The sequence below is a fragment of the Myotis nattereri genome (assembly GCF_964212035.1).
Source record: "Myotis nattereri genome assembly, chromosome: 10".
Classification (NCBI taxonomy): domain Eukaryota; kingdom Metazoa; phylum Chordata; class Mammalia; order Chiroptera; family Vespertilionidae; genus Myotis; species Myotis nattereri.
In genome coordinates this window covers 80832132-80903408 of record NC_138085.1, presented here as the reverse complement: position 1 = coordinate 80903408, position 71277 = coordinate 80832132, and the positions used below count along the sequence as shown (strand labels likewise).

Genomic DNA, 71277 nt, shown 5'->3' with positions numbered 1-71277 from the left:
TTAGTCCCAGAAACTGCAGCCCCCAAGCGGTGGGAAATGCAGGCCTTGCGTAGACTTTGAGTAGATTTCCTTATTAGGAAATTACAGTGATTTCATGAAAGTCACAGAGGAAATGTTCTTACTGAGAAATCGCATGCTGTAAGTAATGAGAGAGGAAAAGATAGGTCCTTTTAAACCTAACAATGCCTAACAGTGAAATTAAGCATGCAGGAGATGCTAGGCTTGCGCTCGGTCTAGAGCAGTGGTTCTCAACCTTCTGGCCCTTTAAGTACAGGTTCTCATGTTGTGACCCAACCATAACATTATTTTCGTTGCTACTTCATAACTGTAATGTTGCTACTGTTATGAATCGTAATGTAAATATCTGATATGCAGGATGGTCTTAGGCGGCCCCTGTGAAATGGTCGTTCGACCCCCAGAGGGGTCGCGACCCAAAGGTTGAGAACCGCTGGTCTAGAGGAACAGAGAGCGGTTCATTCACCTGAACCCCAGCATGTAAGAGCACAGCTGACATGGCGATGCTGGCCAGTGTGCCTCTGGGCAGTTGCAGAGGCACTTTCTCAGGCATTGTCACCTGTAAGCCTTGTGATGGGTTGGTAGCTTTTACAGGTTCTGGAAACTGAGGTCCTGATCTGTTCAGCGACTCATCTGAGAACATGCAGTGGTCGGGAGAGAGCCAAGATGTACGCCAAGGTCTGTCTGACTCCCATTGCTTCAGAGCTGCATCCCTGGGCGATGGGTAGATCGCATATTGTAACCCAAACACATAGGCTGCCGTAAGCACTGGAAATAAGTACATGGACATGATACTGAAAGGCAGGGTGGCAGTTCCTTGATGCTCTTTGAAGCTCTCTTCAATAAGTATCTTTAAATGGATGGAAAAAAGAGGAAAAGAAAGCCTAGAACACAAGCTGCTCTGGTTTGAGTCCTGGCTTTGATGACACATTCACTGTTTGACCTTGAGTGAGTCATTTTTTTTCAGATTTGACCCTAATCAAATCAGGAGTTTGGGCTTAATCATTTCAGCAGTACATCCATCTCAGACTATCTTATGTTATGGGAAAGCAGATGGCAAAACTGAAAGGAAGAAGAAAGATTCAGGATATCCTCTTCCTGATCAATTCTTAGACAGGGAAGCATCCTTAGGTGGGGTTGCTAGCAGCTGAACCCGTCCATATTCATTTTTAAATCAGGAAATGAGTGAATGAATCAATGCATTCTTATATTTTCACTTGGGTTTGATTTGCAGGAAAATGTGTGTTCCTGTGGATGCTTTTTACACAGCCTAAATGTCCTCGACTCCATGAACTTGGGCATATAAAGTGCTGGGATCAGCATGGCATGAGAATGAGGCAAGAGTTTTACGAGAGGTAGCAGATTTGACAGACATATCAGTGAGTGACATCGGCGCTTGGTCAAGGCGGGAGACTGAATGTCAGAAGAGCTGTTCTGAGTCTCGGGCTCCAAGAGAGTTGATGCCATTTTATCGTATCTTCTATGTGCAGCCAAATCCAGCCTCCCTTGAAAGGCAAGGGTGTTGTGAATGTCACTTTTCTTCTAGTCGCTGTAAAAGAGAAGTGAATCCACATGGTCTGGGACTTCAGTGGAAAGGTCTTTTGAGTGGCCTGGTATTGACCCTGCCATCATGTCCAGCATTCTTTCTCAGTGCTATCCTATCCACAGTGTTTTCTACTGATTGTAAAATGCCAAGGTCGGTTCATTTCAATGCATACCGTTCCGACCTTCATTACATACTTTAATCCTCTCTCTAAGCTTAGGGATTGATAATATTGTCTTTGATTTCTGGTAATTCAGTTAATCAGTATTTAAGTAAGATTGGTGGGTCAAGAGCTTGATTCAATGCAATGGGACAGCATGTTTTAAACACCGGGCTGTTCGAGGGGCTGGAGATACAGAGGTAAACAAGCACACAATCTCTGGCCCTTGAGGGTTTCTCCGGCTACTAGGGAGGGCAAGTATGTAAACAGCAAATGAGATTTAATGAGATAAGTGCTATAGAAAAATAGAGTGCATGACACAGTGAGCCCTAAGAGAAGGGCCACCTGGTTCAGAATGAGAGCGGTCAGCATTGACCATATTGTGTACGATCTCAAACAGCCCTAAAATCTTATCAGGTTAAAATAAGTCTGAATTTCATACTCATTTCACATGACGATCACTTCCTATTACATTTGATCACTTCCTATTAAGCAAGTCACATGAACAAGACTGACACCCACGGCTTGTTTAATGCTCCGCATGGAGGGGCCCAATGAGTGGCACTGAATATTTTGAACAATAATGCAACCTACCACTGGGGAAAATGCCCATCACTTATATGGGCAGAAAATGAGGTAACATGGAGACTTGTGATCAAGGCAGAAAATAGGTAATGGGGGACTTTAGAGGACTAAGAATCTTGGAATTGGTAGGTTTTTGCCTGGAAGTGAGGGTAGTGTAGTCAGATTTCCAGTTTAAATATATTTTTTATTGATCTCAGAGAGGATAGGAGAGGGAGGGAGATAGAAACATCAGTGACGAGAGGGAATCATTGATCAGCTGCCTCCTGCATGCCTCCCGCTGGGAATTGAGCCTGTAACCCTGGGCATGTGCCCTGACTGGGAATCAAACCATGATCTCCTGGTTCATAGGTCGATGCTCAACCACTGAGCCACGCCAGCCGGCAGATTTGCAGTTTAAACATATTGTCCTGGTCAGCTCAGGAGGTGAGACAGGAGTGGAGAGGAAAGAGACAAATGAGAGCTTGGAGAGCGGCCTTTACTGCACCTTGGATGGATTAGACCCACTGACAGAAGGCAATTTTTCTTTTTGTTCCACCAAATGCTATGTTAACACGAATAAAATGTCTGCTGTACTCACACCGTACAACAGAGGAGAGAGCATTTAAACTTGATGTTGGGCCCTGGGAAGCGCAGAAGGTCTGAGAGAGCCTGTAAGGGTCTCATTGAAGCTCTTGCAGGTGCGGTGTTGACAACAAGAGGTGAGGAAGCACAGCCAGATTTCCTCTGTGGTCAAAGAGCGGCCCGCTTGTCCGCACGGCACTTCGCAATTCACTCCAAGGAGCAGTGGAGTGAGACAGACCTGACACTCAGTCCCAGTTTACAAGCAGTAGACCGTGGGCAATTTGCTTCATCTCCTTGAGCCAATTTCCTTATCAATAAGGGAAGGAGGGAAGAAGGGAAGGAGGAACATGAACAAGAAAGGAAAGTATATTAGTCAGAGTTCTCCAGAGAAACAGTCCAACAGGAAAGAGAAAGGAGATTTGTTTTTAAGGAATTGCTTTACACAATTATGGGGGCTTATCGAGTCCCAAATCTGATGGGGCAGCCAGCAGGCTGGAAACGCAGGGAAGAGATGCCATTCAATTCCAAAGGCAATTTGCTGGCAGAGTTCCTTCTTGTTCAGGGGAGGTCAGGCTTGTTCTAGTCGGGCCTTCAACTGATCGGATGAGGCCCACCCACATTACGAAGAGCAATCTGCTTTACTCCAAGTTCAACTATTTAAGTCTTAGTCTCAACCTAAACCACCCTCACAGAACTATCCAGAATAATGTTTCCCCAAATATCTGGGCAGCGTGATGCAGCTAAGTTGACACAAAAAATTAACCTTCACAGAAGGAAAAAGAGAAAGACAGCAAGAAAGCAAGAAAGCAAGAAAGAAAGAAAGAAAGAAAGAAAGCAAGCAAGCAAGCAAGAAAGAAAGATTAGTTCTGTTAGAGGCCCAGGACCTGGTAGTAGGTCACCAACTGTAGCTTACTTAATGTTTGTTACTGTCATTATATTATGCCCATCTGCTCACCCACCCTTACTTTACAGATGACATCATTGAGATCTGGAGATATTAACTCCGCTGACAAGGACATGCAGACTCCCTCTTTCCTCTCTGTCCTATCGAGGCATCCAAGCGACCACTAGATATACTTGCTCATGCATCAGCCTGTGGCTCATTCTGAGGTGGGCAGGCGCTCAGGTTGTGCATGTAACTGGCTCTATTCCCCACTCAGCAAGACCACTCGGAACGACCAATCCAGAGCACAGCTGCATTCACTTGCAAAGAGCAGAAACAAAACTGACCCAGTTTAAGCTGTTGAGCTGGGCTCCAGAGCTCCCACCTCTGCGTAAGGGGAGCTGCGTGCCAATGGGCTTTGTTCCACGTGGACATGATCGAGTCGCTTGCTGATTTAACGGGACATGGCGAACATACACTAAACATGCTATATGCCTAGCAACACGCTAGGCTTTGGAGGGACCTAAGGAAAGTAGAAAACACAGCATGGATTCAGTTCCTACATTCCTGGCATCTTATCCACATGTGTGACCTAATTTTATTTTGAGCTCGATTCACCTTTAGGAGATGTTTGTCCTCCTGGCTTTGTGTCTTCGTTTGAACTGATGCACACCTTGGAAGGGGGCAGGCCTCTGCTGTCCTGCCTCAAGGTTACCCAGATCAGCCCATCCGGCATGGCTCAGGGGTTGAGTGTTGCTCCAGGAACCAGGAGGTCATGGTTTGATTCCCAGTCAAGGCAATTCCCAGGTTGTGGGCTCAATCCCAGTGTGGAGCGTGCAGGAGGCAGCCAATCAATGATTCTTTCTCATCATTGATGTTTCTATCTCTCTCCCACTCTCTTCCTCTCTAAAGTCAATAAAGAATATTTTTTAAAAAAGATCACACAGATCAGAAGCTGCAACATCAATTAAGAGTGACACTGCTGCCTGGGACAAGCAGTGTTGAGTGGGTGGTGCATGTGGGTCCCACAGGCCAGAGGGCCAAAGCGGCCAGGGACGAGCCCGCTTCATACAGCTCTGAGCAGCAAAACCAGATCAGCACGTCTGCAGACACCCATGATGCACCCCTCCTGGCCTCTGCCCCCGCAGCCTCCTGCCAGGCCAGCCCTGCCCGGCAGCTTTCTCTGAGGGCAGCGGGGCAGGGCTGTGGTGTGAAAATAAGCTGTGAGTCAGAAACGAAAGAAAAAAGATGTCTAGTCCCAGCTCTGCCCTGGCCCTACTGTGTGCTCTAAGGTCCCTGATTGCCATCCTGTGAAACAGGGGTAAGAGCATAAGCTTTGCAGGGCTTGCCCTGAGGAAGGAGGGCCTGGGCGTGACTGCACTGGAGGAGTCCAGCCCAGTGCTGCCCCGCATGCCCCAGGCTCTCCAGTTGGGGTGCTGATGCTCAGTACGTTCTCACCCCGTTATGTGCAGCACTCCCGGGGAGCTGTAGAAAGGACATTTCTGCTTTACCAAGAACTCGGCTATTTTATCTTTCTCTCTGGGAAAAGCCATCCTCTTTCCATCTGAAATTGACAAAGAGGCTGTTCTGAGAAGAATTAATGACAGAACGTATCCTGTGAGTGCCCCTCGCTCGCCCACACACCGTTGTCAGGCTGTAATGTGACATTCAGCCAACCTTGCTAGATGGCCCCCAACCTATGGTACCTGTTGGCAGCGGTTGCCCATAGCAACAGCCAGGAGAGGGGAGCTGTGAGGATGGGAGTTCCTTACAGGGATGCTTTTTCCTGTATGTGTATGTATGTGTGAGGGAGGGTGTAGGTGGAAGTGGGGGGCGGTTATGTGGGGAGCAGCCGGAGAGGTACTTCCTGTCTGTGTTCATTGCAATGTTGAAGTTCTTTTTAAAAAAAGTGCAGCTGAGGAAACTGCTTATGGCCATTTATTTGCAACTATGTGTGCAGGCCGTGGAGACCCCCGCTTCATCTCGCTGCAAGTCACACCGCTCCCTTCCGCGGGCTGTGGGCCCCTCTGGGTGGGCTCCAGGATGGTGGGCAGGCAGGTTGAACTGAGGATGATGGAGGAGGCTGTGGGACCACAGGAATGTCCAGGGGAGACGAGGGTGACGATAGTAGAAACAGTGCTTGCCATGGGCATAGCTCAGGCCCTTCCCCAGCACGTCGATGCCTCAGGTCTCGGCACTTTCCTCCGAGTGGGAACAGCTTTTCTCTGGCCGACCGACTGGGCTGTCGTAGAAAAGTGCCCGGCAGGATGCCCGGCTTCTCGGGGCACTCAGCAAACGCAAGCCTGTCCCTGTGAGGACCACTGTGATGGAGACGCACGAGTGAGCTGAGAGTCAGAGCACCTCCTGCCGCCTGGCTTGCTCCCATCGGCTCCTTTCCAGGCTTCGCGCTTCCCGGCTACGGAGGAGGCAGGGTCCCTGTGCCGTTTCCTGGCTTGTCAATGGAGCTAAGGATGCCCACCTGCAGGGACACTCCGAGGGCAGGGGGTACCCAGGCAGGGACACTCCGAGGGCAGGGGGCACCCAGGCAGGGACACTCCGAGGGCAGGGGGCACCCAGGCAGGAAGCTCGAAGAGCAGGGGCTCAGGCCTGGCTGTGGATTCTGACATAACCTCTCTGAACATGAGCTTCCTCCCCAGACACAGGCTGATGGCCGTGCGCATCTCAGGTGGCCGTGGCTCACACATTTGCTACTTACAGTGTGGGCGTGGCGTCTGCACCAGGGGACCCAGGGACACCCCTGCCTCTCTCACTGTGGCGGTCAGAGCGCTTAGGGGCGCTGCTCTGTTGTAGACGGGGCATTTCAGGAAGTCTTGTGGGGCCCAGGATTTGGAACATCCCCACTCAGGAGAGCCACCCTGTGGGGTGTGGCCGGCTTCTCCTCGCCCCTCAGTCACAGAGGGCGGATGACACTCTATGGGATGCCGCCCCCCATCTGACCAATGGCTGTGTCCTGAGCACCGATTCTTCGGCCCAGGGATGGCCTTGCCCTGTGGGTGCTGGGCGTTTCTCGAGACTCTGAAGTCCGCTGGTTGGCCCTATCCCCCACCCTATCCTGGGACCTTCTGCATCAGGGACTCTGTAGCATTTTCTTCTGTCTCATATCTGAATCCACATGGATGAAGGAGGAGCACACCCCTTACCCATCTCTCCCTCTGCCTCCCTTTCTTCTCCAAGCTCACACCGAGACCTACCGTGTGCAGGCCCCTTGCTGAGCAACATGGAAGCAAAGGGGAATTGGCTTCAGCCCTGGCCATGGAGAAACTGTGACCATGGGGACTCAGACCACCCCACGCAATGGGGGTGCGGGCTGTGGGGAGCAGAGCTGAGAGGGGTCCCCTGCACCTGGGAGGCTTTGGGGAGGATAGTGAGGAATTTGCTGAGAGGCAGGGGCAGGAGGAGAAGGTCACGTCGGGCAGAGCCTCTGATGTGTAGGACCTCACAGGAAACCTTCCCGCAAAGAGGCAATTACGGTGAAAGCACGTCCGAGAGATTTCCATTCTCAGAAAAGGATCAAGTTATCTTGTAATGACCAGCTCTCTGTGCAATGATAGTACCTGTTAAATGAGCATCTCCTCTTGTGCCTTTGAACTGAATCTTACCCTTTATTCAAAATGCTCCAGGATAGGAATACTACTATTGCATTATGGGGCGGGGGGGGGGGGGAACAGGCCTAGGGGTTCGCTGCACCCCTTAGCAGCCACGTGATTATGGTCAAGTTTACCTCTCTGACTCCATTTATTTACCAGCTAAGGAGGGATCTGGTCAAGGCGACGGGAAGTAAGCACAGCGTGTGGTGCGACCGGAGGCAGCCTGGCCCTGCGCATGCTGACCGGGCGCGCAGTGCGGACAGCACCCGTTTGGGAGACACCTCAGGTTATGATGGAGACACCGCCGTCCGCATGCTGCCTGGGCCCTGCTCCTTATGACGGAGCAGAACTGTTTTCCAAGGAGATTGCTCCTGAATTGATTTCACAGTCCCCCCTGGCATATAAGCCCCTCGCTAGGGCAGCGCAGCCTCTCACAGACATTCAGTACTGTGATCAAATGAAACTGGAGCGCTTGTATTCGAAGTCTCTAAATGCCCTGTTCGGGGAGTTAAAAAACGAAGCCCCTGGAATCAAGCTATAATCAGCATGAACCGTGGCCTCTAACTGCCTGAGAAGGTGAGACGTGCCCTTTAAAATGAAACACTGGACAATCGAGATCATTCCTACGAGCCCATCTTCCTGGGCCAGAAGACAAAGATGAGCAGCCTGGACAGAAAGTGACAATTTTTCAAATATCGATCGGCAAGCGTAACCTAAGAAAGAAGGAAAGCAGGCGTGAGCCAGAGGCTGCGCTGTTTGCCGTCATCAGTAACAGCAAGCCCTTCTTTGTCTTGCGCATCGGAGGGTGTGCTCATGGGGACAGAGGGCTGTGACCCTCTCAGAGGACAGTGTCAGAGCCTCTGCATTTCACAGAAGGGGAAACCGAGGCTCGAAGGGGGGACCTGACTTGATGACAATCTCCCTGGTGATCGTGCTGCTCCAAATTCAAGGTCTGTTTGACTCCACATTTGATATTCATTCCACGGTGACCCCAGATTTTAGAAGGGTTCCACCCAATTCATTCTCTCCAAGACCTGAATACCAAAATGCTGTAATTTGATAATATCTGTCAGTTATATGTCAGTCATATATATATATATTTTTCTCATTGAATCTTCACAACAAGCCAATAAATAGGTACAGATACTGTCCTTGTTTTAGTTTTGTTTTTTAAAAATATATCTTGTTATTGCTTTCAGAGAGGAAGGGAGAAGGGGAGAGAGATAGAAACATCAATGATGAGACAGAATCATGGATCAGCTGCCTCCTGCACACCCCACACTGGGGATCAAGCCCACAACCAGGGCATGTGCCCTGACCGGGAATCGAACTGTGACCTCCAGGTTCATAGGTTGATGCTCAACCACTGAGCCACACCAGCCAGGCTCTGTCCTTGTTTCGTAGATGAAGAAATTCAAGCTCCAGAGGTACAGTCATCTCGTAGATGGAATACACAGGAATGGGTCTGTTTGGCTACTAACTTCTGCGTTTATTGTCCCTTTTGCTGTGTGTCCACCTGGATGTTCCCTTTTCATGGTTCAGGTCACAATTCAGAAAATGCTGCCTCAGAGGAGAAGGGCCTGGACCACCTGGATCACTAAGGCAGCCCAAGCCTGTCTATCAAATTATCTTGTAATGTTTCGATCCTCATCAGTATATGATACCATCATATTCACTTATGGCTTTGTCTCCCCTCACTGGAATCAAGCCTCCATCCAGACAGGGATCCTGTCTCGCCCACTGCTCTGCTCCTGGTGTCTGGACAGCGCGCCTGGTCCACTGGGGGTTTGATAAACACTCACAGCCTGACCGCCTCTTTCTACGACTCCAGGCGACATCTTTCTTTTCAGGCCAAGCGTTGTGTCTCCCGGGCTGTGAGGACCCGTCTGCTGTCAGGGGACCCGGAGAAGGTGCAAAGTTAATGCTCCTGCTCTTTAGACACAGGCAAATGGCTGTGATTTTCACATCCTCTGAGGATGAAAATTACAACGTGGCTCAGGAACTCGCCCCATTGTCTCGCCGCCCTGCCAGGAAATTCTTCGGCAAATCTGACCTAAATTTGTCCAGCTGTGGCTGGAACCGGCTTCGTCCTGGGTGGTCCTCGGTGGGGGCAGCTGGTGAAAGAATTCTTTGTGTCAAATGACACAAAACCTTGCCCAGACCTCTCTGTGAGAGGGAAGCTGGGGATGCAAGCTCGGTTACAGCCTCGCTGAGTGAGCTGTCCCCGGTGGGCAGGGGGGCAGCCGGGTGTGTGGACCAGGCCCCCAAGAAAGTCTGAAAGGCCTGGGCTTCTGTCCCAGCTCTCCCTGCCTCCCAGGGGACCTGGGCTAAGGCATTTAACCTGCAGGAGCTTCTATTTGACATCAGTCATCAGTCGTGTGCACAATGACTGACACCTGTCTTCCAGGTGTGTGAGATGATGGTGGTGAGCTGCTGTCCATTTTGTCATTGATTTAAAAACTGCTACTAACTCACAAGGATAATGAGTCTGGACCAGAAAAATGAGCCTCCCAAGCTCACAGAACACATTCATGGAAGGGTTCAGATCATCTCTCTTCACAGTCAGACATCGCCTTTGCGATCCTCCCGAATCCCCAAGTCAGGTTTGATGCTCCCCTTGACATCCCAAGGCAACACGGGAAAGGTCTTTGTTAGCGACGGATCATTTGAATCCACAGGCTGTGCTCCCGAGAGGAGCCTGCAGGCCTCGGGCTCCGGGGCTGCCATGTGTTAGGCTCATCACAGCTCCTTTAAGTCATCTAGTCCCCGTCCCGCCATGGAAGCTGGCGAGCAGCAGCTGAGAGTGCAAAGAGATGGCCAAGGCTGCAGACGTGGGCTGCTTGCGGGGCCTCAGTCCTGGGTACATGTAGTCATTTCTGACATCTTCCAGCAGAGCACACACAGCTGTGACTGGTTTTCTCAGCCTCCACATGAAATAAGGTCTTTTTTTTTTTTTTTTTTTTTCCAGAATTTCCTCCACAGGCATGAGGCACAGAATAAATCCTTAGTGCCAGAGGCACCTTCGGTGTCTTGCTGGTGGGGAAGCTGAAAGGCACAGGAAGGGAGGGTCTGGCCCATTGATTCTATGACAGCATAGGGCTGGAGCCCAGACCCTGATGCCCAGTGCTGTATCCTTCCCACAGCGCCACCCTCAGGCTGCTGGGTGAATCTGACTCTGCAGATTTCATAGGCACAGACACATCCTGTTCTCGCTTAGTTTGGAATCATGGAATTCCTGCACCATGGGATTCTGTTATCACAGAATTCCTGCACCATGGGATCTGTTATCATGGAGTGCTTGCGCCATGGGATTTGGGCCATTGGCGTGGCCATCCTCTGCACCATAATTCACCAGGTGTTGCTGACACCCTGTGGTGAGGGACCTGGCTCTAGAGACCGATGAACACTCCCCACTAGTGATGTGTCCTTGGGTGAGCTTCATCGTCAGTCTCAATTTCCTCATCAATAAAGTAGTGATAATAACCATGAGTGGCCTTAAAGTTAATGAATTAAATGAGTTCCTAAATATTCACTGATTGGAATGCCTGGCTTCTAGTACATGCTGTTATTTCCATTTAATAGACAAGGAGGCTGAGATGCCCAGATGCAATGACAGAGGGCAAATTCACGAAAAAGTAGAAATGAGCATCAGACTTTCCTGACTCTTGGTGCAATGCCCTTTCCCCCACATCAGTTTAATTAATAGAATCACGAAGCATAAAGGATAGAGAGGGTTTTAGACTCTCTTTTCCAGTTTCTGGTTGCATAGCAGGGAAACCGAGTCCTAGATCAGGCATACTTGGCTGTGTACCACCTGGAGAGATAAGGAGAAAGGAAGGGGACTGGGCCCCACTCTGAACCTATGGCATTTCCAGAGGTGGCTGCCTGAGATTATTTTGTGTTTCCGAGCAGATCTGTGGAATGGCTCGTGGCAGTCACTGGATGAGAGCCGCCAGCCTGGCTTAGATAGGACTCTTGGTGAGCTGGATGCGTATCTCTAGGCCAGCAATCTACACGGGAGTGCATTCTACCTCCCTCCCTGTGCATTACCCCCTTGGGCCTCCTCCCCTGCAAGCTCTGTACTCACCACAGATCAGCTTCATGTCAGTAACATTTTCCTCCTGTGTTTCTTAACAAGTAGCTTAAATTCCAAGCTTGGGTAGGACAAATTCTCCTGGCTTTGAGTCACAGAATTCGGGTTTCACCACTGAATGCTTGGGTGACCTTGACCAAGTCAATTATCTCACTGGGCCTGTGTTGTCATCTGTAAAGCGAAGCCCCTATAACTGCCCTGCCCACCTCACTGGCTGATGTGTGAGGTGACCTGCATACATGTGCTCTGTGAACTAAAAAGCCACCCAAATAAAAGGGACATGAGGCCACCAATGGAAGAAAAAAAAAAATCCCAAACAAAAAAACCACACATGACTTTTTGTTTTGTTTTTAATGCAATACAATTGGAAACTCGGTGAACTCTTCCCTCTTTCAACAAAATGCTCCTTGGAATCAGCATACGTAGGAAATTTGGTAAAGACCGTGAGAGACAGAGAAACTTCGTAGAAGTAGCAATCATTCATTCCTTATTTCATGGTAAAAATACACTGAACCCTTTTATCTGTCAGACACAGTCTGCCAAGTCCTAGAGGGAGAGAGGTGAGACATGGCTCCGGTCCTCAGGGAGCTCACAGGCTAACCGTCCAGTGTGATGGGGATGGGAACCTTGTGCTGATGGGAGTGATCCCAGCCTAGGAGAAGTGACCTGAAATAAATGCTAAAACATGAATTTGAGATAAAAGAAGGCTTTTCACCTTCAGAAAATTCCAAAGAGCCTGGCATGGCCAGAGCATCTTCTGCGTATGGAGTGTCAGGATGGACACGAAGAGGGACACAGGGACACTGGGCAGTGGAGCCTTGAACCTGAGAGCTGGCATGCTCTGGGCTGCGTTTTAGAAAGATCATTATGGAGACTTCTTGAATTAATCATGTGCTAGTATTAACTAGAGGCAGGGTTTTGAAGTATCAGAATCATTCACGGAGCTTGTACTGAACTCAGATTCCTGGACCCACGTCTTCTAAACCTGAGCTTAGAAATGTGTCTTTTTAAGTAATTCACACAAAGCCACATCAACTGAGGTGGGCTGAATGGTGGCCCCTAGAATTATATGTCTGTATCCTCAACCCCCTGACCTATAAATGTTGCCTTATTTGGAGAAAGTGTCATTGCAGTTTATCCTGGGTGATATGAGTGGGCCCTACATTCCTATAAGGCAGGAGATGTGACCAAGAAGGCAGAGGTTAGGGTGAGGTGGCCACAAGCCAAGGAATGCTGGGGTCACCAGAAACTGGAAGAGGCAAGGAACAGACTCTCCCCAAATCCTTCAGGTTGAACAAGGTTCTGCCAACTCCTTGAGTTTGAACTTCTGGCTTCCAGTGCTGTGAGACAATACATTTCTTTTGTTTGGAACCACCCAGTGTGTGGTTATTTTTATTTGTGGAAGCCCTAGGAAACTGATATGACAAGCAATAGCAATGTAGCTTATTTCCCCAGTTCCAGAAAGGCAGGAAAAATGATAGTACAGACTGAGGCGAAACTGAGTAAGTTGCTAGATGAATTTGTTGAAGAAAAACAAAACAATTTGCATAGGGAGACTTGTTTTTTTTCAACCTGAGCCACAGCCCAACCCTGACCTTGGCTGAGCTTGGAACATAGCATTCTTCTCCCTTCCCCGCCTTCCCTCACCCACTTCAGTGTCTGCTTTTGCTCTCTGGTGCTGCAAGTGGCTGTGTGGATGGACAGCCTTAAAAACCAACACACCCGTGGAAGCTGCCTTCACCAGCTCTCAAGGGAAAACTCCCAGGTCCTGACAGCTTTGAAAAGTCTTGGCTCCCGGGATGCAGTGGCTGACCAGGCACCTTCATTAGGGCTTTAGACTTGATCCTGTCATGGGTCAGAAGCGACATCACTGAGACATGGAAGACCTTCTGAATATACGTCAGGGACTTTCTACATTCTTTTGTTAGCCTATGAAAGGAAGTTTCCTTAATAGGCTCTGTGTGTGTGCGTGTGCACGCGCGCGCGTGTGCATCTGCATGTGTAGGGAGTGTTTGCATGAGGGTGTGTGTCTGTGTGTTTGTGTCTCTGTGTGTCTCTGCTTCTGTGAGCATGTTTCCCCATGTGTCTGAGTGTCTATTTGTGTGCTTTCCTTCCTAGAAACCGTCTATTTCAGAAGTACCTTGAATTATACTAACACAATTTCCTGAGCCTCTGATGCAGCCCAGGCCCTACTGGAGGCAATGAGGACACTAAAGTAAGTTAGATGCAGTGTCTGACCTAAAAAACGTTCACAGCCTGGTGGAGAGAGACAGGGTATAATGTAATTGCTGAGGAAAATGACTTTGGGCCCAGACAAACCTCCATTCAAATTCAGGCTTTGCCTTTTATTAGCCGAGTGATTATTAGCAAGTTTTCTAAGCCCTTGAAATGTTAGATCTATAAAATGAGAATAATAATATCTTCTCTCCAAGCTCTTGAAAGGATTTCATGAGTCAATATATGCAGAATGATTGCTGTATTGTCTGGTACATCCTAGCTAGGCGCTCGGTAAAAGAGAACTGCTGTTATTTTATTCGTGCTCTAATACAAGTAGACAATTCAGTAAACATGACAGAAAAGAAGGAACTGAGTCGGGGTCAGGAAAAGCTTCCCACAGCCGTCAGGGAGAATTGTTAAGCTGGCAAACAGGAAGAAGTGTTGAGTCGGGAAAGGGAGAGCCATCAAGAATCCCAGCTGCCATGTTAACCTTGACCTGGCTTCCATTTTAACCTCGACCATGCCCTTAATGGGAAGACAATCTGCATGTTTTTCTAACTCATGTCAATTGAGATTTGACATGATGTTCCTCTAGTTTCATATTCAAGAAAGAGAAAGTATTTATTCAAATAGAGTAGTGTTTGGCCTCATAAAATCATAGTGAACACCAACCATTCAACTGAAGAATGAAGGCTTTTCTGCTCATTTGGAGAAGGAGCCGTTACACCTAAGAACATTTCCTAAAAAATGATTTTTATCCTGTTTAGGGCTAAAGCATAAATAAAAAAATAAACGAACACATTTTGTTAAGAAAACAAAATTTAAAAAACAACAGCTTTTACAGAACTCTCGCCTAATGCATATATTTATAAAAATCATAGCACAGCATCATCATCACACACATGAATTACACAGCAGTGCCATTGGTGGACCGAGTCCCACCACTCCTCCATCGTGAGGTGTCCCTGACTGCCCAGCTCTACAGTGGCCACGTCTGCTCTTATTTTGGTCATGAGCTTCCCCTGTAGCTCCTCTCACTGTGCTCTCATCAAGCCCTACTTTGGCTCCAAAATTGCTTTCACCCACTTAATCTTTTTCCTCACAACAGAACTCAGAGGTAAATACCACTGTCCTCATACTAAAGAAGAGGAATCAATTCAAAGAGGTTCAAGCACCTTAATGAAGTACACACAGCAAAGAAATGCAGATCAAAGCGGAGTCTATTTGATTCCAAATCTAATCTTTCCACACCAAGGCCTTTCCCATTCACGTTCATTCATTTATGCACTGAACACATATGTGTTGGGTACAAATATGTGGGCACCAGGTTAGATGCTGACACCCTTTGTGGGCTTCTTGCATCTTTCATATATTTTGGTTCTCTTTTTATCTCTTGAGATGCAGCAGATTATCTACTCTCCATATTCCTGAGCTGAATATCGAAGGACCACCACCATGCTCTTCCACAGTATCTCCTATAACCTGAATTCCAGTTACCACCCATTCCTGCTCTCTTTTCTCGGAATGTGTCCCACTCATCAATTCAGATCCATAGACAATCATATGAAATTTCACTGGCAAAGGCAGAGCTAAGCCAGACTGTTGCTGTCTTATTCTGAGGTGGCTATCCTTAACTCAGACCAAGGACTCTGGGAAGATAACCCTTTAGTCTAAAGCAATATTCCCTTCCCATCTTCACAAGTACCTCCCGGCACCCATTAGGACCACAGAGAGAGTGAGAGTGAGGCACACTGGAAGCCAAAAGAATCATCAGATGTAAAAATTACCCTCAGCTTCAGAGCCCACAGACATCTGAATGCTGTTGTTTTTTATCAGCTCAGTTCAATGAGTTGCAGATGCCTCCGTCTTCTTGTTTTAATAGAACTTCTCCACACACCTCAATAAATCTCAATGGAGTGCTCGTCTGAGAAGCCTAAATGTTCGTGGAAGAGATGCTTAATGATGGTGCTCCCTGCTTGTAAATGAGGCAAGGGAAGGCAAGTATTCCTTAATTCATGGGGTGCGCTCTTTTAGAAAACATTTTTGTTAAGATTTGATTAATAGCCTAATCATAACGCATACATAGATGATTCAGAACTTGTAAAGCTGCTTTAGGGAAAAGCTCAGATACCTTTAGAAGACATTTCCCCATTGAGGATGGGGTGGCCTAGAAATCGGAATGAAAAGGCAAGCAGTGCATTCTCATTGGTTGCCTTCAGAGAGGGATATTTTTTGAGGAACCTGCACTAGCTGAGCATTTGGTCTGTTCAGGAACTTATGGAGGGTCAGTGTGATCCATCAAAGTCAGCAGCTGGTCACCTGACCAGGGACTGACTCCAGGCTCTGCCACTCACGGACTGTCCCTGCACAAGAAATTGAGCCCCCCTGAGACGCAGTTTCTAGTTTTACAGGTGTGAGGACTAAGGCAGGCAATGCGTGCAAAATTCCAGCTACCATGTAGCTGCTCAATAAATGGCAGCCGGTTTTTTGTTCAACATTAACCCAGGTATCCAAGTATCCAGGTAAAAACTCACTTCCGACTTTTAAAGAAAAATAGGTAACTGGCCTTTTTGCTAAATGCCTGGTTAGGAGACTGCGATCCTTGTGGAGCCCTGTCTCTGGGGGCCAGACATTAGGCTCATGCGTGTAATCCTCACCCTCTCTGTAACAGGTGGAATGGCAGGCATCTACAAAGATACGCTGACATCCAAATCCCAGAACCTGCGAATGTTTCCTCACTTGGAAAAAAGAGTCTGCAAAGCGATTCAATGAAGGCTCAGGAGGGGAGTTGGCCACCCTGCATTGTCTGATGGATCTCAGCCACTGGAAATACCCTTTGAACAGTCCCACACAGACAGACACACAGAGGTAAAGGTGACATGAAGAGGGAGGCAGAGATTATTAGAGTGGTGTGACCACAGCCCGGGAATACAAGGGAAGCCACCGGAAGCTGGAAGATACAAGATGCAAGAAGTGGATTCTCTCTTATCACTCCCGAGGGGACCTTCCCCGCTGAATTTCTGACGTCTAGTCTCCAGAACCGTGAAGGAAGAAGCCTTCAAACTAGTGATGATTTTTTACTGCAGACTAAGGGAACTCGTACACCATCCTTGCTCGGCGCACGTCTTTGAGCAAGAAACCTCAGAGAGCTTAGTAAATAGTGGAGTTCACTTAAGCTCAGACAGGGAGTGAATAATGGAGCCAAGATGCAAATTTCAGCCTCCCTCCATGGAAACACATGGATGCTTGTTTGCTTGTTGTTCCTATTGAACGGTCATCCTTAAATGACCCGTGAAGACTCTTGGATTTGGAATGAATTAGTATTACTCTGAAGCATTAGAAGGTTACAGCGGACCTCTCACCATTTCCCACCCAACATAATTCAATCTCTGGAACAAATCCCAAAACACCAATGGCATCCTAACTGACAGAAACGCAGAGCGCTATTTGGAAGAGCAAAGCACTTGGAGACTGCCCTCTCCTTCTAGTCCAGAGTCACTAATCCAAGGAGAAGCTATGCAACAAGGGGAAGGGCAACAATCAAACCAACTCCAGCCTCGGAACCATAGGACCTGGAAGCCAGCAGCAGCTCAGAACATGTGGGTCAGATTCCTACCCGACCCAGAAAGAATCATGAACTTTTCTGGCTTTCATTTTCTTCACCAGAACATGTTGGGGCTGAAATACATCATTTCCAGAATCTCCTCCAACAAGACCCCCAAGGTCTACCTTTAGGAGCATTTCCTGGCTTTTTCTGGAGCCCATACTTTGCACCAAGTTGCAGCATTTCCCTATGCTACCTTCCCAAATCCACCGGCTAATACAAAGCCTAATGAAAACCTCAAAAGTACCATTCAGTTAGAGTTAGAAGTAGAAACAAAATCTGGGTTCACTGTCCACCTCTGCAATCAGGGAGAGATTTGTGTCCTAGATATCCAGCTTCCTCTACTTCTTCTCCTACATTCATAACCCCTGACCCCTGACCCCTGACCTCGCTCTGCAGCTTCCAAACTGCCTTCACATACACAGCGTCATCAGTGTCCACCCTGTGAGGTAGATAGGCATCAGCATCAGGTGACAGAGGGGAAAGCAGGTCAGAGTCTGTGAGGCTTGTCCAAGGTGGAGGCTGATGGAGGCGAGCCCAGGTCTGAACCTGCACACGCCGGGGACAAAGCCTCTCTTTCCCCACAGCACTCGGTGCCTGCTGATGACTGGGGGCCTAAACCTTATACCATCATCTGTCTTTTGATTCCAGGAATTGAAGGAGTGACTGGAAGCCTGCGGCCACTGCCGCTCATGTAATGGAGTTCACCATCACCATATGTCTTCGAAGGCAGTAGCTTTCTTTTACTTCCCAACACCCCTGGCACATGGGTGACACCCCATAGAGCAGCGGTTCTCAACCTTCCTAATGCCGCGACCCTTTCATACAGTTCCTCATGTTGTGGTGACCCCCAACCATAACATTATTTTTGTTGCTACTTCATCACTGTGATTTTGCTACTGTTATGAATCATCATGTAAATATCTGATATGCAGGATGTATTTTCATTGTTACAAATTGAACATAATTAAAGCATAGTGATTAATCACAAAAACAATATGTTTATATATGTGCTTTCCGATGGTCTTAGGTGACCCCTGTGAAAGGGTCGTTCGACCCCCAAAGGGGTCGCGACTCACAGGTTGAGAACCGCTGCCATAGAGGCTTCATGAAGCTGGAAGATATTACTTCAAGTGTGGAAATCCTGAGAGGGAAAGTGATTTGATGGAGGACTGAGCTAGTCGTGCCAGAACCAGGCTCACTACCAGACACCTTCCTTTGAGTGCCATGCAGAACCAAACCTTTTAAAAAAATGTATATATTTTTATTGATTTCAGAGAGGAAGGAAGAGGGAGAGAGAGAGAATCATTGATCAGCTGCCTCCTGCACGCCCCCTACTGGGGATGGAGCCTGCAACCCAGGCTTGTGCCCTGACGGGGAATCGAACCACCACCTCCTGGTTCGTAGGTTGACACTCAATCACTAAGCCACGCTGGCTGGGCAAACCAAACCTTTTGTAAAGCATTTTTCCAGTTTTGCTAAATGATGAGAAATGTATCTTGCATAAGGGTTTTGGACAACCTAAAGTTATAAAAGTTTATATTCTAAATTAAAGACGTATGGCTAAGCTGAGAGTCACTGTATTTGTGTTCTTGGAATGAGGCAATGGGTTATGACAGAAGAACACATTGGCTGAGCTGGAACGCGTCCTAAAGACATATTTGTGTTGTGCTGTGGCCGCAGGGCCTGGTGTAGCGGGTGTGATCTCTGCTTGCCCTCCGCTCCCTCTGTGCTCAGCTGCGGGCCCATCTCCACAGGCTTCTGCTCCCTGCAGCATAACTGCCCGGTTATGTAACTGTTCCCTGCACCCCACGCCCTCAGAGGTCACTCCTATAACATGACATCAGGACAAGGACATCCTATGCACGTCAGTCAGACCGAGGCGCAGAGCAGGCCCGGGCCATCCCCCCGCCTGGCACCCGAGCTCGCCTGCCTCCTGGCCCAGCCCCACAGGCTGGCACCGAGGACTTCAAGGGCTGGGCAGGAAGTACCACGTGTCCTTGTACCTTGAGGGGAGGAGAGCTGCTGGCTCTCACAATGGGAGAACTGGGAGCCCCTTTGTCGCAGGTGGAGCTCACCCCAAAGGAGGCTGGAATTTGGGGAGGCTGGGGTGAAAGAGGAAATGGGGTTCAAGGAGTTCACTGGTTACGCTTTGCCTGACCACCTTGTCCAGAAACAATGAGTGCATTCCAGAGATGAATCGGTCCCGAGGGACGGGTTTAATACCTTCCCTTCCTCTGCCAAGAGAGCAGAAGGGAAGTGCTGGTCACCCGGGAATTTGTGGCAGGGTTCAGTCCAGTCCCCATGGCCCCGAGTGTTCAAGATTGAATCCCATTTCCCCCGACTACAGCAAGTCACTGGGCGTGAAGACTAAACGCTCAGCCCGGCCAGCGTGGCTCAGCGGCTGAGCATTGACCTAGGCAGGAGGTCACGGTTCCATTCCAGATCAGGGCACATGCTGGGGCTGCGGGCTCAGTCCCCAGTGTGGGGCCTGCAGGAGGCAGCCGATCCATGATTTTCTCCTCATTGATGTTTCTCTCTCTCTCCCTCTCCTTTCCTCTCTGAATTCAATAAAAATACATTTTTAAAAAGACTAAACAATCATATTATAAGGTTTTTGTGTTTCCCTCCCACCAATCACAAGCTTGGCAAACTGCTGTGCGTACTGTGTGGACTCATTCGTACATGTCCTGCCATGTTGATTTCGAAAATTGAAAAGAAGATCCTGGGACACACAAGCCACTCAAAGTCTCCACACCTGCTCCCCCACGCACTCTGGGCCACCTGCTGCCTTACTCACCTGTCTCCCAGGCTGCACTCCTCAACTGGCCTTTCGGATTTGACAATGCTGCCCATTTCTCTCACCTGGACCTTGACCTCTACCACCTCCAGCCCCGTTAGTTCTCATTTCCTGATTGTCCAGCCCTCACACCCCCTGGACTTCCCACCGGGGCGAGTCAGCGCCAGGATCTGGGTCTGGCTGTATTAAACGGAAGTCATTTGCAAACCATGTTACTGACTTAAAGAACCTTAGAGAATTAGAATGTAGCCAGGAAATAGAGATTCTAGCCTCATTGATTTATTCTGAAGCCCTTCTCCTCTCTTCCTCAAGAGGCGGTGAAACTTGAGTTCCGGCTTCAGCGTCGCACAAGCTTATGAATTGGAAGAGATCAAACAGGTGAAGAGAAAGGCTTTTCTGAATTACTGGCACCTCCCGTCACAGCTGTCAGGAAGGAATGCCCTCCGGGAGGATTATTCACCTGAGCAAATGCTATGGACACACAGGCAATGGCATTGATTTTCTGAACGTCACAAGCTGTAACCTAGTTTATAAAAAAAAGGAAATGAGTTTTCCTCGTGCGCTGGGGACATGCCGCCTGTGATGTGTTCTTCCTCTGAACGGAGATCTCAGACTGGGGTGTTCTGGGGGACTTCTGAAGGGTCTGCATTCTGCTGGTAGGAGGACAGATGAAGTAGGACGTTGTCCTCAGGCGCAAGGTGCCTCCCTCACCAAGCCTCGGGCTGGGCCTGGGTGGTCATTTCTCCAGGTCTCAGAGGAAAGCACAGAACTGCTCCCATCTGAGGTCAACCTGGCCGCCTACCGCTGGGCCCCCCTCAGTCATCAATCACTCACCGTTCTCTCTAATTCTTCTAATCTCATCCTGTTAATTCATTCCACTTGCCTCCCCCTCCCACATTTGTAAGAAACCCCAGACAATCTTCTCAACAGGGAGCAGGCCAACTCCTCCTTTGCTGGCTTATAAAAACCTGTAAACAACAGGCCTCCTTCTCTCACCCAGGGACCTCCTGCCTCTGCTCTGCCTCTGGCCTCTTCCCTGGATTCTGCACAAACCCTGGCCCATGAGCCAACCTCGAGGCCCACTCCTGTCCGCTCTCATCCCTCTCCACAGCACAGCCAGTGCGGAAGGTGGGTTCCTTGGCCCCCTTCCGTATAACAGCCCTAGCGGTTCCCTGTTGTCTCCAAACACCCGTGGGTCTTGGCCTCCATCACTTGACCTGGCCGATTCTCCCATCAAATGCACGTGGACCTCCATGAATTTACATCTGCCTTCCCTTCCTTCAGGGAGGAACCGCATTCCTCGTGGGGCCCAACTGAGAATGGGCACCTTCGCCCACCCACTTCTTGCTCCATGAACGAGTCCTGTTCTGAGCATCCACAGGAGAGCACACCAGACTCCAGCCGACCCCTGCAGACAAGCTCCCTCCACCTCCAACCGCGGATCCGAAATGTCATCCCCAGCAAGGTAGTGGCATCTGCATTTTTTAATTCTTTCTCATTCTTTACTTAATGCTTACTTGCTCCAGAAAACTCTCTCTTTTATGTTAATTGTACTGATAATAGTGATAATAGTAATTAATATTTGTATTAATCTTTGTGTTGTATAATTTTATATCACATTTACTCCCTGGATTTTTAAAGTTCCATGTCGTATTTGAGATAACTGCAGAGTCACATGCAGTTATAAGAAACGATATGGAGAAATCCCATGGCCCTTGACTGATTCCCCCTGTGAGATTCCAATTTTACTATCATGTTGCGAAACAAGAGTGCACTCGCATAGACAGGACAACTGACACAGTCAAGAGAAAGTGTGTCCATCACCGTGAGGACCCCTCACCTTGCTCCTTTATTGCCACACCCACATCCCACCCAACCTACCTCTAGGTCCCTGGCCCACTAATCTGTTCTGGAATGTCATTTGAAAAATCTTATGAAAAGGGAATCATATAGTTACATAACCTTTTGGAATTAGCTGTCCTCACTAGGCACAGTACTCTATGGACTCATCGGAGTCCTCGCCCGTTTCAGGAGTTTTGTTTTTTTATTGCTGGCTAGTATACTGTGTCATGTATGTTCCAGTTTGTAAGATCATTCACCTATTAAAGACCACCTGAATTATTTTTAGTTTTTACCTATTACAGGTACAGCTGTTATGAACATGCACATACTGGCTTTGTGTGAACATACATTTCATTTCTCTGGGAGACATGCCTAGGGAAAAATTGCTGAATTCCTATAGTAGTTGCACAGTAATTTTTTAAGGAACTCCCAAACTATAGTCTTTTTCTAGTCCAACTCAGAAATGCCCTCCAGTAGATTTCTCAACTCACAACCAAAGTCATGTCCATTCCCGTTTGGATTTCTCTAAATAATTCCTATTCGAAGAACCTCAGCCAATAGCCAGTAACAAGTGAGTAGCCAGTGACTGTTAACCTCTCTCAGGCCAACTCTGTTTGAACTATTTAAATGAGAGCATCTTTCAGAAAGGTGTCTTGCCAGTTGGCTGCTTAAGCATGAGACATCTTTTTGAAAAGTTTCAAGTTGCCGGCTTCCTGAGGGCTGGAGATAAAGCACAAACTCTCAACACCGCTGTGATCTCTTTGCTTCCGATGGGCCTGTTTCCTGCTAAGCTCTGATTTAAAACCTGTGCCCTGTCTAGTAGATCATGGGACACCTGTCCAGAGAGGGGATCCTAGACACAATGAAAGATGAAGAGGTAAACATCAGGAAAGGTCTCAAAGCAAGATGCCCAATAGTACAGCTCATCACACTTGGACTTGTCTGTGTGGAAGAGAGCGTGGCCTCGTCCATATCTGTAGACCCAAAGTGACAGATAGCTGAGGAAAAGTCACAGGACCGAGAGTTAAAACTCCTGCATTAGCCTGGGCTGCAACCTTTGCTTCTAGGGGTCTCAGCCTCCTCCCCAAGGAAGAAGAAGCTTCACAATTAAGTCTCTAAAATTGCTTCAAGATTGACATTTCTCTGAACTCTTAACTACCATGAGATCTTCACTTCTCTCTTCCTCCTTGCGCACTGGGCGGGGGGGGGGGGGGGGGGGGGGGGGAATGGGCGGGGGGGCGGGGGGGGGGGGGCTGGCACCAACTCTCCCGCACTGAGTGAGGCCGCATAGAGTTTCACAGAAAACCGGTGAATCTGATGTTCTGAAATGAAAGGAAGAAAATCAGGGTTGAGTTCCCCTGTCATTAAAATGCCTTCCTAGACTATTGAGTTCCTGCGCATTTGAATGAATTATCTAAGAATCAGTGTTCGTGTCTAATTGGAAGACAGAGAAGACTGGGAGAGTCTGGCAGGAGGAGGCAGATGAAACAGAAATGTCTCCAGGCATTGAAAAGTTTGACAAGCGGAAGAGCTTGTGACTTGCAAGACAGCTAATGGGGAACATGAGTCAGCAGGAGATAACTTTAAAAAGTTCAATAATTGAGCTTACATAAGAGGTATCTGATTGATGAGCTAGATTTGGGTCCCATTGACATGTCTAACCTCTCTCCGTCCGTAACTATACATTATTCAGTTGAAAGTGGAGAGCTTTCGCTGTTTAAAAAAAAAAAAAAAAATTCGCCTACAGCATGTCTGTGAACTTGTTTCCAAATTTAGTAAAGAAATTGTCCTCCCAGCCCCACCACCACCCACACGCAGAACACCTCACAACTCCTTTTCTAAAAGGAAAGGAGATGGAGGCTGGGCGTCCCTCATCAGTTCCCACAGGAAACTGGGAATGGAAGTGTGTCATGAAGAGAATTATCAGCATATTCACTGGATGGCAGGCCCTTGCCCAAGCATGGGGATCGGGAGGGGGAGGTGCTGAGCTTCATCAGCCCTGGTCTGGGCTGCCTTTGAGCAGCTCCCAGGCCCTGGAACAGACAGACCGTTAAATAAACGCCATTTGCAGGGAGGTAGTTAAAGGTCTTTTCAGGAGAACAGAAGGCTTTTCCTCAGGGTGGGCAGAGCGGTAGGGGGCGGGGGAGTCAGGGAGGAGCCTCATTGGGGTCCTGAGAACTCCCGTAGCCTTGTCACTGCAGCCTGGTAGAATGGAAAGCTCCTCACGCCCAGATTGACCCCTGGCCTGGCTTAGGGCTCGCTGCCCCCCACGCGCCCCATGGCATTGCCACCGCCGTGATGAAGCCCTGACGCACATACATAAGGAGCGAGTGTATGTCTGTTGTCAAACACCAGTCTGATGGGGTCAAGGACAACCTCTGTCTTTTCCGACATCGGGACCCAGGGCCCATGATAAGGGCACACGCGCATGTGGAAGGCGTCACTGCCTGTGGGGGCGGGTCGGGGGCGGGGCAGGGCTGAGCTCCCTCCGCCTCAGTTTCCCTGTTTGTGGAAGGACCTTCCTGGGAAACTCTTTAGACAGGAAGCATTGGCACCCTGTGGGGCACAGTTTCGGTGGGACACACGGTGGGGGCTGAGACGTGCATTGGAAGATGCACACAGATAGATGGCCCTATCAGGAGGTGAGTGAATTTGGGGTAAACGCAGCCCGGAGGGAAAGAAGACAGGTTGACTGGGGGACGGAAGGAATTCCCGGCTGTGAAGGGGCTTCGGCCTGGGGGGGCCCTCGCGTTGCGCATCCGGTCACTGGACATGTTTGGATTCATCCCCAAGGCCCGGAGATGAATTCTAACTCTGCAAATAGAACGAGGAGCGCTTCGGTGCTGAATTATTTATTGCCCATTACCTCTGGCCCCGGGCCATGCCGTGTTTAGGTTGCACGCAGGTAGCTGTGTGCAGCCCGTTGTCATTCCCGAAAGGAAACTCTGACAGTCGTTATAAAAGATGAATGACGTGCTCACTAAGCCGCAGTGGCCGGGGGCTGCTCCACTGCGGGACCTGAGAGAGAGTCCGCCCGCTCCCCCCACCGCGTCCAAGTCCGCCATCCAGGCCCGGGGCCCATCTGGTCGCCGTCCTGCAGGCCCGGGGCTCCCAGGAGCCTTCTCCACGGGCGTCAAAGGCAGAAGAAGCCCCTTGGACACGGCAAGCACGTTAGGAAGGGCGCGCTGAGACCCCCTTCGCGTTCCTCCCTCCGGTTACAGCAGGTTCGGTGTTGAGGGAGATTCTAAACAGGAAAACTCCCATGTTCATGCCGAGACCGCACCGGGGCTGGCAATGCAGTTCCCAGACCCCCATCTTGGCTGGTCTGGGCTCCAGGGGCCAATGAGGGTCTCGGATGAGAGACAGAGCGCTAGAGGAAGGGAAGCGGGGTCTCTCTCTCTCTCTCTCTCTCTCTCTCTCTCTCTCTCTCTCTCTCTCTCTCTCTCTCCTTGCTGGTGCCTGGGCCCTGGTCTTGGTTGGCCCCGCCTCATCTCTCTGCACCCCATTTGGGATGGTCCTGGCTTTCCTTCATTCGCTGACCTCTGGGTTGCTTTGTTGCATTAGTTATTTATTCTCTTGGGCTTCCGAACTCTTCCATCACCAGCGTAGCTGATTCCCTGGATCAAATTCCTCCTGTTTTAAATACCTAAGTAACTTCTGCTCCTCTGGAATGACAAGCAAGTGTACTTTGAGACAATAGAAAGCCGTGGGCGAGCTTGACCATACAGCACAAGATTCAGATCTACACTTCTTGCCTTAAGAGGAGGTCCACCACGGCTTCGGAATGTTTAACAGCAAACATTTCATTTGCATAGAAGTCCAAGTGTTTACTTTGACTTCAGAAAGGGGATTTGGGAAGAATCATCCATTTCTTTTAAAGTTTTTGTAATGAATTAAGACGCGTTATCATCCACAAGTTTTCGAAAAGGCTCATCCATATTTAATTTTCTTGTGAGAACTGCATTAGGATGGACATTACAAAGAAAACAGGCTTTTGTTCCGAGGGAACACGTGTCCCTGCAATGCGGTTGCTTTATCTGATATCTCTGCTCGCTCACATAATACGGTGGAGGGGAGTGTATTTACTCTAACAACAGAGCCCTTTTTTGGAATTTCTGCCCCTTGCTTCTTTTACAAACGAAGCCTCGTTTTTGCCAGCGGGGAGGTGGAGTACATGAAACTTCGCAGCCGCAGGAGCCCTTCCCGCATGTTTGGCTAATCGCTGGGTGATCTCCAAGGGAGGGCAATGGGAGAATGTTCACAGTGAGCAGGGCTTATGCGAGTGTCTCCTTTTATTACCTGGGTCAGCTAATACTCTGCAAGATGTTATGGCACAAGAGCCTAAGGAACGCGTCCAGTCTCCTCACTGCTCCTTTCAGAGCCGATTTGCTGTTAGTTCCTAAGTGCTAAGCTTTCAGAGAGATGCTCTCAATAATTAATCCTTTCCTTCAAGTGCTTTGATTTTTTCTGATTCACATTCAGCTGAGTATAAATTTGGCAACTCGAAGCCTATTGTGCCAAAGCGAAATTGTACTATTGGAGGGGGTTGTCTTATGTTCCAGCCCTGGGGGATTCTAGGGGAAGAAGCTAGGAAGCTGAGCTGCCTCCACCCTTGAAGAGGAGTTTGGCGTTACTCACCTCCCCAGAAGAAGCACTTCTAGCCCGAATTAAACCCTCTAAAACACTCACGTGGGCTGGTCCCATGCAGGCATGTGCCTTTGCTTTGTGTTGCTGCTTTCCTCACTGCTCTGCTACTCCATACTTATCTCTGAGGATTCAGCCATCACCTCCTCCAAGAAGCCTTCCTTGACTACCCTCTGTCCCAAGCTTCCTATGGAGCCTCCCCTCAGCATTTCCTAGCTCCTCTGCACATTTCTTCCACACACGGGGCCAAGGGGATCCCTTTTTGGGACTGCAGCCCCTGCAGACTCCACGGTCCCACACCACATGGACTGTCTCCATACGTGAAGTGCAGCCTACACAGCTTAGTACATGCTTGTTTCTTTTCTTTTCTTTCTTTCTTTTTTTTTTATTGATGAGAGAGAGAGAGAGAGAGAGAGAGAGAGAGAGATCAATTCATTGTTCCACTTATTCATGCATTCATTGGTAGGTTCTTGCATGTGTCCTGACCAGGGATTGAACCCACAACCTTGACGCTCTAACCACTGAGATACTGGCCAGGGCTGGGGACCTGTTTCTTGCCCACAGCTGCACTGAGCTGAGCAAGTGGCTGGTAACTGATCGAGTCTAGACCAGGCCTCTGACAAGGCCACGGAAGCAATGGCTCCTCTCGCCCTGCACTTGGTGATCGGTTCGGGAGCCCGGCACACTCAGGTCACCTGTGGGTCGCCTGTGTGGGGACGCCGCTGCATGCTTTCCTTCCCTTGCTGGCTGTCTTCCTGTAAGAATCACACAACCTGAGCCTCGCTTCCCTCTCTGCCCGCACTGCGCCGGGCTGGGCCCTGCAGGGCTATGGATCAGGAAGCAGCTGGTGCTGGGGACCCGTTACTAATTCAATGCCAGTACCTCTCCCCTGAGCCTGGTGGGAGGCGGTGCCTGGAAAATGGCAGGACAAGGGAGCCTTCCCTCTTCCCAGCAGGAAAAGCAGGTCTCAGCAACCAAAGGGCTCTAGGATCCCCGTCAGGCTGGCCCGGCTTTCATGAGAACCTATGGACCCTGAGCCCTGGGACCCAGGTCATAAAGGCCCCGCTCTTGGCTTCCTCCTTGTGACCCCAAAGCAGTTACTCTACCTCGTTGCAGCTTGGTCTTTTCATTCCTAAAATAAGGCCAATATTATTTACTGCACTATGTTTGGAGGAAGACTAATAAGATAATGTTATAAAGAGTCTAGCACCTAGTATTCAAAAATGGGTAAAAGTAGTAGTAGTAGTAGTAGTAGTAATAATAATAATAATAATAATAATAATAATAATAAATTATTTCAAGCTGTTATAGCTCAAATTGAACCCTCCCCCACCCCACCCCCATTCATACGCTGAAGTCCTAACCCAGGAACGTGACCCTGTCTCTGGAGAGGGGCCTCCCAGAGATAATCAGGTGAGAATGTGGTGATTCGGGGCCTCATCCAATAGGACTGGTTTGTTTCTCTCTAATTTTCAGTCACACCTACCAGATGCCTTCCAGAGCGCCTCGGCCAGGCTTTGACCCAACCACCGCCCTGGCACACGGGCTGGGAGTGGTGGTTCCCGTTGGCCTTTGCCTTTGCGGTTGATTTATTCGGACTTTAGCGACTCACGTTGCCTTTCATTTCCTCAACGATAAACAGAAAAGGTGGCCCTGGCTGGTTTGGCTCAGTGGATGGAGCGTCGGCCTGAAGGGTCCCAGGTTCTACTCCAGTCAAGGGCACATGCCCTAGCTGTGGGTTCGATCCCCAGTTGGGGGCGTGCAGGAGGCAGTGGATCAATGATTCTCTCTCATCACAGATGTTTCTATTTCTCTCTCCCTGTCCCTTCCTCTTTGAAATAAATAAGAAATATATATATATTTTTAGAAAAGCAAAGTTTGGTGCAGACTCTGAGATTCCTGCAAACTCCCAAGTTGTAGTTAATAACCCGTAGATTCTAGGTTGTCCTGACTTGTCCCCCTTCCGTCAGGACCCCCTGTCCATGAGCAACCTATGTCATGGTCACTGCATCCCCATTCGCACCCTCAAACCCGCTCACTCCTCTCAGCTCAGCTCTGAGCTAACACCGTGGATCTCCTAGGTACTGGGAGGGGTGCGCGGGGTACGTTATCATAAACACGCTACTCTCAATAGAAAGCAAATAGTCTTGGGAAGGTCTTTATTCACTTGGTGAAGAGGAGCAAGCTGGCCCCGTGTCTGACACACGGTGAAATAATACGCCGCTTTGTTAGGCGCAGGCTGGCAGCGGACAGCGGGCCTGGGGCGCGGCGCAGCTCAGCCCCAGGACTTGGTGGAGTCACCTGGCGAACAAATTGGACGGCCGCGGGGGGCTGGGGCGGCAGGAGCTCGCGCAGATGCCGCCGGGATCCTGTGCAGATGGCAGCTTTCCCCGGACGTTTGGTGTTCCTCAGCCCCGAAGTCCTCCCAGCGCTGCAGATGCATGCTGCGATTTCTTTTCATAGCATGAAATTACAGCCGCGCAGAATCATATCAACCATTACCGTCTGCTCAGAGGAGAGGGCGGCGCGTTCCAAGTTGCTAGCAGGACCGCTAGCAGCAGTCAGGGAAGGCATCTCTTTGTGCCAAATGATTAGAAAGAGCGCTTTCAGCTGACGAGCTGGGAGGAGAGGCTGCGAGGTCACGCAGACCTGAGGAGTTTGGTCTCGTCTCTGCCATCCACGAGCCAAGGTCCAGCCTGGGAAGCCTCATTTTTTAATGTGTCAGTTATGAGTAATAACGTGCTGTGTGTGTTGCAGAGAATTGGGATGATGGCCTGAGAAATGTATTTTTACGTATATTGCAAAGTGCCTCACAAAAAGATGGCGCCTAAGAAATATCCCAAAGTGAAGGCTGATGGGCCTTCCTGGGTCTCCCTGGAGACTCCGAAGGCGGGAAATGAGTGTCCCAAAGCATCCGCTTTCAAGAGCAGGCGAGCTCGCTGCACCTTGCCCCTGGAGCTGGCCATGGGGCTGGTTTGGCCATGAGGTGGCAGTGGCTGTGACCTCAGGTTTAGAAACGGTGGCAGGGTTGACCTTACCTTTCCTTGCTTCTGTCACTGCCTTGAGCGAAACGTACCCCATCTGGCCTGCTGCCCCCGGGTGAGGACGGGAGAAGCACAGGGCAGAGCCCAGACATGGCGAGTGTGTGCGCCCAGCAGGAGACTCAGACCCTGGCTGACCCCAGGGCCATGGGAATAAGGGCTTGATTTGGGGCCCTGACTGTTTAAAGAGAAGAGGGGTCATATATTATTTAATATAAAATCTACAACTATTTGTAATGATTTTATTCGATAAAATTTTTGCCTTTTATCCATTATAGTGGCTTGAAAGAACTAAAGAAAGTTCATAATTAATGGAATATATAGTGTAATGTTCTTTCTCAAGAAAGCAAATGATGATGGTCAAGGGCATTTACCTCAGTTGCAGGCTCAATCCCCAGCCTGGTCAGACCCATGTGGGAGGCAACCAATCAATGTCTCTCTCTCTCTCTCTCTCTCTCTCTCTCTCTCTCTCTCTCTCTCTCCCTCTCCCTCTCCCTCTCTCCCCCCACCTTCCTTCCACTCTCTCTAAAATGTCAATGGAAAAATATCTTCGGGTGAGGATAACAAAAACAAAAAACAAAAGGAAATCATTATTCATGTTTACTTATAAGAACCTCTCTATAAAATAGCAAAAAATGTCAAAAGTCTAGTTAAAAATGAAATGCTCTCTTGGCACAAACCAACATTTTTAAAACCCTCCCTTTAAGGCCACTCCATGACCTACGTGCTAGCTGCCAGCTAACTAGAAAGATTTAAAATAATATTACAAGCGGCAACTCTTGTTCCAAAGGTCACAGCCACTCTCGAGTGCTCTGCAGCTAAAACGAAGGCATCTGAAGGTCAGAAGCCCATCGTGGGTCCAGTCCTCGGGCGTGATCCCCCACATACAACTCCAGCACCTGTGAGCAGGCCAGCGGCGCTCTCACCTGGCTGTGCCCCTTTTCATTTCAGATGACACTTTCTCATACGTCCCTCCACCGGATTTACCACGTCACCTGTGGGGAGGACCCACCAGTGTTACAATTCTCCCATATTTCATAGAAAAATGAAAACATTCCCCCATTTCAAGTTTGACATTGCTTCTTTTGATCCTGAAAACCGTCTCATGGGAAAGTCAGCATGAAAATTAGATACCCTTCTCCCCCCAAGGCTGAGGGAGTTGCAAGGAACATACAGTTGTGCAGACTTGGTCAATTGAGAAGGAAATTTACTGTAAGGATCACCTCTCCAGCCCAGAAGGACACGTGGCATCGCAGGAGCTGAGATGGCAGGAAGTCTGTCCTCTCTCTGCAGTGATCACCTGGAATGGCTTACGTATGGCTGCTTTTCTCCATCTCTTATTTGGCTCCACTGATTTCCTGGGGACCCACCATGGCAAGCAGCCCCTAGTCCCCTATACACAGCTACTTAGTTCTACGTTCACCATCGTCATCTAGGTGATTTTAGGGTCTCATAAAAATACAGAAAATCTGAACGATTCAACCCTTCCTGTGAATTGGTTCCCTTGAGTTAGAGGGTCATCCCTCATCTCATCAGCTGGGGATGGGGTATGTGAAGTTTTAGGAAAATGTTGGGAAATTAGATATCTAATTAACCCTTGTTAATACTTTCTATGTGCCAGTTGCTGGGCTAAGTATTTTATGCATTTTCTATTTTACCTAGTTAACAATGGTTTGTATCAATAGTATTATTATTTTACAAATGAAGACACTGATTCTCTGAGCTGATTAAGATCACAGGTTGGAAAGTTGTGAAACCATCCTTTTAGCTGCAGGCATTTGATTCTAGGCTGTTTTGACTCACTCAGCCGTGCTGCACCTCAAAATCTCTAATGAGAATACTGTCTCAACTTGAAGAAGTCATTTTGAGATGTTTATGGAGCTCAACATTTGAGACCAAAGTGTATCTGGATCCTTAAGTGTCTGAGAATAATTAGAAAACAAGAGGAACAAAAGGAAGACAAAAGTGTGATACACACACTAATTAAAACAGTGTGGCATTGTTGCAGGGTGCGAAGTAATCATATGAAGATTACACATAGTGATTCATTCTCTATGTAAGTACCTGGTATATGATAAAGTTAATCATCTAAATCCTCAGGGAAAGAATAAACTACTCACAAGATGAGACAAAGACATTACCTATTAGGATAGAGTCATACTCCCAACACACAAAATTTAAAAGTTTAAATTCTGGATGCACTAAAGGTATACATTCTTCATTTAATACATATTTATGAAATATCACTAATGTTACGCAAGGCAGCATTGACTCGCATCCAAAATGGTTCTTATGTCGGTTTTGTCATTCCAACAAAATTGATTCTCCTTGACTCCAGTTTTCCGATTCAACAAACATTGACTAAGCACTTTCCCTGGGTCATGTCCTACGATTGCAAGTTTAAAAGCCCTTAATTGCCAGCTCTGTTATTCTTCTCTGTTTCCCATAGCACCCAGTCCAATTCTGGTCTAAAACGAGTTCTGAGTTCTCACTGATGGCCAAGAACTTTGCTCTACTCTGAGCATACAGAAGAGGAGAAGCAAAAAGGAGAAAGGAGAGGAAAGAAGGAAGGGAGAGAGGGAAGGGACTACTGATTAGTTCCAGCATTTAAGAAAAGTATATTATTGGAAAGATATACAGACAAAACAATTATTTCAATATAATATGATAGATGCAAAACACTTATTTATAATGCCTGGCAGCTAAGGAGGCCCGGAGGCAGGGCATGTAGCTGAGGGTGGGATCCCAGGAAAACTTCTTCAAGGTCACGGTTCGGGAGCATGGTTCTGAAGTCCAGTTTCAACCAGTGCAATGAAGAATGTGCAGTATTAACTAAGTACATGTTGGACTGATTGGATAAATAATGAATGATTGATTCCATGGACAAATAAATAAGTGGATGGAAGAATCGAAAACTTCTAGTGTGATTTCTCGCCTCTAGACTTTTAATGACCTATTTATTGGAGAAAAGACACAGAAACAAAAGAAGTTCAATTATTCCTCCAAAAAAAAAAATCTGAAGAGAACTTTTCCATCAGAATGCTTTTGGCTGCGTGTTAACAAAATATATGACTAACTCACAGCATAAGTAATAAGTGTTTGTAAATGAATCTCGATGGCACGCGAACTCTTGAGGTAGGAGTTTGGTTGTCACAGTGCGATCCCACCAGGCCTCTGGGCAGCTTCTCTCCAGTTCTCTTGTGTAAAGGAAAAGCAACACTCCGGTGTGTGTTTCCCTTACTCTCAGCACTCTGCTGTCAAACCACTTCACAGAGGTGTGGGTTTTCCCTCCATGGAGCCATTCTGTGACACCCACCGTGCGTCCTGCTGCTTAGCTCACTTCTGACACTGTCTACCTGGAGACAGCCAGATCCCCCAGGCTCAGGGCTCGGCCTCACGTCAGGTTGTTTCCTGTGCTTAGGATCAATGGCTATAAATTGGAGGTTCCCCTGACCCCTCCTAAGGGTCGATGAATTGTCTGCAGTGACTCACAGAGCTCAGGAAGCCAGTTTACTTACTAGATTACCGGCTTATTACAGAGGATGTTAAAGGACACTGATGAATAGTCAGAAGGAGAGCTACACAGGGCGAGGGACAGAAGGTACTGAGCACAGGAGCTTGTCTTTGTAGAGCTGAGGGTGCGCCACCCTCAACGCACTTGGATGCTTCCTGGTCCACCAACATGGAACCTCTGTGAGGCTGTCCTCTCGGGTGGTTAAATCATTGGCCATTGGTGATGGAACTGCATCTCCAGCCCTTCTTCCCTTGCTAGATATTGGGGTAGGGCTGGAATTCCAGCCTTGTAATCTAGGTTGATTCCCCGCAACCAGCCCCTATCCTTAGAGGACTTACCCAAACTCACCTCATGAACAGAAACTCAGATGTAATTAAATGGGGTTTCTTGTGACAAAGGGCACCCATTTCACTTGTATCGCTCTGGAGCTCCTTCAGGAACTAAGGACAGAATGAAACATTCTAACAAAAGATGCTGCTAGGGCCCTTCTGTAGGAAATTACAAGAGTTTGTGCCAGGAACGGTGGAGAAAGACCAAAGGTATCTTTCTCATGATAAATCACATAGTGCATCTTGGCTTTCCCTGTATGGTGTCCAGATGCAGTTACAGCCTCAAGCATCACATCCTCACCCAAGAAGTTCAAAGCAAGATGAGGCTTCTTCCCATGAAGTTCTGTCTTTCACCATCAAGGGGGGAGAGGGGAAAATCTTTCCCAAAGTTTCCCAAGTATGCTTTCCTCAGTCCATTGTGTCCTGTGGCCTTGCTTAGCTGCAAGGAAGGCTGGGAAAAAAGTAGCCGGCCTTTCAACCTCTGTGGAGGAAGCTGGCTTTAACTGTCACAGAAGAAGGTGGGACCATGGCTGCAGCTGTGACGACAGGGTGTGCACCTGAGCTGAGCAAACGCTAAAGGGAATTGACAACACGTACCTGTGTTGATCCCCTGTGTGCTGCGATGCCATGTGTCAGCATCAGGGCCTGAATATGAATAGTAAGAACTAATGGTTTAGGTTTGTTCTGTAAGCTTACTATCTCTTATGCCTCTCTTATGCACAGGCTTGCCCCTGTCATAGAAGTGACTCTCTTTTAAATATATTTGTATTGATTTCAGAGAGGAAGGGAGAGGGAGAAAGAGATAGAAACATCCATGATGAGAGAGAATCATTGATCGACTGCCTCCTGCACGCCCCACACGGGGGATCAAGCCTGCAACCCGGGTATGTGCCCTTGACCAGGATCGAACCAGGGACCCTTCAGTCCACAAGCCGACGCTCTATCCACTGAGCCAAACCGGCTAGGGCAGAAGTGACTTTCTTTTAAATATCGTATGCACGGCAACACAGTAAACATCTTTTCCTTGGTCTTACCCCCTGACATCAACTCTAAGGAAATCAATGGCTCCATATTGCAGATGGGACTGGGAAGAGGTGAACTTCATTTATGTGCAGGGCTCTTGACTGGGACCGGGACTCACGTCATCTCATTAGTTCCCAAGCTGACTCCGCTAGGCGGGCGGGGTAAGTGTCTGTCTCCAGTCAGAGAGCTGAGAGAGGCCTGGTGGGTGTCCGTCCTCGGCTCGACTGACTCCAAAGAACATTTACGTGTCAGGAGGTGACTTCATGAGGACTCGAGTGTGCACACATTGTACTGCTATAAGCACTCCTGCTGGTCCGACTCAGCCCTGGCGACAGGCAGAAGATGTCTCTTTTAAGTCCTCTCTGGCTTATTAATTCATTACATCACTGAGCCTCACACGGTGGGGCCCATTTCCACAGTCCAGGAAATTTACACAGATTGTGCAATGACAACCATAAATCATACTCAAAGCAACTACAAGAACAAAGATACCCAGGGTTTGCCTGAGGTTTGCAGAACCTTTCATCCGAAGGATTACGTAATTTGTTTTGAACCTACACATGCATTATTCATCCAGCAGATATTAACAGCATCCAGCATGCGCTGCACCCTGTACTCCCGGAGACAATTATAAATGTTGATTTGTGATCAGCCTTTCATTCAACAAGTATACCCTGGTTCTCTACTGTGCATCAGGCATTCCCACACATTCTGATGGCTTAAACAACTAAACAAAACCTGGTCCTCCCCCCTCCCCCCCCACTCCCCCTGAAACTCTGTTGCTTGAGAATCGTTCAATCGCTCCGGGAAAAAAATGTGCTTTGCCCGAGACCCAACACGCAGCAGCATAACCACACCTAGAATGTCACAAAGTGCTGGTGGTTAGCGTCTTGGTTTTCGCCCCCTCCAGATGCATGATCTGCATTCTTTGCCCGGCTCCGTGCCCCACGAGGCCAATCCCTGTGGCCTGCTTACCTGGCTCCCTTGCTGATGGCGTCCCGTTGGGTTTGACCAATGAGAGGCACCAGTGGGACAGTGGAGGGGGCGGAGCGTAAGTCACAGGTTAGGTTATTTCTTCCTGCTCCCCCTGGGTCAGCCCTGTGTGTCTGGGAGAGACTGCGTTCCACCCCTACCCCCACGTTGGCACCCACTGGGTGGCCCCCCAGTGTTCTGGGTGGGTCTCCTCTAGAGCTCCAGGCCTCACAGGCTCCAGTAATGCTGTTTTCCTTTCGTCCATGCGCTCTAATGGCTTCCTGCTTTGACTCATCTCTGGGTATCTTATTCTCTCTTACTTGTTCCCCTTGCCTGGCACACACATGTACACGAGTTCCTTTATTCAGATCTCTTTATCGGAACCATCTGGGGCAAATTCTGATTCTTGCTGGGACCCTGGACCCTGGCTGATCAGAATACCAAAGCTGATGCAAATGTAGAAATCATCTGATCTGTCTTTAAAAAAATAATATATATATATTATTGATTTCAGAGAGGAAAGGAGAGGGAGAGAGAGATAGAAACATTAATAATGAGACAGAATCATTGATCAGCTGCCTCCTACATGCCCCCTACTGGGGATTGAGCCTATAACCCAGGGCATGTGTCCTGACTGGGAATCAAACCATGACTTCCTGGTTCATAGGTCGACGCTCAACCTCTGAGCCACGCCGGCCTGGCTGATCTGTCTTTCTCATTTCACAGAGATGGAAGCCAGGGCCAGCGAGGGCTCCCAGTGCCTGAGGTCGCTCAGCCTAGGGGAAGAATGAGCACAGGGTAACCTACCTCTGCAACCCATGCTCCTGAGGCACGCTCCCCCCTCCCCCCCGCCCCAGACCACCTCCCAGAGTGAGACCAGCTTCCTCTGTGGGGCCTGATCTTCCAAATGTTGGACAATGGCCCCTTCTGCAAGTGTTTAAGCCTGCAAGCCAGGGACATGAATGAACTGAGTCATCCCCACAGAGCTTCATTAATTTCAAGGCAATTTATGATTTCTGAGTCATAGGTTTCAGTCATTTAGACTTTTCCAGCTGGTACTGTACTTGCCCACACACATTCTTCTTCAAAGATTGCATCTGTGTCTAGATGTGTGGTTCTGCCCACTCTTCATCAGTCTCTGAGAGTCACCGGCCCCGTGGGGTGATCCATGCAGGGCGAGGCCTTTCCCCCTTGCCATGTGCATCTCAGTCTTTGCCTGAGAGCGTAATGGAATTAGCAGTCCGCAGCTTGATCCAGACTCTTTCCATCAGAGGCATGCTCATTTCCACATTCTCTATCCAACGCGATGTATTACCCAGCCTCCCAAGGAAACATACCATATGGTGACTCCACTGGCTGAATAATATTTAGCAACTTGATGAACAAGGGCTGAATCATATCTTAACCATCTTGGCCAAATATTGTTTTATATAGCAACAGTATTAGTAATATATACGTTTTCTCCTTTACACCAGCACTTCCTGCTACGCCCACTGAAAATTGAGAGCTAGACCTCATGGAAGTAGACTGCGCAGTAAAGGAGTTCTCGCTCATTAGTAATGTTCAATTCAATATTGCATTGTACAGATGATGCATTCAGAATGTCTGCTTTTTCTTCTCCTCCCAAACAGATGCTGGGGTTGAGCAATAGTCTCCCGGGGTAAGGCAGCAGGGAATCCTGGGGCATTTCCCAGACGTGGAAAACAAAAGAGATGCGTCCACAGGGAGGCCAGGGCTTGAGCACTCTCCCTCCCACCAGAAGGGATGTCCCATGCTCTCAGGATGTGGGGACGCATATTAGCAAGCCTCTGGGTGCGGGCCCCTGTGGCTGGGTGATCTTAAGAAAGTCACTTTCCTCTCTGAACCACACACAGCTCAATTAGTCAACAGGGATAATGATGAACAACCTTTATAAACTGTAATATGACAAGAGTTAGTTCAGTCATGGATAATGGGCAGGCACTGTATATGCCACCATGAGTATGACACAATCCATACTTGCAATGAACAAGTTGGAAACAGAAATATGCAGAGATCCTTTCGATAAAATATGGCTTGGTGTATGGCTGGCGTGGCTCAGTGGTTGAACATCGACCTATGAACCAGGAGGTCATGGTTCGATTCCCCATCAGAGCACATGCCCCTGTTGCGGGCTCTATCCCCAGTGGGGGGGTATGCAGGAGGCAGCCGATCCATGATTCTCTCTCATCACTGATGTTTCTATCTCTCTCTCCCTCTCCCTTCCTCTCTGAAATCAATAAAAATATAGATATTTTTATATGACTTGGCTAAGACAGCTATTCACCGTGGAGTCTCAGCTCAGCCCAAGAGTTCTTGAAAGAGCTGGTGCTTGAGATGAATCTTGGCAAGACTTACAGAGATGAGAAGAGTCTTCCAGCAGTCAAGGTCATGAACATCAGTTACCAGAGAATATAGTGCATTGCACAGAGAGACAGGGAGTAAATCCATATTCATAACTATTAAGAAATATTAGTTATTACCATAGCATCAGTGTTTTTAGAAAAAGCAAGAAAAGGATTTCAAAGAGAGTCCTCATGTTATGGCAACAGCAGCTCACCTCTCCCAATGTCCCTGGCAGCGATTGTTCCCATCTCTATGGGAAATGGTTTCTTGTAAAATGCTGAGCTCATTAGAATGAGGGGAAAGTAGCCATCCTCCTCCATGTAGATGCTCCTTAGCATGCAAATCCCTGAAGAAAGGAACTACTATCTTCATTCCCAGACAAACACGTGTTGCTTTCTCTGTCGTAGTGAAGTTTTCTCTGGCAGCAGTGTTTGCAGAATGAATGAATAAACACACTTCTCATTTGAATACTGAGTGTCAGAGATGCAAGGGTCTTGCGTATCATTTACCCTCATGTCCTTACTTTGCAGCTCAGATGAGTGAGGTCCAGTGAGAGAAATTGCCTTGCTCATAGGAACCTGATAAATCAGTGGCAGAGCAACAGCAGATGGGAGGTGCCCTGAATGACAGTCAAGGCTCTTCTAAGGACCGAATAAATTCTAAAGCAGCGGTTCTCAATCTGTGGGTCGCGACCCCTTTGGCGGTCGAACGACCCTTTCACAAGGGTCGCCTAAGACCATCCTGCATATCAGATATTTACATTACGATTCATCACAGTAGCAACATTGCAGTTATGAAGTAGCAACGAAAATAGTTTATGGTTGGGCCACAACATGAGGAACTATATGTAAAGGGCCAGAAGGTTGAGAACCACTGTTTTAAAGGCTTAGAATAAATGCAATCATTGTTTTCCTAGTGGATTTGCATCCTCTCAACAGGCATACATACCCATCACTGTGACAAGAGTGGAGCAGAGGAGAGGGGAGAAGATATGGTCCTTGCCATCAGCAAGCTCCCGATCACTGAGAAAGTAGTGTTTATTGTCTACCACCATGACATATTAACCATGAAGAACTCATCGTAAGATCATTGTCGAATGTTGCTGTGCCCACCAGGAAAAGAGCTATTCCCCTAGCTCGAAATGTCAGGAGAAGGAGAACTTGAGGTTCTTTAAACCATGCTTATTAAGATCATCTTGCCATCGGAATGTCTTTACTCCTCTGGGTAATACTTGCCTAGAAGGGACTTGCCTAGAAGACCGAATAAGAAAACCAGACCACATTGTTCCAGCATTCCATTACTGAGTAAAATGCTCAGCTGATACTTAATGGTATAAAACCACCACCACTTTATTATATCGTGATTTTGTGGGGCAGGAATTTGGACGGATGGCATAACTGGGGTCACTTGGTGGTTGATTGGGTGGTATTCTGTTGGCTGTTAGCCTGGTCTAGAGGGATGGAGGCAGCTTCATTCTCATGCCTGGAGCCTTGTCAAGGTTTGGTTAGAAGGCTCGGCTGCACCAGGCCCCTCTCCCTACCCACGTAGTCTGGAGGGCTTTCCATCTGGTTCCTCTATCCAGGTGGTTGACTGGACATACTGCATAGGAGCTCAGGGCCCCAGAAATGAAGCCAGAGCTTCCAGTACTCCAAGGGCAATGCCTGGCACTGACTATGTGTCATATCTACTATTCTCTATTGGTCACAGCAGTCTCAAAACAGTCCATATTCCAGGGGAGGGGAATGGGCCCCATCTCTTAATGGGCAGAGTGACCAAAATTTGTGCCCATTTTAACCTGTTATATATACCTCTCTACTGTGTTCACTTCATGTGTGTAAGAAAATCGTGGTGCTTAGGGCCCAAGTAAGCCATGTTAGGAGAAAGAAAGAAAAATCTCAGAGGAGAAAACAGAGCAGAGTATGAGTTATATCATCAGTTTCTATGCGATCCACTCCACTCAGCCCAGTGCCTAGCATGGTGCTTAGAACATAGCAGGTGATCCATCAACAGAACTGAGCTAACTGACAGGCGGTTGTTACTATATTTGTTGTTCTGTGAGTGAATTTCTCACACTAAACTTCCCAGGAAGGTGCCAGGGGAATCTTATTGCAACACTAGCAGTTTATTGGGTTGACAAAGAGAACATTCAATTAAGAAGATTTTTCAGAGCACAATGGAAGCATTTTAGCTGTGAAATGTGGAATTAAAAATAATCACTTAGAAGCATCCAGGAGGCCCTTGAAGACTGGATGGCAAGGTGCAGCCCCTTCTCTCAAGCACTGCCTGCGGGTCCTGGGTGGGCACAGGCATGCAAAGGCACAGTCAGATTTGGGTCAATCCCTGGTGTCTCTGCCCCATCCCAGAGTCCAGGCTCTTTCCACAACACCAGGCTGAGAGAATGCCCCTCAGAGATTGATTCATCCAGAAAACAATAATAACAACCACCATGTGCTCCTCACCACCCTCGCATTGTGGGTACAGAGGGAAATAAAATATATATCTCCTACTTTCTGCAAAGGAGTACTCTAAAGAATGAAATGGCAAACACAATTTTGACCTTTATGTAATTTCTACTTTCTGTTATAGTTTCTACAGTTGACTTTATGGTAGGATTACTTTATGTACATCTTGTGTGCTTGAACTCAATTATAAATTCTGAAGGCAGCCCTAGCTGGTTTGGCTCAGTGGATAGAGCATTGGCCCAGGGACTGAAGGGTCCCAGGTTCAGTTCTGGTCATAGGCACCTCAGTTGCAGGCTCCATCCTGATCCAGTTGGCCTGTGTGGGAGGCAACTAATCAATGTGTCTTTCTTACATCGGTGTTTTTTTTTTCTCTGTCTATCCCCCTCTCTAAACAATCAATGGAAAAATATCCTCTGGTGAGGATTAACAAAAATAAATAAATCCAAAGGGAGAGATATGATCTTAGTATGCTCTGTAATGTTTGTGATAAAAAAAAAAAATCCTAGAGCACTGTACTGTCTATTATGGACTGAATCTGTGTCTCCCCAAATTCATATGTTGAAGCCTCACCTCTAATTTGACTATATTTAGAGATGAGGCCTTTAAGGAGGTAGTTAAGGTTAGATAAGGTCATAAGGGAGGGGCCCTAATCCAACAGAATTGGTGCCCTTATAAGAAGAAGCAGAGACACCAGGAGTGAGCACACACTGAGAAAAGACCACATGAGGACACAATGAGGTCACCATCTGCAAGGCAAAGAGAGAGAGAGGCCTCAGGAGAAAGCACACACCTTGATTGGCAGCCTCCCAAACTGTGAGAAAGCAACCCTCTGTCCTTTAGGTCCTGGTCAGTGGTATTTTGTTATGGGTTCCTGTGCAGACCATTCACTGTCCTTTACGCTGACTAGGTCTACAGCGGAGTAAAAAGTGCAGAGGGTGGGGCCTCAGACTCACCTGACTTTGAATACTTTCTTTTCCTGTTCTAGTCAACAGAGCGACTCACTTTTATGGGGACTGAGCTTTTCTTCCTTGTAAATGGAGTTCGTCTTGCCTATATTTACTTTGATCATGAAGAATATGCGTGAGGGAGGGTTTGCAAAGTGCTGGTCACAAACTAAATGCAGAAAAAAATTACTTGTTTCCTTTTCTCCCTTCCTCTGGGGAAAGAAGGGTCAGCAACAGGGCGAGTCCAGCCATTGGAGCCTGAGGCAGAAGGATCATCAGAAATACTGAGCTAACAAGCCTCCACGTTTCTGAGTCCTGGGACCCAGACTGAATGGTGCAGAATTCCGTGTTGTCCTGAGTGATAACAATTATCCTTAGATAGATTACTGCCTCACAGGAAAACGTATTATAAAATCAGTTATTTGTGTACAAGCTTGTGTTTTATGAACCACAAAGAGCAAGCATGCATATGTGCAAGTGAATTGCAGGGATATGGTGAGACCGACGCTTCCCCCATCTGTAGTCCTGAGCAGATTGCCCACATACGTCTGGGTCTCCGTGCTACCCACACAGGCTCAGCTGGAAGCCCACCTGGGGACCCAGGGCTCACACGTTGACACTACTCTTCTGTAGCTGTCACCTTCGTGTTCACACGTGCTTTCCTGGTTTGCAACTCTTATCGTTGTGATCAAATGAAATTCTATGCAAGGAGCCCCAGTGCATGCCCCTCAAACTGTTTCAAATTTAGAATGACGTTTGGACACGGAAGAAATTAAAGAGGAAAGGAGGAGAGGGAAGGAGGCAAAGGAGCGAGGACAGGCAGCAGGGGGAGGCAGTGGGAGGAAGGAGAGCTGTGTCATAAAATGAACACGGGATTTGCTGTCAGGAGCCCTGTGTTTGGCTCCTGAGCCAGTGAGCTAACTTCCTTGAGACACAGTTTCTTCTGCTGAGGCCAATAGGGGGACCTCCTCCCATGGAGCTTAGGGGAGGATTCAATGGGACAAAGTGCATAAGAGTGCTTTCAACCTGGCAAGCCTGGTGAACTTAGTAATTCTTATAAACCTTAATCTGAGCAAGGAGGGCCGTCCAAGGCCATGGTCCTAATTGGCTGAATTGGGGCCCAAATGGAATGAAAACTCAATGCGTCATTGTTCAGCCACTGGTCTACCAGCGACAAGCTCATTTTCCCCATCCTGGAAGTTGGATTTTATAAGCCGGAGGGGGATGTAAATGATCATTGCATTTAGCCCATTTCCTTCCTAAGGACAGTGTTATTATTTCCATTCCACACAGGACAGGGAGTTAAGTGTCATTCAAGGCCCTAAGGGCTGTGAAACAGAAGGGCGTAGGATCTGAATCCAGGGCTGCCTTCTCCCTCCAGGCCTTTCTGTGTCAGGGATAGAAACACACACTAGATTTCCCACAACACCTTTCGAGTGGAACCTATCCTTACAGTAATATGGACGTTTGTAGCACTTCCTGGGCCAGCTGGTTCCTTTTACCTGCTTTTACTTTTTTCTGTTAGTTGTGCAGCAATATGTAACCGGATGGCAGACAATTTACAATCCCAAGGAAATGCCCATATGCTGGCTTCCCAACCTCCTTGAATTCAAGAGCACCGACCAGATTTCCCCTGGCTTCGGGTCCCTTGGAAGCAAGCACTCCACAACTATTTTTCGGTGGGAGAAGGAGAGATGCAAAACCAGGGCCCGATTCAAAATGGTTCCAACGTGGCAATTCTGTATTTATATCCTGGACTTGTCCCAGTGGACCATTCATCCAAAGAGAGTAACACCTCCCTGACCCAGCCATGGCCAAACACACAAACAAGCACCTTTGAATAGGCGGTACTAGGAATCACCTTGTAGATAAACAATGGATTTCCGAACATGAGCTGCTTTAAAGATGAGAGAAGGATCACTGTTGTGGGAGATTTCCATGGGGTGGAGAGGTGGGAAGTGCAATCCACAGGTGGTGAGTGGCGGCCGGGTGTGTGACCAGGAAGAGCGAGAGATGACGTTGTTGGATAGTTCTTGACCTCAGCCCTGCGTGTCTGTGCTCGAGGTTCCATGTATGGCCATGAAGCATGTGGTCTGCCCAACTCCAGGGTTCCTTCCCAGACACCTCCATGGGAATGGGTCGTGTGGTCCACAGCCAGTGCATCACCATGAGGCGGCATCTTATACAATGTGTCCTGAAAGTTTGTTATGGGTTTCTGAGCCGAGGAACAGCTTTCTGTGAGCGCTCTTTTAAGAAAGGTAAATGGCATCGCTTGTGGTACATATCAGTCTTAAAGTGGTATAGTGGTCTTAGAAGTCATTCTCCAAAACCATTTATTTGATCCACAAACTGTGCTTAGCTTGGGGCCTCACCTTTGGCAGGCACCCACTGTTTGTTTGCTGAATGAATGAATTAATGAGCAATGAAGTGAGTGAAGGAGCAGCTAACTATATTTCAAGATAGAGAATGATCTGAGACCATTCACAGCAGGCAACCGGGTTTGACTGTCCTACAGAGCAGACTGGTTTAAATGTTTCCCTGTAATTATATCCTCCTAGTTTTAATTAGCACCTATTTTATCATAGAAGCTTATTGCATTTAACCATTCCTACAACTGCATGTTCAACAATTCCCACATATTTGATTGATGATGTAGCATCTTATCTATTATTTGTATTTTTATTGCATGTTGGATTGCTTTCTGTGGATGTATTCCAATAATAATAATAATAATATCTATTTACAATGTGTAAGATATTGTGCTAGTTGCTTTATAATTTTTATGTTAGGTAAAATTCAGATTATAATTCCACTTTATAATTAAGATAGTCTAAATTAATCTAAGGTCATATCGGTAAAAAGTCAACAACTAAAGATCACCACCCAGATTGTCCTATTACATGGTTGTTTTACTTTCAACCTGAAAATTGCTGTCAATACAGGTCAATATTGAGGCACTTGGTATAAATGGTCTAATTTATCCTGCACTGCAATAGCTTCCGAAGGCCATTATTTGGCCTTTGAGAATGGGCAGGTCAGCGGCCACTGTATAATTTCATCAGCAGTAATACATACACAATCAGTCATCTATAGCATCAGTTGCACATCACTATAAATTTCGAATGTTCTTGATCTCTCCAGCTACAGTGCTCTCTCCTTTTCCTTGTAAGCCCACTGGTGTTTATTTCAGATGACCTCCCCGTATGACCTTTCTAAAACCTCACTCCAACCATATCACATCAACCTTGACTCTGTTTCTCCTCTACTACTAAGACCATGGTCTCTAGCTGATCTACCAAGCCCTCCCCATTTTAATTCCAATACACTTTGCTAGCACATGCCTGGCTGTTGTCCCCCAGTGGTCAGTACCGGGGATATGGTGAGTTACTAGAAATTCTGGAACATCCCACCACTTCGCTTCTGCACATTCCTTCCCTCTGCCTGAAATGCCAGCGACAATCTCTTATTCATCTTATGTTATGACTCATAGAATTTTTCCAAGATCCACAAAGACAAATATACTTTCAAAAGCACTGTATCTCTATACCCAGAGTATACCTTGGTATGCACCAGTATACCCTGGTATATAGAAGGTTTTAATAGATATCTGGTTTAATTCAAGATTTTAAAAAAATAACATTTTTCTGGGAAAACGCCCTGAAGTCCAAGAAAAGTTGTTTCTGCCTCTCTGCTCCCCAGATGCCTGGAAATTCTAATTGCCACATGATTACACAATGAGATTAAGCATTTCTTGTTTTTCTCTGGGACTAGACTGAGCTCTTGGGTGGCACAGACTAAATCTTACTCATGCGTGGGTCCCTAGCACAGGGACTGGCTGAGAGTAAGCCTGCATGGACTTCCTGGGCTGGAAAGGAGCATGCTAAAGCAGAACTCTATAGCTGAGCAGGGTGGCTGTGAGATTTTTTTTCAACAGTTGAGGACATGGAGACCCAAGGAGGGGGAAAGAATGTGTTGACTCAATTTTCATTTAAAACTGGGGACACAGCCCTGGCAGGTTTGGCTCAGTTGATAGAACATCGGCCTGCAGACTGAAGCGTCCCAGATTTGATTCCAGTCAAGGGCATCTGCCTGGGTGTTGGGTTTGATCCCCATGCAGGAGGCAGCCAATCAATGATTCTCTCATCATTGATGTTTCTATCTCTCTCTCCCTTTCTCTCTAAAATCAATAAAAATATATTTTTTAAAAATAAAATAAAATTGGGGACACAGTCAGGGTTGGAACCAGGTCTCCCAGTCCGAGTTACAAAGCGGTACTGGTGGCCACCGAGCAGAGGAGGGCGGGGCCTTTCTTTCCGCCCCATCGGTAGAACTGCCCTAGGTCTGCTCTTGAGACCAACATGAACACACAAGTGTCTTAATGGAAGAAGACTAGATTAAGGGGCCCAACTTAGCAGTCACAGTGACAGCCTGGGGGCAGATGACGGAGTCCTAGGCAGGCCTGGCAGCAGTAGGATGATATGTGCCAGGAGGTAGGACCACTGCTTGCCCTTCTTCTCAAACTCTGGTCCTGCCGTGTCCTCTCTGGCCAACTTCCCAGGAACCCCCTATCACTAGAGTCCAGGGTTGTGCAAAATGATACGTTATAAATAGACAGGAGTGGGCATAATTATAAATAGCTCTTCTTTTTAGTCAAAAGTGGCCGAATAAGGGCAAGACATGGCCCCCTTTCCCTCCCCCACTAGAAAATAGGCATGCAGGCAGGTAACAGCTCAGAGACAGCAGAGTCTTCCAAACGCCCCTTTCCTAGTCCCTGGCTGTTTTCATTTTACCTTAGTTTGCCCCCAATCAGATTGCAGTATGTTAGCCTGGAGCTTGGAGCCTCTGTCGAGTCTGGCCCTTTACCTGGTGTGTCCAAACCAGGGAACCGGAACCTCCGGAGAAAGTTGAGAATAATGGGTGTGTGTGTTGGGGGGGGCGGGGTGGGGGGACAGGAGACAGCAGCTCTGCTTGACTCTCAATGTTGAATGCATTTGAGTTGACTTGTGTGTAGGGGTGAGGTGTGCTAGGAGGAGGAAGCCAGGAGCCCCTGCCTTGAGGGGTGGGTATGGGGGTGCTCAGTTTCTCCGGGCGCACTGCTGTGGAAGGGGAAGAATTCATGATTACATTTGCTCTGAGTTTAAAGGTGCCCACAGCAGGTCTGCTGAAAAGACTCAAAGCCCTGGGCCTGGGGTGGGGTGGCAGGAGGAGGGTGACCCCAACTCAAAGTAAGGAATCAGTTTCTTTGTAAATGGGGAGGAGGGTTAAAAAAGAAAAGACAAGGAAACTAATTTCTGCAACCTCATGCAGCGTCCCGGCAAACACATTCATCTACAGAGAAGGGCTCAGGCTCAGTGCGCCGTCAGAGCAGCAGCGGTGGCCTGATGCTCGGACGACGCCGGGCTTTCTGGGAAAAGCGCCAGGAAGGTGAATTAGGCATGAAGCACACTAGGCACTGCCGGGGCCCCCGGGGGACACCCGCGGGTAGTTGAGGCGCCGCCCGGATCCTCCCCGCGGCGAGTGCGCTCACTCCCCAGCCCTGGAGCCGCGGAAGGATATTGCACTTTGTTTACCGAGCCAGGACCGAGCCCGGAGCTGGGCCCGCGCCCGGGGCCCGGAGCTGCCATGGCAGAGGCAGCCGCCCGCGCCGCCGGCGGGCGCTGGAGCCGCCCGAGGACTGGCAGCCTCGAGGTTGATTGATGGGTAGGCGGTTCAATGAGGAGAGCCCGTGCGGGGGAGGGGCGGGGCCGGCTCCAGGATGAGCCAATGGCGAGTGCCGCGGAGGGGGCGGGGGAGGGGCGGAGATTCGGTGGAAATGTGTCGGTGACATTGAATGGGGAGACCGAGCGCGAGCGAGGCGCGCGCGCACACAGGCGCACACCCGGCCGCCCCGCTAGCTTAGAGATCCCGGCCACGTAAGTGACTATTAATACCGCCTCGCCGGGAGATGCGGGCGTGCTGAGCTCGGGGACTGGCCTCGGGCACCGTCGGCCATCCCCTGCAATTTAAATACTCTTACCTCCGAGGGGGAAAGGAACACCTAAAAGAAGAGGAAGAAAAGCCGGCAATTTCCTCCAAAACCAATCCGTCCGGGCAGATCGGGTTTAGGGTAGGGGAAGCGGAGTGGTTGCAAATTCTTCCAAGGCAGGATCCGGTGACCCGGCGGGAAGGAACGCCGCGGGCTGGCAGGGCTGGGGGCGCATCCCCTCCCAGCGCCCCAGGACCCCCGGAAGCTCGGGCCAGCCGGGGAAATCGGAGACCATTGATCTGCCCTGGACTCGGCCCGCGCTTCTCCCTCTCCTCCGAGGACCATCCGAAGCGCCGGCGAGCGGCGGCGGCATGAGCCTGTGCTGACCGCCGGCCGGCCGGCCAAGCCCTGCGCTTCGCCGCGGTACCTGCGCCCGGCCCGCGCCGCCACCCCGCGTCCGGCTTTGCGATCTTTTGTTGGCAGCGCTGACCGCTCCAAGTTAAATGCTCCCTTGCTCTTTTTTTTTTTTTTTTTTTGGTCTGTTTGTTTAATTCTTGGGAGAGCTCTTGCGATCTTGGAAAAGCCTCAGACGCCATCTACAGTTAAGTCGTAGATAACTGCCCTCTCCGGCAACCGCCCCCCCTTCCACGCCCCCCCACCCTTTCCACCAAAAAAGGGGGTGCAGCGCGGATTCCGCCTGCCGCGCGGCGCGAGCCGGTAGACCCGTGCGGATTTCCTTTCTCTTTTTGTCGGGTTTCTAACGCGTGGAGAGCAAGCGGCCGCCGTGCGCTCCCCGAAGACTGCACCAACTCGAGCAGGGCTCCTGCCACCCAGCCCGCCTGCAAGTCTGAAGCCTGCGTGGGGGTCGCTGCGGGGGACCCGGCGCTGCAGCTCCCGCTTGAGCAACCCGGCTCCTCGCCTAGATCCACGTTGGAAACAGAGGGAGAGAGAAACTAAAAGTGCCGCGATTCTGCACATCGCTGGCTGCTTTGGGGCAACAAAAGGACCCGAGCCGCTGCCGACCGAGTCCCCCCGGGAGCCGGGCTCGGAGCAGACCAGGTGCCCAGCTGCGCCCTGTGGGGGCTTCTAACTCTTTCTCCGCGCAGCCCCCTTCCCGTCCCCTCCCCTCGCGCCCCCTTTTAAAATCCGTGGCACGGAGGCGCCTGCAGCCGCGCTCGCCAGCGACTCATCCCTCCAGCGGGTTTTTGTTTGCTGGTCGTGTGCGATCCCCACACTCATGAACATACACAGGTCTACCCCCATCACAATAGCGAGATATGGGAGATCGCGGAACAAAACCCAGGATTTCGAAGAGCTGTCGTCTATAAGGTCCGCCGAGCCCAGCCAGAGTTTCAGCCCGAACCTCGGCTCCCCGAGCCCGCCGGAGACTCCGAACTTGTCGCATTGCGTTTCTTGCATCGGGAAATACTTATTGTTGGAGCCTCTGGAGGGAGACCGCGTTTTCCGCGCGGTGCATCTGCACAGCGGAGAGGAGCTGGTGTGCAAGGTAACGAGCCCTCGGCTGGGTTTGGCTTTTTTTGTCTTTTCAAAAAGATTCCCAGGCCTTTGCCGGGGGCGGGAGGTCGCCCAGCCTGGCGTCTGGGGAGGGAGATTCCCGGGTAACACATCCGTGGCCTGGCTCCAGGGGCTTCTTTATTTATTTGTTCCCGGGCGACTAGTTGTGGCGAAGTTTTCCGAGCGGCGCAGACAATGGGGCGGGCTGCGGCGGGGGCGTCCTGGGGAAGCCCGGAGCGGCGAGGGCGGCGGGACCCCGCGAGGGCCACGGACACGCGTGGCCCCAGAGGCTCGTGGAGCGCCTCCGCGCGCGACCCTGCGTCCCACCGCCCAGGGGATTTCTCCGGGTGTCCAGCCCCCTCCCCTTCCAGCCGGGAGCAGGGAATCCCCCGCTAATTTCAAGGCAGAGATGGCTGGGTTCCTCTCGCAGCCATTGTTCCGAGCAGCGTGCAGGTGTTCGAGCTTTGTTCCGAAGGTGCCCTTTCAAAGGGACGCACAAAGGTGTCCCCTCTGGCTGAGCCGAGGGGCCCAGCGCAGGGAGCTTGCTTCTGCCTGGAGCCTTAAAAGGAGGCTTGTGGGTGGAAATCAAAGCCGCCTGCACACCTCCGGGTGTAGGAAATAGTGACTCCTCTGGGTCCCTGGCTTGTGTCTGTTTCTTCTCATCCCCAGACTTCCGTGCTTAAAGGCCCCTGGCGCTCCCCCTCTCCCCAGCCCCTGCCCCCCCCCCCCCCCCCCACACACACACCTTTGCCTGTAAGGTTTGGAGCCTCAGGATATTCTCCCTAATACAGAGATGGACCCTACGATTTCCTTTTTGTCTTTGACCCTGAACAGTGGCTGGTTTATGCATGTGTGTCTGTGTGTCTTTGTAGGCACCCACGGGGCACCAGGCGAGGGGATGAGCAGGAGGATAGTTGCAAAAGAAAAAAAAAGGACATTAGAGCACACCTCTTCCGAGGAATTGGACATAGATCAAGAGCTCATTGTCACTTCATTTTAGATTTGCTCACTGTTGTTTTTCCCCTCACTGGAGGGTGGGAGTGGGGGTTGGGGGTTAGAGGGGTGGGGTGGAGAGGGGGGCCATAAGGAGTGGGGACCCCTGCTGTCTTTGAATTGCCTGACACTTTTACCATTAACCACAGGCTTTATTTCATAGGGGACTGGCGTGTTTCATTGTAAGACCTGGGTTTTGTGGAACTCTCCAGTCAGTTTTGCAATTGCTCGGATTAGACCTCGGGGGGGAAAAGGAGAGACTCTTAAATACTGCTCTCTGCTTGCACCGAGCATTTGGTATTTTGCATCTTCTGAGTTATTGACACCCAGAGCAACTGTGCCTGGTTAACCAAAATTCAGTAGGCTATTCAGCGCCGGGCTGGATTCTCAGAAGACCGACATCGTTGCACAATAGGGTAGTCATCCTTTGAAATGAATGAATTCCACAGAGCTGCCACTCTGCTAGGAAATATGCACACTCACCCAGCAGTGAGCGTTTTCACTCCTTTCGCTCAACTCGGGCACAGCATTTTCATATTTTGTCAAAGGCTGGAGGTGCTTTGAAGTGAGGGGACTGCCACCCGAGCGTCTGCAGCAGCGTCTTGCTGTTATTTCTTTGTTTAAAAAGCAGAGGTGCCTCGGGCCCCTGCTCTCTTTCTTCCTGGGTTCGGATTCTTCGAGCCATATTTCACGTTGGGCTGACCCCACAGTGTCGTTTGCAGACTTGCTCTCTGGCCCCTCACTGTACTTCATCTGCTGGTTTCGTGATGGCAAAGATTGAAGCAGCCCCTCGCCAATTACTGTGTGGCTGCGAGTGGCTTTAAGTGCAGTATCATTGTTCTGCTTGACAGAGGTCATCCCTTCCAGGCACAGCAGCCTCTGTGCCCCTGCCTTTTTACCAGAGGTGATGGTGGCATCTCTGCAAGCACAGTGGAGTGCGGGAGGTGCTTGGGAGCTCTCAGGGGTGTTTCAGGCGGCTTCCATGAGCTCCCCTCAGATGTGTACTGTGGGCGCTTAGCTTACTGCAAGGCTGAGGGAAACCTACGCATCGATGACTTAAAATCTAGAGTTCTTGTCGCCTAGCTCTGTGTTGATCCAAGAAAAAATAGTTGCAAAAACAGATCAAATGTAAAGATGCCACTGATTGCAGAGGACTGTATAGAGAATTCTATGGGACATTACAGGGGTGGGGGGTGGGGGAGGGGGGAGGGTCATTTAACCCAAATAGTCAAGCCTGCTCATTGTCGCCACACCTACAGTAAGCAAAGGGAGGGAGGGAGCTTTAAGGGCCTGTAGCTTCTGGCTTTCATGGAAGTGCAGGTAGTTACTGTGCAGATGGACATACTACCATCTTGGCAGAATCCTCCCCTCCCCCTTTTTCTTTGCAAATGCTATTAAAGATGGCCCAATCTTACTGCTTTATCTGAACTGTCACATTATACACCTGAGGGTCTAAATTAAACATTCAAAAGCAGCCGCCAACCAGGCTCCTGGCTCAGTTTTGCACTTGAAGGTGATGGTTTAAATACCAATCCAAGCCCATAAATGCCTGTTATAGCTGCTAATAAACGTTTGATTCCTGCCCATTTGGGAAAACATTCGTACTGGCTTTATTTTCCATTCTCCGTCCACCATCTTGGAATTGGGTCTCTACAAAGGCTATGGCTACCTACTGATGCTGCCATGAAGGTGTTCCATTTTCTTTTTTTTAAATCTACATCCATTCAGTGTTTCAGCATGGGGCGGGAGCAGCGACTAAAGGTGCTGAGCAAAAAAAAAAAAAAAAAAAAAATCACTTTTTATTCTTAACAAATGCACTTGAAACGGGAAGTATATTGTAAATAACCGTACCTCCACAAGCACGGGCCAGGAGCCTGCAGCCGGCTGGCAGACACGCGGCGGTTATGTAAGCACAGCGCCTGCATTAGCCTCTGCAGAGCGCTCACACCCGCCGAGGTACCTGAGGCTGCCTGGGTCCCTGCTCCCTGTCGTCGGGGTCTGGGTGTTACAGTTGACTCAAGCGTAGCAGATGCTTAATTGAATGGACCTCCAGGGTCAGCGCGCGGAGGTCATCCTTTGACAGCCTCGGGGTGTGATTTGTGGTCCCTGGAGATGCTCAAGGACTCATTCTTAAAATCTAGGGCTTTCCTGAGACGGCTCATTATGGTTCATTCACAAAGTCACTGCGCTTCCTCGCCCAGGGTTTAGCACCGGCGCTTCCCAGGCTCTTGCTCACCCTGTCTGATTCATAGGTTTTCTTTTTGGAAGCTGAGAGTGACTTCACTCATGGATTCGGAGGTGGCAGCCTGCATCCGTGGATGGTTTCAGGAGGCCTGTGTCTTCTCTTAAAATAAATCCAGTATTGTGGGTGCATTTGGGAATGGGAATTGTCGGCTAAGAGCTCTTCTCAGGTTCTCATGTGGGATCCAGACCCCCAAAAGGTCAGTGGGGCCCTAAATCAACGTCTCCTGTTTATGAAGGGGGGGGGGGGCGTGACCCTAAATGCTTTGTACCCACGTTATCCAGATTAGCAGTGGCCCAGCCAGGATTAGAGCCTCAAATTTGGTGATTTCTAGGCAAGCATTTTCCCCAGGGCCCTGCAGAATGCTGCTAAAGGAGAGCATGTTTTAACTCATGAAAGAGAAACACGGGAAGTTAAATGATGGTGCATTGATCACACAAAGCATCTTGTTGTTAGAGCGATCCCGCTCTCCAGGGAAGCACCCCACCCGCGCCGGCCCCCACTCCTGCAGGCACAGGATGGGTTCTCGAACCCGCACTCCCAGGCAGATGGTGAAACCACATTCCAAACCCAGGCCTTTGTGGTCCTGATTCAGGGGAGGGCTGCAGATGAATGAAAGCTTTTTAATTTTTTCACCCTCAGAACTCTCTGCAGGCTAATACCTCTCATGTCTGTTGCAAAAAGGTGTGGAGGGTGGATTTTCTATTTCAGTAACCCCACAATGAGGCGGCATTTCACAGGCTCGTTTTGATTCATAGGAAATCGTTGCATAACTGATTCATTGAGCTAGAATCTGCGGAGGGAAGAGAGAGAGGAGCATGCCTGCCTTCCTCAGAGCAAGGAGAGCGTCCTATTCCCAGCCCTGCCACCAGGGGCTGGATGGGACTTGCTCTCTGGGGCTCCATTTCCACATCTGTGAAAGGAAGGCAGGGCGGCCTGGGTATGTAATCGAGTAACTGCTAATGTGTCGTATAGTGCTATATGACTGCGTTGTATTGCCCAGAGTATGTGGTCTATAATGGTTATACAGGTAGCTGAATAGTGTTCATGTCCATCTTTCTTTTCTTTCTTTTTTTCTTTCCCGGAAGGAACATAAGGTGTTATCTCTGTAGCTTGGGATGGATCAGTCTCAGATTTTGTATTAATTCTTCTTAAACAGAGTTAACTGGGAGAAAAAAGTAATAAAACTGACCTTTTGTGGTGATTTTTTTTGTTTTGCAAAAACACTCTTACCTTGCCCTAACCGGTTTGGCTCAGCAGATAGAGCGTCAGCCTGCGGACTCAAGGGTCCCAGGTTTGATTCCGGTCAAGGGCATGTACCTTGGTTGTGGGCACATCCCCAGTAGGGAGTGTGCAGGAGGCAGCTGATCGATGTTTCTCTCTCATCGATGTTTCTAACTCTCTATCCCAGTCCCTTTCTCTCTGTAAAAAATCAATAAAATATATTTTTTAAAAAAACAACCAAAAAAACCACTCTTACCTTCACTTTTTCATATCACCCTCCCAAATAGCCTTTGCCCATATTACACATGATGTCTGGGAGGCCCAGAGAGGTCCACGACTTCTTCAAGGGCGTACGGCTGGCAGGACACAGGCCCAGGGTGGTCTGGGTTCCAGGTCAGCACACCCTTTGTCATCGCAGAAGCTGGTCCCTGTGGGAGGTGCCCGCATGCTGTGATTGGCCGTCCAAGGGCCCCTCTGACTCTTGTCTTGTTGTTCGCTCTGCCCTAGGTGTTTGATATCAGCTGCTACCAGGAGTCCCTGGCCCCATGCTTTTGCCTGTCTGCCCACAGCAACATCAACCAAATCACCGAGATTCTCCTGGGGGAGACCAAAGCCTATGTGTTCTTTGAGCGGAGCTATGGGGACATGCATTCCTTCGTCCGCACGTGCAAGAAGCTGAGGGAGGAGGAGGCGGCCAGACTGTTCTACCAGATCGCGTCTGCCGTGGCCCACTGCCACGACGGGGGGCTGGTGCTGCGTGACCTCAAGCTACGGAAATTCATCTTCAAGGACGAAGAGAGGTGAGTCTCATTTCCGTCCACACCACAACGGCTGCTCTGAGCAGCCTGCTGAGAGCTGCGTGGAGGCTGTTCTGCTGCCTGTGGGCTGGGTGTGGGGAAGACAGCGTGGAGGGACAAAGGGGTGAATGTCATCAGGCTTGACGTGCCCTTGGAAAATAGTCACCCCTGACTCCCAAGGTGTTACCCGATGCTCCAAGGACAGGTGCAGGGTATGTTGTGACCTGCCAATTATTTTGGTTTTGGTGTTCTGAACTCTGAAGGTGGCTTCCAGCCTGGGTGGCATTTTCAGTGTGAATGAGGCAAGATTTTCCAATCCCTACCTTCAGCACATTCAGTGCCTGGCATCCATCCTTTAATATTCATGCATTCATTCATTCATTCATTCCCTCCTTCAATGGATATTTCCTCAATATATAGTATTAGTCACAGTTCTCAGTGCTATGAATAGCAAGATACATTTACAGGCCCTAAATAAAGGTAGGTAGTGGGTCAGATGGGATTGGGAGCTGGGATGGTGGTACCAACTAGGATGGAGAGTCCAGAAGGCTTTTTATAAGAGCGATGACTCTGGGGCCAAGACTTGAAAGAGGAATATGCCACAGGCAACGTGGGCAGGACCGGCCTTCCAGGTGAGGAGCCTGCCGCTGCACATCCACGGCCCGCGAAGGTCCCGGTTATTTTCGGAGACAGCTGGACAGGATGCTGGGCATCTGGCTTCCATTTCTGGTTCTTCCATTAACTCATTACATTCTATTTAGCAGACCCCACGGGGGCCCTGCTTTCTCCTCCAGCTGACTTTGATTGAAAAAACTCTTTCAAGTTCCTTTTTCCTTTCTAATGAGCTTTTTGGAGGGGGGGGGGGGGGATAGAGGCAGCTGATTTATCTTCATCGCTGACTATTCCAAGAATTGTCCTAGAGGGCCTACGTGCGTGAGGTCACGGAATCCTCAGGGCCGCCTGTTGGGAAAGTGGATAGTGGCGTGCAAGTCCATGGTCACAGCTGTTGCACACCGCCTGAATGCAGGTCCAGCACGCGTCACTCACGCAGCCCACATTTCTGGAATGCCTTTTGTGTGTCTGCACAGGGCTTGCTATCTTCCGCCCCAGTGGCCTGTGATATTTTTGGGGCTGCTGCTTGTAGGCATCTGAATGAGACCGGTCCGGTGGCGTGGGCGTGGGTTTTCCCTCGTGCGCTTTGAGCTGATTGGGAAGTAAATGCCTGGGAAGCGTTTGGGGATTAACACGGGAAGAGGGCCTGTGGCTGCGTAACCCAGATGGAATAATTCCGTGAGCGTTATAATCCAGAGGGTGTACAAAGTGCAGACGCCGCTGGGTTCCCCAGGCCCACAGAGGTTGGGTATCATTCTGTATTTATACCCATTAAGGGGTGTCAGAAGTACCTGTGGCAGTTACCTCCAGGTCTTGATAGTGAATGGCTTTTAGTTTTATTAACAAACTGAAGGAGAGAGAGATACCCTAAGATCTAGAGCAGTGATGGCGAACCTATGACACGCGTGTCAGAGGTGACACGCGAACTCATTTTTTGGTTGATTTTTCTTCTTTAAATGGCATTTAGATATATAAAATAAATATCAAAAATATAAGTCTTTGTGTTACTATGGTTGCAAAGATCAAAAAACTTCTATATGTGACACAGCACCAGAGTTAAGTTAGGGTTTTTCAAAATGCTGACACTCCGGGCTCAAAAGGTTCGCCATCACTGAAGAGTGTGGGGGATGCTTATCTTTTCTGCAACTCAGAGGCTTCTGCCCTTGGAGCCTGGAGGCCCAGGCCCTTACCTGGTTTTGCCTTTAATATCCGGTGTGACCTGAGTTGGTTCCCTCCCCCAGCCTCCAGTCCTTATCTCTGTCCTGGCTGTTATATTGGCTCTTTCTGAGCTATAACATTCAGGTATGTGCTTCTTTGAGTATTCTCATTTGGAAGGTGGATCTATACCTGAAAAGGCATCCTTTAAAAAAAAAAATTATTGTCCCCCTTTTTCCTCTACTGACCCCTTCTAGCTGCCCTGCTCCCCCCCCCGCCCCCCCCACATACCTCCCTCAGGCCTTCACCACCCTATTGTCTGTGTCCTGGGGATATGCATATATGCATACAGTTCTTTGGTTGATCTCTTCCCACCCATCCACCCCTGCCTTCCCCCTAAGATTCAGCAGTCTGTTCTATGCTTCTGTGTCTCTGGATCTGTTTTGTTCATCAGTTTATTCTGTTTATTAGATTCCACGTATGAGTGAGATTTTGCCCTCCTGTGTTCTGCCTTTCTTGGAGATGTATCCAAATGTAAATTACAAATGCAAGAGTTAATATTTGGTGGCATCTATAAGGTCCTTCTCTGAGGTTATCCTGTAACTTACTTCTCCCTGTAAACTGGAGAGGTGACAATCACATGTCCGGGTTACTGAGGGGGGCTCCGAAGGGCAGCGTGGGGGGGGGGGGTCTCAGATGGGAAAGAACAATCGCCTGGGCAGATTCTCTGATGAGACAGCTCCCAAGAAAGCCCTCTTGCCCGACAGACGGAGTAGGACAGCAGGTGGATGCCCGTCTCTGGGATCCCCTTTTGAAGCACCACCTTTGATCGCCTCTCTTCAGAGAGGAGTTTCAGGCATCAGCAAGCACCTGGGGTGGCAGGTCCAGCCATGGCTCACCATGGTACATGTGTGTTTGTGAAGTGAGGCAGAGTAGAGTGGACGTCCCAGGTCACAGGACATAGAGCAGGAGTGGCGTCTGGGAGTCCCCAAGGGTGTGGAGAGCCAAGCCCAGAGGTGAGCTTGCTCCGGTGCCCACAGCCAGCTGGCAGCAAATAGGGGCTGAGGCAGAGCTCACACTCGCCTTTGTGGGGCTTTCCCCAGGCTTGGCCTGCCCTGCCCTCTATGACAATGGGTCGGAGGGTTGCCAAGGAGCATGTCTTGGCAAAGCCCAAATCCTTGATGTCCTAGCGCCTCGGGAAGACACACCAAGATGCAAGAAGCTTCCAACAGGAGGACGGTGATCATTGGTGTTCGCTTCAGAGTTATGTTTGACTTTTGCAAAAGAGCATGACCCTTGCTAGAAAGAACTAGAAAAAGTGTCCCATGTGGTTGGGAACCCAGAACCGTTCCCTAGAACAAACATATCAAATATAAACCCTTTTGCATTTTAAGGAGCATTTGCCTTTTGAAAAAGAAAACATTAGCCTGTCGTCTGTCCCCCGCATGGCATGTGTAAGAGCATGTGGTCCTTGTAGCCCTGCTTTCCCGAGGGGCCACGGGAGAGGAGAACCGCCCCATCTGATGGGTGGTGATGGCCACACAGGAGTGAAGTGACCTTGCTCAAGGTCACACAACCTGTTTGACGATGGCGCTAGCCTGGAAATCCTGTCACTTCACCCCAGAGCCCCATGGCCTGCTGCGGTCCCAGGGGACTTGCTGTTCTGAGCATGGCAAGTGTCTCCGTCTGGTAGGTCTGAGAAGGTCGTACTCACTGTTCTCATCAGGAGCTGCTAAGACTTTTTTTTAAACCAACTGTCAAGTGTTTGTAAAAAGGGAGTCATGCCTAGTAGCCTTTCCCTGCTTCGCGTTGTTTTGGTTTTGAGCCTCGGTTGCAGAGAGTGAGGCCCTGGCTTGTCACGCATCAATCACAGTTGTCCCTCGTGATTCCCAGCAGACGAGTCTCCGGGGCCCGCACAGTGGCCTGCAGGGAACAGAAGTCCTGCAGGGGCCCTGGGACCTCGTGGGGGCCTCGCTGCTGACAGATCTCACCTTCTACCTGGTAACTTGGACCTAACCCATAGGCATTTCAGTAGGACCGAAGCTTCCTCCTCTCCTGATAGGCAATGTGGGGAAACCGTGGGTTGGATCTGAAAGACTTTTGGAAGGGAGATGATGGCATTTGCCTGTTTTCTGCACCTTTATGCATGGTCCTCAGAGGGAAGAGCAGAGAAGAGACTCGGAAGGGCTGCTTTATTATTAATCTTCAAATGTTTGCACATTAGTCTTCTCAGAGATAGGCGTCTCCTTCCTTGATGCCCTTGAAAGTGATCGGAGGCACAAGTATTACCCATTGGAATTGGCGACACCTGGTCCACAAGGAGACCTGCCTATGGGTGGCTCCCGTGCGTAGACTTTCCGTCCTGGACCACCTGGAACTCTGAGTCCATGGTCAGCCATCGAGTGGCGCTGCCAGCACCGGAAGTCATTGCCCACGGTCACCCTGCAGACGTTGTACACAGATGACACTCAGCCTTGCCTTCGACTCGAAGCCCGTGTGCCTGTGCCGTCTGCCTCTGGGTTGCAGTAGCAGCATCTCAGACTCTCCTGCTTCTGTTTTATTTTGATTGAGGCTCGAGATTCAAATTCTGGCTCTACCACGATGAGCCACCTGATCGTGGCTACGCGATGTAACGCTTCTAAGCTGCAGCTTCCTCCGAGCTGAAGTGACAGGGGCACCCCTGAGAGGTGGTTGTGAAAGTTCAAGGAGAGGATACTTCGACTCACAGGGTGGGGCGGGCTCTCACTGATGGACAGCTGGTCCTAGAGTCACTGATGAAACTATGGTGAGCGGTTCCCAGGGTGCTGTGGGTTCCTGGGGGAATGAGGCCCGTCTCTCCGGCAGCCATTTCCGTGAAGAGCGGGGGCTCGTGTGATGTCAGGGTTCAGATTGAAGCCACATCCTCTTCTCTCTGTTGAGTTATCGTCACTGAATCAGTGCTGGGAGGGTCACTGGTAGAGGTCAAGTGCATGTGCTGTGGAACCTTCTGCTCTGAAAGGCCAGACGGTTGACAAGATGGACGCAAAGGAAGGTGGACACCAGGCTCACCGGAGAGTGAAGGGTGCCACCCACCGGGCCTGGACCGGCCGTTTCCTGCCCTGCGCCTCCACCGGCCCTGATGTTTCTGCAGGCACAGCCCCCCTTCTTTTGTTTTTGTTTTGAGGAAGTTAAACCCCTACCCTGGTTGAATTTGTCCTGGGCACACCCTTTGCACCCACAGTTCTTATAGTCAAATCTGCATGGGAGGGGCCCCCCTGAGTGTGGGTTGGGCCTTGAATCTATAGAGGGCAGTGCCCAAACCCCCAAAGGGTGTGCCCGTGTCTGTGTCCTCCAGCCCCCCTGGCCTGCTGTGGCATTAGAGTGGTCTGCGTGGTCAGCTGTTCTTTGGGGCCCCGTGTTGCAGTCTGAGCCCCTCAGGGGAGGCCTGCGCTTGGGAGAGGCTGGTTACTCCCGTGTGGAGGCAGAGCCACTGTCTGGATAGGGATCTCTGCTCTTGCACTTAACCTTGCCAAGTCCCCTCACCGCCTCTGCTTAGAGCAGAACAAGACTTTCCCCCGGGGAGTCAATGAATGAGTGCGGTGAACCCGTGCTTGGCTCCGAATTCGCACCTGTTGTCCTGAGCCTCCCGCCACGGGGGTCTGTCTCTTGGGGTGACCCGGGGCCATCTCGCTGACTCGGGGTGGGAAGAGTCCTCTCAGCTGGGGCAGCCTTGGGTGCAGGCAGGGCGGCCGAAAGGAAGTCCCTGTTTTGCCAGCTTGACCCCTCTCCCTTGGGAGAAGACTCCCTGCCACCCCTCACTCCCCGCCCCAGTCAAGGCCCAGTGTTGACATTTCATTGCACAGAAATGCCGCCGTGAATGGAGAAACATGCCCCTGTACATGTTTCCTCTTTGGTTAGAAGATCTTTATCAATTGACGTCACACGTTTCATTTCCTCTGCTCTGTGGAAGCTGATCTGTGCCCGTGTCTGCAGGGGGGAGCTGGGACCCTGTGTAGGAACCTGGGGCCACCTGTTCCATCCCCCGCTGCGCCTCATGCTGGGGATGGGGGCGTTTCTCCCTCCCTCCCCAACCTGGGCCGGGCTCCTTCTCTGTTGTTAGCATCTCTCCTGGCTCTTCCTTTAGATCTCCAGGCTGCTCCTGCCTCTGTTGAAGCTGTAAGATCCAACAGGGCAGAGAGGGCAGGCACCGAGCCCTGGAGACTGGACTCTGCTTCCTTGCATTGACAGCCAGTGACATGAGCTCCTGGAATTCCTGTCTTTATGTTGACCCTGCCGACCCTTGGGGAGGCTCAGGTACCAACCCTTTTTCCCAGGATGACGAGGAGTCCTCTCCCCCAACTCCCACTCTCTGTCACGGGGCGCCTCTCCGTTCTGCGTGCCCATGTCTGCATCTCAGGAGCTGTCGCTTGGTCCCCACTCCTGGAACGCGGTGGGCACTGAATCAGTGAAGACCCCCTTCATGGAGTAGGAGCAGCTCGGATTGGGTTCTAGTGACAGAAGGAGGGGGGCAAGGAGGAGTACGGGCCATGGGTGTCATTGCCTGGGATGCGAGCCTGAAGGACGAAGGCGTATGGATCTGCCGTGGACACACCTTTCAAAGAGAACCACTTCCCCAGGTCCACGTCGCACGAGAAATCCCCCAGCGTTTCCGTCTGGATTGAACGATTTATGCAGACCCTGCCATCGGTGTCCGTGTTGGGGTGTCATTTCCCTTAGGAAGGGCCTAGGCGCAGTGCTTGGGGAGCTGCCTCGGGGGAACTCTGCTTAGGAATAGACTCAGCAGGAGGGAAGGGAGTTTGAGCAAAGGCCGGGAGTTCCCAGCATGCTGTGTGTCAGGAGGGACATGCTTTGGGGAGACTCTGTGCGGGGGGACAGAGGAGGCTGAAGGGACTGGCCTGCGCCCTGACCCCACCCCGCCCATGGGGCATGGAAGGAAAGTTCTGGACCCTAAGCAGCCGGGCAGGTGCGCCTGGCTGTCTGCGAGAACAGGGCTGGCTGGGCCCTTGTCCCAGCATTAGCGGGAGGTGGTGTGCAGACGCCTGCCTGTCTGAGGGGCCAGCGGGGATGATTGATTTGGGGCCGGGGACCCTGCAGGAGCAGGGCTAAGTGCGGGGCAGCGGGAGGCCACTGGCGCATTGATGAGGAGCCCTGAGCTGCTTTGTCTGTCTGGGGATTCCCTGCCTGTTCCTATGGAGACGGCAGGCTGTGCTGTACCTTCCTGAAGAGAAGGCTTTGGAGGTGGTGGCTTCCCCGCTCTCCCGGGGCCAAGAAGACTCTGGCGACTGTGCCTGCAGGCAGTTAATGTAGGCCCAAGCATGAGGCCCGTGCATGAGGCCAGGCAGCGGTGCAGTGGGAACACCGGGGGCATGAGTTGGATTGAGATTCTCATCCCAACTGTGGGACTTCCTAGCAGGTACTTCACCTTTCTAAGCCGTGATGTTCTCCTTCATCAAGCCCAGCTCCCTGATGTGGGTGTGAGGTGCCCAGAGGGTACAGCTCCTGGCACAGCTCACTAGCCCCTCTCCTGGGCCCCTCCCCGGGGACTCTCCTTTCCCTGAAGCTTCTCCCTTCCTGGTGTCCCGGCTGCTCTGTGCTCACTGCTGAGCAGCTTGGCCTTGGAGCTGGGCCTGTCACTGCATCTGCTGGACCTGGTGCGTTGGTGGCTCTCAGAGGTGACTGCTGGAAAAATTTATGCGCATAGGAACCAGAATTAAAGGAGTGAAGGTTTATTGGGCAGAGTTTAGCGGCCCGTAGAGACCCAGTGGTGGCTGCCAGGTTGGCTTGGTGCTGGGACGGTCCTTCCCTAGCTCTGCCCACCCCCCACCCCCTCAGCTACAGCCCCAGGTGGCTCTTTGCTAGCACCAGGACTGGTGACCAAGCGTAGCGTCGCAGTAGCAGGCAGAGCAAGGCCAGACCTGGCTGCAGTTGATGGTCTCACTTGACCCTTGGCCGGCTTGGACCCACCCCCTGGAATGGCCTTCAATGACTTCTCCGGATTCCACTGACCTCAGGCCACCGGACTTCCCATCCTGGCCAGGCCCACTTTGCCTGGCTGAACTCCCAGCCCAGCCCCGCCCTGGCCCAGCCTGTCCTCATCGCTTCCTGCCCAGAGCTCAGGGCTGTGTAAAGGTTTAAAAGCCAGGCCTGGTCTGCTTGTGTAGGCCAGTTTTGAGATTTTGGAAGGAGCACTAAATTCGGAGGCCAAACACTTGGGTTTGAACCCGAGCTCTGCCACTCAGCTGCTAGGGGACCTTGGACAGGTCGCATCGGCGTTCTGTACGTCAGCTTCGTCATCTGGTACATGGGCAGGTCCAGCTTCCTGTGTGCGCCTCGTGAGCTCCAGCAGCTCCAGCGTGTATGTGATGATCTGCATAGGCCTGGGCCTTGTTGGTCTCTGTGTACCCAGGGTTTTCCTTAAAGGTGTCCCCATTTTTGACAGAGGAAACCTGGGATGCTGGTGCCACGATGTACTTTGGAGAGAGCTCCCACCTCAGGATCCTCCTGACATGGATTCGGAGCTCAATTTTTTTCAGTTACCCTATTCAGGACCCAGCACGTTTCAGTCCCTGGGCCTCAGTCTCCTTACTTTTTAGGAAGCTTGCACATATAATATTTGCCTTTCAGTTTTGTTAAGAGAAATTGAGACATAGACTGAAGAAACTCCAGTATTTATTTATTTATTTATTTACTATTTATTTCAGAGAGGAGGGGAGAGGGAGAGAGACAGAAATATCAATGATAAGAGATTTATTGATCGGCTGCCTCCTGCATGGCTCACACTGGGGATCGACCCTGCAACCCGGGCATGTGTCCTGACTGGGAATCGAAGTCATGATCTCCTGATTCATAGGTCCATGTGCAACCATTGAGCCACTGGCCGGGCAAGAAATTCCAGCATTTAGACGTTCAGTTTGTGGTTGCTATTGTTACTATAATTATTATCATCCTAAGGATGCCATATAGGAAGTGTTGCTACCCCTATCGTTTAAAAATTAAACTTAAAATCAGGACTTGTAAAGCTGACAGAGCCCTTTTCAGTCCACGTCGCCATACGTTTTCATTTATAAATGTGAAGGCCAACGCTGCTCCCCAAGGCGGGGAGCGGAGCTGTGTCCTGCTGGTTCTGGCTTCCTCACCTGGCTCGGGAGCCAGCGACACCAGGCCTGGCACTGGCTGGGCCGGCCCCGTGCGAGCCACGTTCATTCAGAGGTCGAAAGCAGAGCAGGCTGTGCCGCGCCTGGGCTGGGGCCAGGTTGCAAGAGGCATGCGGGGAGGCAGCGTCTGGGCCAAAGGCATCCTGCCCTGGGCTCGTGGCTCTCTCCTCCGAGAAGCCGCAGGAACAGCCACTGTCATTTGCAGTGTTTTGGTCACCAGCATCTCCACCGTTCCTCCTTGTCACTCTTGGGACTCTGTATCCTTCATGTACCACCACCTCTCGGAAGCCCACCCTGCAGACCTCCCCCAGGACTGAGTAAAGTGAGCAGGAGCGAGCTGGGCACCTGGGTGGGGGAAGGACATGCCAGGTTGGGGGAAAAACAAGTGCAAAGAGCCCAGCAAGGAATCTGGGCATAGAACTCATATCCACGTCCATCTGCCTGAAGCTTGTCCATCTGTCTTCCCCTCCAGGCTCTGGGGTCGAAGTGAGACCCTGTCTTAATAGGAAACGCAATCTGAGTGGCCAGCATGTGCCGCTGTGTTGCTGGGCTCTCGGTAGATACTGCACAAGTCCTATGGGAGCATTGCTCATTGAATCCCCCAGAACTGAGAAAATGGGTGTCACGTGTCATGCCTGCACCCCCAGTTCCTAGTTTAAATGCCCAAATGATGGACATTTGAATTATTAGGGCCACCGATGGTCACGAAAATAAATTTCTTCACCTGGAAATTTATAGTCTTCGGGCTCTTCAGGGGACGTCCGATGAGGAAAGCAGATTCATTCATTTCCTCCCACTCGGACCCACGCAGGTGCTCCGCCAGGCCTCCCCCACCCACGTTATAGAGGCGAGGGCAGTGGCCCCCATTCCCGGAGGGGGAGTCAAGCCCCAGAGACCTTCCTTGTGTAACAAGTCCATGGGGACTGGACCGGAACTCCAGCCCAGCTCGGTCCCTGCCATGCGCACCCTGGAAGGACCTTGTCTAAAGACGTAACCCAGGCCGCCCGCCTCGACCCTGGCCTGGGAGTGATGTAAACAAGTTCAGGATGTTCCCAGAAGCAGGCAAGGTCAGACGCCTGCGAGGCTGTTTCCTCTGCGTCCTTTTCCTGGCTTCTCCTTCCCTCCTCCCTCCCCTGCCTGGGATGCATGTGCTCCTCCATCCAGGGAGCAGGCGCCTGCCCTGGTCCTGGGCGCACCTGTGCTGCCCACGTAGCTGGAGCCTCGCTGGCTGAGCTCACAGCCCAGAGAGGCGAGCGCCCGGCCCCCAACTAGCCCTACTAGCCGACGAGCGTGCTCACCCTCTCAGCCTCAGGCTCAGGGTCCACGTGGAGGAAAGATCATTTTTTGCTTTGGAAGTTGATCTTAGGAACTTTGAGAGCAGGCGGAGGTACCTGGCACACGTTCCGTGCCATAGCGTGGTCTTTGGTGTCTGGTAATTTTCGAGTTGCACTGGCAGGCCGTGTGGCTGCCCTGCCCCAGCACACACCACACCGGATGTAACAAGCAGGTAGGGACACAACACATGGGTGAGCTTGGGGACAGCTGGACCGCAGCGCATGGGGTGTCTTGATTTCACTCTCAAATTCCCTAGGTATTTGCATAACCTCTGAGTCCCATCTCCAAGTGGGGAGGGGTGAGGAGGGGGCTGCAGGGAGGGGTTCGTTGACAGGAGAGAGCCCTTTCGCATTTTCTAGGGCCCTTTCTGGAGAAGGACCCCAGAAGAGGGTTTAGGATGCAGGTGTGTGGTCCTTGTTGCCTCGGGGGGGGGGGGGGGAGGCCTGGGGGGAGGGGGAAGGAGAGAGTCTGAACCTAGGGGTGTGACCTGGACAGGGATGAGAGTGACAGGGCTTTAGATGGGGCTTAGGAAAGAGCTCGAGGCGCTGCAGTCTGTCCCTGGAAGGGCTGGGTGGCATCTCCCTCCACCCGCACCGGAAGTAATTTACAGCACCTGCTTCCGTGGCGCCTTCACGTGACCTCACTAAGCCTGGCCAGGGAGGCAGCTGGTGCTTGTTTCTTTAAAGCTGAGCCCACAGAAGCGCTGAGGGCATAACTGTGAGGTTGCCTTTCACCCGTGGACGAGTGTCTGCCGTGTGCCGGGGACCAGCGTGTGTGCTGAAGGCATCGCAGTAACACAGGTGATGGTCTCTATGCGCAAGGGGCCCTCAGCCACCTGCCTATGGCTCCAGCAGGGGGAATGAGGCGATCACCCCGGGATGAGCATGGGAATAAGACATAGAGCGAGCATGCGTAAGTACTGAAAGACGATGCGTCGTGTTCAGGTGGTGACGAGGGGGTAGGGAGCAGCGGGGTGGGGGCTGCACTATATGGGTGGTCAGGCCAGGCCTCTTGCATAAAGTTCACCTGTGCAGAGACCTGAGCGAGTGGGAGTGAGCTGCACTGGCGTCTGGAGAAGCGCATTTGGGGTGAGGCCTGAGGGGGACGCTGTTCAAAGGCCTGGGGAAGGACCCAGGTCCGTCTGCGTGTTTGAGGAACAGTGGGGAGGCTGGGATGGAGAGAGGGGCGGGGGCTGAAGACGAGGCCTTGGCGAAGGTGTTGGCCTTACCTGGTGAGCGTCCGCAGAGGAGCCCAGCCCCGGGCTTGACCCTCCGATTCCAATTTAGTGCTCATTTCGCTTCTGTGTTCCTCTCCCGCTGGGTAGGCTTATTATCATTATTACTGTTCTTTCCACTGTGATGATTATTCCCGCAGCTCCTCTGCTGCCAAGACAGTGCACTTGGAGTTGAGGAGTCTGGCTCCCTCCTGAACTCGGCAGGCGCGTTTAAGGGTGAGAGTGGGCGGAGGAAGCTGTGGAGAGAGCCCACTTGTGCCTGTGGTTTGTGCTTCCCTCCCCTCCGCCCCTTGACTCTCACTGACTCACCTCCAATCACTGCTGTGGGTCAGCCCACCTGCCCCCTTAGAGGAGAAAAAGCAAAGCAAGAGGGGTCTGTGCTCAGTCGGCACGATTCCGGATTAGCACCCTCGACCCTCCCTGCCTTTCTGGGCCATTCGCTGTCGGGAGAGGAGGAGGGAGATGGTGTGGACCACGGGTTAGGACAGAGCAGGGGGAGCACATGTAACAGATCTGCTGCTCTGCATCCTGGAACCCCGGGATGTCCATCCAGCAGACGTTCAGGCTGTCTTGTCTAGATAGATGCCCAACAGTGAGAAGGTACTTCATGCTAAGGAACCTTACACTTAAAAATGGTAAATGTAGGAAACTTTACCACAATAAATAACTAAAATAAAAAAACAAAGAAAGGTTACCCTCTTCAATAGTCCTCTGCAAGGCTGAGAGGCGTAGAGGTTGAGCGACTGCTCCACAGCCACACCGCAGGCGGAGATGTCTGGCTTCAGTCCACTCTCCTAGCTCCAACCCACACCATTTCTTTTTTTAAAAAAAAAAAATATTTTATTGATTTTTTACAGAGAGGAAGGGACAGGGATAGAGAGTTAGAAACATTGATGAAAGAGAAACATCGATCAGCTGCCTCCTGCATACCTCCTACTGGGGATGTGCCCGCAACCAAGGTACATGCCCTTGACCGGAATTGAACCTGGGACCCTTCAGTCCACAGGCTGATGCTCTATCCACTGAACCAAACCAGTTAGGGCTACCCACACCATTTGTTGCTCATGGATGGAAATAAGTACCGGGGAGTTGTCACTCCGTGGTCTTTGAAACTGCTACCATCCAAATATGAGATCTTAGCCTGGCCGCTGTGGCTCAGTGGTTGAGCGTTGAACTATGAACTGTGAGGTCACGGATCAATTCCCAGTCAGGGCACAGGCTGGGTTGCAGGCTCAATCCACAGTGTGGGGCACGCAGGAGGCAGCAGATCAATGATTCTCTCCCATCATTGCTGTTTCTGTCTCTCCCTCTCCCTCTCCCTCTCCCTCTCCCTCTCCCTTCCTCTCTAAAATCAATAAAAATATGTTAAAAAAAACAAATATGAGATCTTAGATTCAGCTGGGATTTCCTCAGACCTGTCCTGTGGAGCTCTCCCTGGATGAGTTTGAGCCTCGCCTCCTTTTCTGGGGCTCTCTGAGTAGCGTTGGTCATCGCCCTAAAAGGCCAAGATGTGCAGTAGGAGGAAGGCGAGAAATAGCAGTGATGGACCGGAGTCAGGGCTCTGACTGAGGACCCTGTGGTATTTCCAAGCACTTTTCTCTTCTCTGGGCATGTGAGCCTCATGACACCTGGGCAACAGGGAGATGAAGGAACCACTTGATGTGACTGATAGGGACCTTGTAGGACCTAGTTGGTGCTATTTATGAGGTTCTAACCCTAAATCTAGTCCTTCCTCCCTGCCTATGTCACCTTTGTGGTAAGCCTTGATCAGGGTGACGGAATAGGGTTCACTGAGTTTATGGGACCTGAGACGCACTGGCCCTCTGTGGGGGTGGCAGTGTTCTGGGCTGGGGGAGTAGGAGGAGGATTGTGGTGTTAAGCACTGAAAGGTAGTCATTCTCAATTTTCCCCTTAAAGAATCACAAGATGGGGAGACAGGGATTCTCTGGAGGCCTCTTGGCTAAACAGAACCCTGGGCTGTGGGCTTGTGGTGCTGGGTCGGGGACAGCCCTCAGTCTGGAACAAGTCACTTCGCATCCTGGTCCTCAGTTCCACTCACTGGAAAGTATGTATAGCTAATGATAAGAATTCAACTGATTTCCAAAAGTGTTTACTGACTACTTAACTTTATTTTATACCCAGCGATGATATCAAGACCCACTGCATAAAGGCCTAGATTCCAGGGACTCAGAGTTTCATGAAATTCCTCCACCTCTGCTCTTACACAGTGCCCCCAGGAGAGTCCTACATTCGTGTCAGCCAGCACTGTGGTCCTCACACGGCAGGGGGGAGATGGGGGAACAGCGTGACAAGTTTGAGAAGGCTCTTGGGCTCATCCTATTATTGACGCACACACACCCATGCACGCAAGCACACACACACATGTACACACGTGCAACATGGTTGACTTAAGGAGACATGGGGTCAGGCCTTCTGTTTCCCAGCTAAAAGGCTTTGAGCAAGTTACTCAAGCTCTGAGCCCCCATGTTCTGACCTGTAAAATAGGATCGCACAACCTTCCGTGTCTAACCAAAGCATTGTGTGAGGCCAGAGGGCACTTGAGTAAAGTGAGAGGTCCTTGCAGACGGTGTGTGCCAGGTTTACCAAGCGTGGTGGACAGAGCTTCTGTCAGCTTCCCAGTTGGTTGGATCTGAGTTCAGATCTTGGGAATCCCAGTCATTACTCAGATGTGACTTGGAGCAGGTGACTTGATGTCTTGTTCCCTCAGCACCAAGACGAGGCAATGCTGTTCTTGGTGACCTGTATACTTGATAAAGGGTTGAGTCCTCTAATAAGTTGTAAGCTTCGTGCAGAGTCCTTGTCAGTCTTGCTCACTCCTGTGTCCCCAACTCTGGAAGGGGGTCTGGCACTAGAAGGTGCTCAGTAAGTAATGTTGAAGGCTGGTGAGCGGATGAAGGAAGGAGTAGGAGTCTCTGGATACCGAGCAGGAGCTATGATGTAATGATGTGTCGGAGCACCCTCAGAAGTTCATGTGTCCCTCCCTTCCTTGCAGGACCCGGGTCAAGCTGGAAAGCCTGGAAGATGCCTACATTCTGCGGGGAGACGATGACTCGCTCTCCGACAAGCACGGCTGCCCGGCCTACGTGAGCCCGGAGATCTTGAACACCAGTGGCAGCTACTCGGGCAAGGCCGCTGACGTGTGGAGCCTGGGCGTGATGCTGTACACCATGTTGGTAGGGCGGTACCCTTTCCATGACATTGAGCCCAGTTCCCTCTTCAGCAAGATCCGGCGCGGCCAGTTCAACATTCCAGAGACGCTGTCGCCCAAGGCCAAGTGCCTCATCCGGAGCATCCTGCGGCGGGAGCCTTCCGAGCGGCTGACCTCGCAGGAAATTCTGGACCATCCTTGGTTTTCTACAGATTTCAGCGTCTCCAGTTCAGGATATGGTGCTAAGGAGGTGTCTGACCAGCTGGTGCCGGATGTCAACATGGAAGAGAACTTGGACCCTTTCTTTAACTGAGCTCACGCCCCGCAGAGACTGGGCTGGTACCGGAGCGGCAGAGGGCAGCGAAGGGACTTCCTCCAGGGACCACACGTCACCTGGCTCCATAGCAGGAATGACACTGACACTCACAGGTTTCTTGGTTCAAAGAAGGAAACCCTTCAAGGAGCTGACTGAACATGTAGCATGGGGACGAGAGGTGTGGGGTGGGGTCGGGCCCTGGGGCCGGGTCAGGGGTGGGGGGAGCCCCCTGCAGCTTCTCCTCCCTGATGTAGCCCCGGAGACCACCCCCCTCAGTTGGCTCTGTCTACCCCACTTTTCATTTTGTTCAAAACTAGTTGCAGATCCTGACAGAATTGAAACTCTCTGCCTCAAACCCACATCTCGGCATCGCACTGTTAGCATCTAACTTCTTGTCATGATTCAGGGAAGGTACAATCGGCCAAGGGTTTTCTTTTCTTCTCCTTTTTTTTTCTTTTGAAACAAGCCAACCACCTATCTGATCATTAAATGGTCTCTTAAAGACAATTCGGTGCACACAGACTGACATGAAACCTGGGTGCTAAACTAAAAGAAAAGGAAGTCCAGTTTGTGTCTCTTAATCGCTCTCTCAACTCATTCCTTCGAGGTAAAGTATCTAATACCCCGTTCGGGAAGGGACATGTTCATTCTCGGCTCCCTGCAAAGGGCAGGGGGGCCTGGCCTTTCATAAGCTATTCTGTTTCGTGTCAGGAAGCTCTTAGAAGTCAAACTTCCAGAGCATCACTGCTCTCACAGTTTAAAGAAGGAGAAAAGGAAGGAAGGAAGGAGAAAGGCATGCGCCTCCTTAGGCTTTTTCCTGTTGAATGACCAGGGTTGCCTGGGAGGCATCGCGCTGGGCGGAGATGGGAGTGAGAGAGCAGGAAGCTTGGAGTCGGAAGCTTCTACAACCCGGGGCTCTCAAGGAGACATGTCTGTCTTTGTTCGATTGGAGACGGGCGAGACAGAGCAGGTTGTCCCCCATGTGTAAAATACAGGGCGGCTCTCTCGTTCCCTTCGTGGAGAATGACCCTCTTGGCTTCGAAGGCCCTCTGGTCTGGACAGAAACCCTCGGTAGAGATAAGTGGGAAAGACAATAGCTGGAAGCGAGGATGCTATAAATACAACAGCTTCTACCCCCACACGCACCTTTGTATCTTCGAGAACTCTTCTATTTATTAAGGAAAATGTCACATTGTGATGTATTAAGCCAGTACTTCAATTACGGGTTGACTTGGGATGACATGTTACATGCTGTCGTTAACATTTATATATATATATACATATATATATATTATTTTTTTCTTGTTTGAGTATTTTTGTCCCTGAAATAACCTTTCCTTTGGCTTTTCTAGGTAGCTTTATTTGATTTTGAGTGGCCAATGTTTTTTTTGTTTTTTTTTTATTAACGGCTTTTCTATCGCTGTATGATACAGAACTCTTTCGGCATAAATATTTGTGTTTCCAGTACCTCAGTTTGGATTTTACTGCCTGTATACGTTGTGTGAACTGGTCCTGTTTTTGGGTAGGTGACACGTGGACTCTAGTATGTAAATGTTACTTGAATCTGTGCTCCATTATCGTATGTGGCATGTATGTGCGGACCGTGGATGCTTCACGCCTGCCCAACAGGAGCCCGGCCGGCCCCTTCCCGAGAGGGCGGCTCCCCCGTTCGTGTCCGGAGACAAGGCGGCCATGGACGTGCCCCGGATTCTATTTTGATAACAGAAGATGGAGAGGAGAGGCTTTTTACACTCTGAGGATGGTGCTGTGTCGAGGAGGACCTGTTTCCTTCCCTCCCGCCGTATTTTTTAAGGACCCGGGAGGAGGAGAGAGTGGTGACATGCATGGTGGGAATCTGTGGCCTCTGGTGCTTTGTCCTGTATTTGGTTTAATGTTTTTGTCCTAATCTCTTCAATCAATAAAATTGTGCGTATTTAACTAAAAGTCTGGGGTCTGGCGAAGGTGACTTCCTGCTTCGGAGGTTTGTGGCCGCTGTGCACCAGCTGGAAGCTCGGATGTTCTTGAGGGTCTTCCGTTCACGGTGAACCATCACTACTGCCAGACAAGGCCAAGGCTGCCTTCCCTCAGGACGGGGCGTGTGCCGGCCAGTTAGGGGTAACGGCTCGCTGACTTGTCTATCTCCCTGGGTGAAACCTCACCCCGCCTTCGGAGGTGTGAGTTACGTTCCTATTTCAGATTAGGAGAGGAGCCCGGGAAGACGCAGACTTCAACAAAGGTAAGCGCCCTATAAGGATAGGTTCAGGCATGGACTCCAAAGCCTGTTGAGCCCCAAAGCCTGGTACTATTTCTGAGTCCAGTTCTCAGGGTGAGTCTAATAAAAGCCCTGGGTGGCCGGCCTTCC

General features: G+C 50.1%; 1 protein-coding gene across 1 annotated transcript; it reads left to right on the top strand.

Annotated features, from left to right (window-relative positions):
* The first annotated feature begins 48160 nt into the window (after nt 1-48160).
* TRIB2 (tribbles pseudokinase 2) lies at nt 48161-69463 on the top strand. Its single transcript, XM_081101605.1, has 3 exons — nt 48161-48676; nt 53651-53943; nt 68444-69463. The coding sequence occupies exons 1-3, from the start codon at nt 48407-48409 to the stop codon at nt 68910-68912; spliced, it is 1032 nt and encodes a 343-aa protein (XP_080957731.1). The 5' UTR covers nt 48161-48406; the 3' UTR covers nt 68913-69463.
* Nucleotides 69464-71277: the final 1814 nt, after the last annotated feature.

Coding starts and splice junctions, on each gene's coding strand:
- TRIB2 (XM_081101605.1), top strand. CDS start 48,407: ATGAACATACACAGGTCTACCCCCATCACAATAGCGAGATATGGGAGA. Junction 48,677..53,650: donor GAGAGGAGCTGGTGTGCAAG/GTAACGAGCCCT, acceptor GCTCTGCCCTAG/GTGTTTGATATCAGCTGCTA. Junction 53,944..68,443: donor ATCTTCAAGGACGAAGAGAG/GTGAGTCTCATT, acceptor CCTTCCTTGCAG/GACCCGGGTCAAGCTGGAAA.